Below are 72089 nucleotides of genomic sequence, written 5' to 3'. Positions count from 1 at the left end.
GAGAAGAGCCAGAGGGAAAGCTGCTCGTTCAGGCTCTGAGCCTGTCCTGCACGAAGCTCCCTCTTTTATCGACTGTCTGAACTGAACTCCTTGTCGGGCGCCACGTCCTCCGTCTTTATAATATGCGGTCACATAGCTCTTTCACCGACGGCGTTTATGGCCACTTCTTCCGAGCCCTTGTGTGAGACCATACATGGTCATCGCCAATGTCTTGAAAGGTCTAGCAGCTTCTTCGAGTGAGCTCCACGTCAACATTCTGCCGCGCCCAACCGCGCCCTGCTGGCTCTGTTTCCTTATACATTCTCAAAATTTTTCATGCTGGCTTCGATTCTTTGAATTTCAGGTGTGGCATTTTCTAAGTATGTGACAAGAAGGAGTTCTAGCTTCTTTGATGTTAATGATCCCTGAAATACTAAAATTTTATATATAATCAGAAAGCTAAATAATCACAAATGTGTTGTGAAGAATTGATCTGTGCAAGAAGCTGCAAAAGCGCAGGAAAGCCTGCAATCATAAAGCTCCTAAAATATCTAGTCAGTTGTGGGTAACAGAGAAAAATCCAGAACACTGAACCACAGAAATAATCCACGACAATTTGAAAGTTAGATAATTACAGATGTGTAACATTTCTGGACTCACATACAGAATCTTTTACCATACAGTTTACAACAAGACCAAAAACACTCAGGAACTATGACTTGGAGAATACCAATGAGAATCTCCCATACAGGAGCTGCCCAGACCAGTTTCTCAGCCTGAAAGTAATAATGGAATATTACAAGTACAGAACTAATCAGCTTTTCGTTTCATAGCACTCATATATCCACACTTTTAAAAATCCTCAGATCTCACATTCCTCATCCCAACTTAATAATAAATCATTGAATTAACCTTAAGCAACACAGATTACAAAGTAATGTTCACACAAGAAATGTCAAACGCTTTCAGAATAAAAACTGATCATAGATAAAGTAAACGATTATCCTTACTGCTTCTCATTGTAGCCCTGATTTATATCATAAATATTTTGCTAAAAGGAAACCCATCTCAAATCAAAATTAGTGCAAAACCCTCAGTAGAAATGAACTATATGGTTTTTGCTTGATTCAGCTATCTTAGCTCTTGACGTGGAAGCAGTTCGTGCCCAATCAATCAGCCTCTGTAAAAAACACCTTAAACATAGGATAACAATTATACTTTTAGGAAACTTAGTAAATCCGTGTGTATAATTAAAATCTTCATCAATAATTTAAAAATTGACATATCTTTACAGTTTAAATATCTTGGGAAAATAATCAAGCATAACTTAAAAAATGTGGATAAATAGAACAAAAAAATGAAAAAAGCTCAATTTCTAACTACCTCAACATATAATTAGAAATGTTTGTCATTAGACATTTAGATCAAACAAAATAATACCATAACCCTCACAGAAACCACTTATTCTTGTGAACTATGGAAGAAGAACTAATAGGCTCCTCAAAACTGAACGAAGAATCATTAGAACTTACGTAAATAAATAAAAATCAGGGTGAAAGACTCTGGAGAATCGTTTGAAATGTAACTCTCTATCGAGAGATGAACCCAGCCTGAAAACAATGAAGAAGAAAAGAATCTCTTATTTGTTTCACGTCTTGAGACTGAAAGGAAAAAGGATTTTACAGCAGCTTGTGAGGAGAAATCTTAGAAAGAAGACAGTAGGACAATGTATGCAGGAAATACAACAAGATCTTAAAACAGTTGGACTGTGTGTAGCAGAAGCAAAGAATATAGGTTAAATTTGTACAACTCTCGTTTTGCATTGGTATCAGGATCGGCAACAAAATTTATTTATGAATAATTAGTTAAGGTTTCTGTGATAGATGCATATAATATTTTTATGCTGGTGACTAGTTTCGAACAGTTTCTTTCATTTGGAAACCATTACCTACGACAAATAGAAAAAGTGTGAAAATGTTTAAATACGTACACAATTATATATATATATATATATATATATATATATATATATATATATATATATATATATATATATATATATAGAGGATGTCCCACTTAACTTTGCCACCTCATATATTTCCGAAATGAAACAAAATGTGAAAAATGTAGTTGGCTAGGGATGCTCCTATGTCAACTACTCGCACAATGGGCGGAAATGTCAGATTCCCACAAGTAAACAAATATCACTTTCAACACAGAGTTACGTTGTTTTAAATAGCACATGAATGTTTTTTCTACCGAAATGAAAGCTAGACGTACAATTAGTGATGGCAGACATAATTTCACTTCTCTGAACCTCATACCTTCTCAAATAAGTAGACTGTAATTAATGGAAACGATACCACAGCTTTTGCGGTAATGCTGTAATGCCGCAGTGCGGGTGGTCTGCACTGCCCCGATGCCTACAACAGGCAACACTTGGTCTATGCATTACGGCATAAACTGTGGCACGTATTTCAGAATATATGAGTCATCATTAAGTGTATATTTAGTTTTCATTAAAAAAAAAAAAAAGACGTACCACTTAAAAAAAAAGAACGTAACTTTGTACTGAAGGCGATGTTTGTTCACATTTATGGATTGTGCATTCTTACCCATTGTGTGAGCCCCAGAGTAGATGCTTCCGTGACCAATTGCAGTTTTCACGTTTTGTTTCGTTTCGGTGTCAGAGTCAGGTGGGACACCATGTGTAGACAAATATATGTCTTATTTTTTTATACATAGTCGTGTGAACTCATTCTTCAGGCGATTTCAAGGTGCGCGCGCGCCCACACACACACACACACACACACACACATACACACACACAGTGGCACCCTACAGTGTAAATGCACGAATAAATTTTTCTCTTTCGCTGTTACTTACATTTTGAATGCTGACTGCTCTCCTTATCAATTTATCCTATGATAACGAGATGAAGAAATTTACTTTTCTTTTTTTGTTTTATTATGTTCTGGAACTAGAGCTGATTCCATTTTTTAAAACACATTTTGAAAATTGTTCTCATGAAGCTTGCGAAGCTTGAGAGCAATGAAAATGACGATCACTATACGGAAAAGTAGCTTAGATTCAAGCGATGGCAGTTGCTTTACAGTAATTTAATATTTCATTTCTTCCTTTTTTATTTTACATTTTATTTCTTGTCTTTCATAATTGCTATGTAAACTATTATTGTAAATTCACAGTGGCTAAAAAAACCGCGTATCTTTAATTATAGGCCAAGTACCCTGGAATGAAGTTGGTGGATCGAGAAATTAGAATCTTGCGCCTCATTACGCATCCAAACATTATACACTTGGAGAAGGTCTACGAATCGCCAAAGGTATTTATCAACCAAACCTAAATTAAAATTTCGTAATTGAGTAGTTACTGTAACAGCGATCCATACAGAAATTGAGCGACTGAATATATTCAGAAGTCACTTTAACTTTGAATTTTCGTATCTCATAGATGCTTGTGAATGATACTCAATTTTAAATAAGACAGTTAAAATCCCGAAATACTAATGCTATTGAGCATGCAGACAATGTTTCTTTCTTGTGACGTACGTCTCTCCGCAACAACACGATGACTGCCCGGAATAGTTCGAAAATAGAAATTATTGTGCAGTAATAAATGCAGTACACTTTTTTCCGTCGTTCCTCTTGGAAACATAATTAATAATATTCAACAGAGAAATATTTATCAATTAAGTCGTTGACTGATTTAGTACTGCGTAAAATCATACATAAAAGATTCTAAGAAGTGACTTAAATTGTAAGCATTTCTGTTTCTACCATTCAGCTAATAGAGGGTGTTCCTGTTTTGAACAGACAAATTACTTTTTCTTCATATTTAAATCAATGAACAGCGGCCCCTTGCAGTCGGAGAAAAGGTCATCATTGCTTTCCCGGAGTTGGCGTGCCTATTTTTCCAATTACGCTGCTAATGTTTCGCTGGGGAGCCCTTACACATCCTCCTTCCAGTTTCGATCTCTCCCCATGTGATTTCCATATATTTCGTGCCCCGAAGAAAAACATTAGCGGCCGTCGATTTGCTTTGGAGAAAGAGGTGCAAGCCTGGGTACAATAGTGATTATGTAGGAAACCTCAAACATTTTTCCATGAAGGCATTGACCATTTTGTCTCACAGTAGGATAAACGTATTAACTTCTAAGGTGATTTTTATTTTTAAATAATAAACAGTTTACTTACTTTTTTCTATCTGTCTCATTTTCATTTAATTGCCCTTATAGTTCTTAATTTTGTCATCACCCTGTTCATTTATGCTGAATGACCTTTCTACGTGGAAAGTGGAAACGGGAATGCACAGCACACATTCAGCGAGTGCCCTTAGTGCTTCATAGGCGATGTCGGCCATTAAGATAAAAGAAATAACATCAGAAGATGAATCTTCTGATTCATTACGAGCAACATATCTAAAAGAACACTAGTTTGATGTAAGAGCGAGAACTTTTTAAAGTACTAACGTGAAGCACTGTTCCCTACACTCATTATCAGTAAATTCTGGAAATGCTTTTAAGTCTTCCTAATACGCACTTAGCTCTATCACTCACACAGCCTTGCTATTCAACCGTTAGTCTGTTTCGTTACTCATACTTTTCACAAATTTCCTTACCTTTTCATGCTTTGTTTATTGTGCTCCGTGAACAGCTCAGTAACTTTGTTGTGTCTGTTTGTAGTTTCTTAATTCTTTTAGTGTTTCATCTTCCGCACAGTGTCCGTTCCAATCGCAAAGGCAGTCGATGTATTTTAAATGTTCCAGACTTCTCTAAACAAGTACAGGGGGCTGTGAAATTTTCAGTGATTATTATTGCAATACTCTGCTTAAATTTGAGACGGCATTTAATGTATTTTGCAAAATCAGTAAATCTACAATGAAATGGCCACTCATCATTCATAAGAAGATTTCTTCTTCTAAAATTACTAAATTCGCACCATCCTTGTGTATATATCCACATGCTACCATAATCGACTTGTGGCTTAGGAGTATAGCCTGAAGTGTGCGATAGGTACTCAATCCAGCTGAGTTTAACAGCTTCTTGTATTTTTTAGAAAAGTTCTCTTAGGTACACCGAAATTATGCAATATATTTTCTCCTTAAAGAGAAGCATGAAAAAATTTGTAAATGTTCTTAACAATATGTCACGTGCGTTTTATTTTAGGGCATTAATCCTAAAGTTGGAGGCAGCAGCTGACAAAACGTGAGCTCTGCAGTAAATGTATGTCAGCTCCTGTCCCTTTTTCTCTAATAACTGAGGGCGGACCCCAATGACCAAACCACTAAAACTGGCAGCACCATGAAAGAGCGTATTACTAATTTGCCGTAAGAAAGTTGTCGTTTCTTTAGTTGATTATCAATTGCTGTAAATATAGATTCAGCTGTAGTACTCTTCACATCAACCAGGCTTGAAAATCTTTGTTTCACCTCAAAAGACAGAGTCGGTGCAACATAACGAACTAGCAAAGACAGTTCGCTTCGGTTGGAAACACTTGTAAATTCGTCTGCCATTAGGGAAAAGCATTTATCACGGAGAATTGTTTTATATTGATTGTCTAATTCATCATCAACGCAATTTAATAATTCTGAAGCAGTGTACACTGATGAGCCAAAACATTATAACCACTTGATAAGAAACTTGTTTATCCGTCTTTGGAACGAAAGACATCACTGATTCTGCTGCGTATCAGGGATCCGACAGTTTTTTGTAGGTTTGCGGATGTCTGTGGCATTACATGTCTACGCACAGGTCTTTTAATTCGCTTAAATAACGGGCCGCTGGTATGCATACGTGAGGACGGCGTCCGATAGCTACCCATATGGATTCCAAACGATTTACATCAGGGGAATTTGGTCGCCGAGACGTCAACACGTGTTCGCTATAATGCTCCACAAACCACTTTAACATGGTTCTGTATCTGAGACACGGAAAGCTATACTGCTGAAAGATGACGTAGTCGTCTGGGATGACATCAAGCATGTAGGAATGCAGGTGGTTCCGAACGGTCAGCGTGTCTTCGATTATTACCACAGGTCCCATGCAAGCACTCGCAGGAGAATGACCCCCATAGCATAGTACTGCTCTCACCATCCTACGTACGTGGCGCGCTGCGTGTTTCGAGCTGCCGTTCACCTCGATGACGGCGTTTGTGGAGACGACCATCGACATACTGTAGCAAAAATATGATTCACCGAAGAGCCGACACGTTCGACGGTCGACTCTCGATGATCCCGTGCCCACTACAAGCGTAACTGACGATGTAGGGTCAACATGTGAACACGTAGGGCTGATCTGCTGCGAAGCTCCGTGTTCAACAATGTACGATGAACGATATGTTCCGAAATAATTGTGCATGTACCAGCATGATGCTCTTTCGGCAGAGGTGCCTCGGATCACCATCTATCTTACTTTACAGAACAGACAAGCCTCCGAACCCCACGTCCTGTGAACAGTCATGGACGTCCAGCCAATTAGCACCTAGTGGTAGTTTCACTGTCCTTCTACCTCTTTCCATAGATCTTCACGAAAGTAGCATGTGAACGTTCGACTAACTTCACCGCTTTCGAGGTACTCGTTCACAGGCACTGTGTAATAATAATCTGCCTTTTGTCATAGTCGCTTATCTCAGTGGATTTCCCCATTTGTAGGCCGTATCTTCTCTAGGGTGATCCTCCGTCCGTGTCTGCTCCGCTTACATCTTCCCCAACCCTATGAGGTGTTCCACGTGCCAGAACTTTGAGCACAACAGTATGGGGTGTGAAGATCAAGCTACGTTTGGTAAGTGTGCTGTGTCCGGTCACCCTGTAAGAACTATGTATACTTTCCTTGAACTTTGTGTCAGTTCTTCTGTCTCGCAGTCCGCTTGGAAGAGAGAGTGTATGGTGTTCAAAGAAGAAAAATTCATGAATTGAAGGTGACTAAGCGCATATCCTACGCAGATGCGAAGAAGATGAACAAATCTCTTCAACCTGCAACCCGTTCAATATCGTTTGCTGCAGCACTAACGAAGAAACCTGCAACAGTTAGTGTTTCCACCGATATGTCACTTATGGATTATGATACCAAGAAACACTGTTGCAAATGCACCTGCACCTGCTGAAGCAACAATTCAGATGAAACTGTTATTGATACCACGCGAATTCCACTGACAAGCAGTGCTTCAGCCCCTGCCTTAGTTGCCCCTCTGAAAGGACCATTGCTGAAATCTTGTTTGCCTCAGTCTACATCGGTGTCATCAGATCTGAAGGAGAAGACTAAGGCTCAGCGTATGCCAAGAAGACGGAATCAATCGAATGGACCGTCGGATACAGAAACATTCCGAGGACGAAGACTCTGCTATGAGCTTCGAAACCTGCTTAACTGAACCCTCGAGTCCTCCCAAATGTCTGCCTTATGAAGCGGTTCTCTTACACGCAGAAGAGCAAGAGGAAAAGATAAATCTCCCAAGTAAATAGCTCCTGTGCTTCAATGGTACCTTAATGTGCACAGAACACACAGGGAGGAGCTGAAACTGTTGGCACAGGGGAGGCCCCTGCGTTTCGTTTCTTCAGGAAACGCGTTTTGAATGCAGCGACAGACTTGTACACAGGAAATTCAGCCTCCATCGAAAAGATGACCTCGGTGGAGACAGATTTAAAACTGGAGAGGCTGTTTTGTGAAGGACACTTACCACTCCACTTCTGCCCATCTCCAAACAGCTATTCAGGCAGTTGCTGCCTTAGTGCACACTCCATTCGCCGTTACAATTTTTAATGTTAATGCATATAATGTGCTATGAGGATCTAAACCATCCAGCGCCAGGGGTCGAGTTTTCGAAAGCTGCATTATGTCAGCAGAGTTACGCCTTCTTCAATCTGGTGGTAGCATGCATTTTAGCATTGCCATGGCGTCATTCTCGGCCGTAGACCTTGCTTTCTATCGTCCTACCTTTATAATCGCTGCCCACTGGGAAGCGGTCGATGACTTGCATTCAGGTGACACTTTCCTATCTGGATCCATATCTCACGTAGAGTTGACCCTGAAAGAAAAAAACGGCAGTGGATGCATGGCAGAGCAAACGGGACACTGTACAGACAGTTTCGTTTTTTTTAAAACCGAGATAATGTCCAAGACTGGGTGGATTGCCTTACTATTGTGATCCACCGTGCTGCTGATGCATATATCCCAAAGTCCTAAGGCAGATTTCACAGTTAAGGTTAGATGCATAGCTTTGCGACGGTTAGAATGCCAACTGTCAGCTATGAACTTTGGAGCCTTTTGGGTTGCGAGGGCAAAGACATGAAGTACAATCAAGGAGAGCATGACGAGGTCTTGACAAATGTTTCTGGAGTCGATAAATAGTTCGACTAGCTGTTGAAAGGTATGTGAAGCCATAAGGAGGATATCTGGCAGATGTGTCAGCGTCTGTAACTCGTGTGTACTGAGGCAAGGATGTGTCCAGTTTACGCCTGAGGACACCGCACAGGCAATAGAGTGTACTTCAGTTTGGTCATTGGCACTGGAAATCTGGATCCAGATTTCCGCTGCCATAGAGAGTTAATGGAGTGGTGTGGTCTGGATTTCCATCCACCAGCACCAAGGACTACAACTGCCGCTTCTCTATGTGGGAGCTTGAGTGTGCATTGTCTCGGGTCAAGGAGACTGCACCAGGTGGAGATCGAATCCCATACAAGAAGTTACAGTGTCTCACATGGGATGCAAAGTAAATCTTCCTGTCCCTTTTTGATAAAGTTTGGTTAACTGGCGATTTTCCTGATTCGTTGAAGGAGGCGCCTATTACCCAGCAGTTACTGTTGCATTGCACGCACAAGCTGCATACGAAAGACGCTATAACGCAGGATCAACCACCGTCTGACTTGGGTCCTAGGATCGCGGTATCTACTTAGTCGCTCCCAGTGTGGGTTTCAGATGTATCGTTCAACCCTCGACAACCTCGCCATGCTGGAGGCGGAAATACAAGTCTTTCCTAATTAGACTGCACTTGATTGGCATTTTCTCCGATCCTGAGATGACCTACGACACTACTTGGAAGCATCATATCCTCGGGCAGCTTCAGTAATGACGCTTCTGATGACAACTACGAGTCTTCGTGTGGTCCTTCATTTCCGGATGTTGTTTTCCGCATTGTGTCGATTATGCTCATTCTGAGCGATTCGAGCAAGAGAATAATGCCCCTCAAGGATCTGCTTTAAGTGTGGCTCTGTTTGCTTTTGCTGTTCAATAGTACGAGGGTCACTCCAAAAGAAATGCACACTATTTTTTTTTAATCCATCTTTTATTCTACATGTTTGAAAGTTTTACAGTCTGTAGATACATCATTTAGGAACAATATTTTCATTTCTCAACATAATTTCCATCCCTCTCAACTGCCTTACGCCATTTTGGAACCAGCGTCTGTATACCTCCACGGTAAAATTCTGGACCAACCTGTTGGAGCCACTGTTTGGCAGTGTGCACAAGGGAATCATCATCTTCAAACCTTGTTCCACGAAGAGAGTCTTTCAGTTTCCCAAAGAGATGATAGTCACATGGAGCCAGGTCAGGACTGTAAGGCGGGTGTTTCAGTGTTGTCCATCCGAATTTTGTGATCGCTTCCATGGTTTTTTGACTGACATGTGGCCATGAATTGTCGTGCAACAGCAAAACATCCTGCTTTTGCCGATGTGGTTGAACACGACTCAATCGATGTTGAAGTTTCTTCAGTGTTGTCACATATCCATCAGAATTTATGGTGGTTCCACTTGGCATGATGTCCACAAGCAAGAGTCCTTCGGAATTGAAAAACACCGTACCCATAACTTTTCCAGCAGAATGTGTGGTTTTGAATTTTTTTTTCTTGGGTGAGTTTGCATGATGCCACTCCATTGATTGCCTCTTCGTCTCTGGTGGAAAATGATGGAGCCATGTTTCATCACCTGCCACAATTCTTCCAAGAAATTCATCTCCACCATTCTCGTACTGTTCCATAAGTTCGCTGCATACAGTTTTTCTTGTTTCTTTGCGAGCCACCTGGCACAAACCTTTTTTAACGCCAACACTTTCAGTATTCTTCAAACACTTCCTTCCCCTATCCCAATTCGTTCACTGTGATGCGTCTGTCAGCAGTCACCAATTCGTTAACTCTCTGCACATTGTTTGGAGTGTGTGCAGTACGAGGCCTGCCGCTGCGAGGACAATCCTCAATATTGCCGTGCCTGCTGTCATCACGTAACGTGCTTGCCTACCGACTAACTGTACTGCGATCGACAGCGGCATCTCCATACACCTTTTTCAACCTCTTGTGGATGTTTCCCACTGTCTCGTTTTCACAGCACAGGAATTCTATGGCAGCACTTCTCACGTTGCTTCTGACGAACGTCAAGTACAGCAGCCATCTTGAAGACATGCTGTGACGGCGCCACTCACGGGAACAAGTTGAACTAAGTCTGAAAACAAACGGGAAGGATGTATCTACACACTGAAAAACTTTCACACATGCAGAATGAAAACTGTATTTTTACAAAGATAGTGTGCATTTATTTTGAAGTGACCCTCGTATTACGTCCACAGTGAAGTCTTTTGTTTGATGTTTATTATTTGTGGACGACTTTGCCATATTTTACTTCTTCTCTGAACCTTCAACTAAAACACGTGAGTTGCAAATAACGATACCACGGTTGGAGATGTGGGCTGATAGCACGTTTTAAATTTTCTTCAGAGAAATGTGTTTGTGTTAATTTTAATCGTTCCTGTCGCCTATTAACCAGCCTAGTCTTAAAATGTGGGACACTGTTCTCAGTTTTAAAAGTTTCGTGTGGCTTCAGGGTCTTACATTTGATGAGTGACTCACATGGTTACCACATCGTAAGTATATTGAGGTCAGGGGTTGAAAGGCATTGAATAATTTAAAATGTCTCAGCTACAGTCGCGGGAAGCAGGCCAAACATGTTGCTCCAATTTTACGAGTACAAGGCGTTTCCACGATCCCTCCTTGACTATGGATGTACGGTTTATGGCTCCATTAGGGCGTCTTAAGGTTATCGATGCTGTTTACCTTGAGGGGATTCAGTTGGCGACGGGAACATATAGTGAAAGTCCGACCTCCAGGCTCTGTGCTGAGGCTGACGAACCACCGCTCGTCATCCACCGACAAATCTTTGTTATGCGTCATATATGCAGCCCTACTCTCCACTCCCTCGATCCCCTGCATTCCATACCGTTTCTCGCCTTCCAGTGGAGCGACTATTCAGAAATAGGCCGCGAGAAACGAAGCCATTCGGAATTCACGTGCGGCAGAATTTAGGGGCTCTTAATGCGGACCATATTTCTGTGCTTCATCGAGGTTGGAGTCGTTCACTGGCGTTATTAACAGGGAGACCCAGAATTATTTTAGATTTATGAGTGTACAAATAGAATTTTACTCCAGGCTATATTTTTAAATTGATATTTTACACAGTTTTTCCCGAGCACTGTGGCTGTGTGGTCGTTTACGCTGATGGGTCTAAGCTGCGAAATTCCATTGGCTGCGCTAAGTTATTTCCAGAATGGGTTCTCAGGATTCACTTTCCTGGTACATTCACAATGTGTGACGCTGGATTATATCGATCTGGAGGGTGCTGGAGCAGAAACTGTGTCTTCCTGCTACGAAACACCTCATCCGCACAGTCTCCCAAACTGCTCTCCAAGCTATCCTTCAAATGTATCCAGCACAAAAGTGTCTTCAGCTGATCCACGACACGTTTTGCCACTTATAACGGCAAGGCTATGGGGTGTCATTTTGCTGGGTACCAGGACACGTGAGCATTCATGCTAGTGAAGTAGAAGATTGTACAGCTAAGAAAGCGTGCTTGGAAAATATGACTTCTGACTGTACGGCCCTGTACAAGCGGTTACTTGGCCGTCGAGGCAGAGGGTCATGCATATGTGGGAGGAGGAATGTTTAGCGTTGAGGAACAACAAACTGCGGTCGGTTAAACTGTCGACACACCCGTAGCAATTCTCCTGTTTGCCACTGCGGCCTTCAAATAGGGCACTGTCCTCTGACGCATGGATTCCTCCTCTGGCAGGAGAATCCACCAATATGCAGTACTTGCCATATACAGGTATCTGTGCACCTCATTTTAACCGAATGTGTTTAACCTCATGAGAGCTGCAACAAACTTAACCAACTGACCTGCCCTCTACTTTAGGTGACCATTACTCGAATGTGGTCCGTGTTTTAAGACTTTGTGTGATGTCTGGTGTTCTGAGTGACATCTTAGGTAGAATATTTTAATGCGTTTCTAGGTTCCTTCATCTTTTACTTTCCAGTTGTGTTGTGTACATAGTTCCGCGTAGACAGCGCGTACACAACTTTCCCACTAGAGCGCGCCCCGCTAAGCACAACAGCGCAGGCGCAGCGCTCGTCCATCTCCGCACTACGAGATGGCGCTGCCATAGAGATGGACCAAATTCTGCTTCCGCCGATCCGCGTATTAATATGTAACGCAGCCAATGAGATTGCTACTAACGTAGAGCCTTTTCTCCTCGCGGATCACACTCCCGCAGTGATACATGAACGCGCGAGGTATTAAAACTGTGGTGTCACCGCCAGACACCACACTTGCTAGGTGGTAGCCTTTAAATCGGCTGCGGTCCGATAGTATACGTCGAACCCGCGTGTCGCCACTGTCAGTGATTGCAGACCTAGCGCCGCCACACGGCAGGTCTAGAGAGACTTCCTAGCACTCGCCCCAGTTGTACAGCCGACTTTGCTAGCGATGGTTCACTGAAAAATTACGCTCTCATTTGCCGAGACGATAGTTAGCATAGCCTTCAGCTACGTCATTTGCTACGACCTAGCAAGACGCCATTATCAATTGATATTTATATTGTGATGCATGTACCGTCAGACTGATGTTCACCAATTATGGATTAAAGTTAAGTATTCCAGAAGCTACGTACCTTTTTTGCTAGTATAATTACTTTACCTGTTCCAGACCTCACGCCAGCCTGCGTGAGCTTAAAGGCGTGCCTTTCGGCTTCCTCCCAGTGGATTGGCTGTCTTGCCAGTCCACAACAAAAACGAGTGTACAGACCTCCGATTACTCAGTCTGCATTTGTCTGCACCAGTCTGTACCAGTCAATAGTCAAGTTTCAGTCTGCGCCTAATAAGATTATCATATTCCTGTACATAGCCATGAAGATAAATGAATAGACACGTTGTCAAGTATCAGAGATATGTGAGAATAAGATTAACGTACCAAGACCAAAGGAACTTCACATTGTCAATTGTAATTAGCATCCAGAACCAAGTTAAGTTATTTTTATGCTTGTTATTATTTTAATAAATGTGTGTGAAAATTAATCAAGTTCTGTTTAAAGTTGGTCACCGTCAATCTGCTACTCTAAGCGTGCAAGTGGCATTTCTATCGTCTGACCTAACGGCAGAAGATAAACACGCCACGATAAGACCACGAGTCATATTGCTGACACTCGCCTACTTCGTTAGAGCGACAAGTCAAATAATCTGATGGTGTGTGTACCGAAGGTCTTACAGTACGCACACCACAAGTTGCTTAACCAGAAACAGTTCCCCATTACACTATTTTAGAAGTTATGTAGTCATGGTCTGTGTATTTTAATCACATACTGCCTTGAAGCGCAAATCTTTTGGTGTTCTGTGTGGAAGAGCGAGTGTGAGTGAGGGGGAGTGTCACAGAGTGCTGCTCAACCTAAGCGGTTTTCATCAGTAGTGTCAATATACATGTTATGAGCATTTTAATAGGTAATGCAGAAAGTTTAGACGCGCTGTATAGTGTGAGAAATCTCACCTGTAATACGAGAAATGACAAATAATGTTATTTAGCAGCAGAAAAATTTCGCAATAGGCGAATATGCTCCTGTTTAAAAGAGACTGACTGAAATTTGGGGTACTGGCTACCTCATTCTACCTTCCTCAGCACCTTTCAAAAACATTCCAAATTAATTTTGGCATTCGAACATATTCACGCTGTTTTCAACATGCAACGCACCTCTCACTCTTATTAGTTCCCTTAATTGTAACTCGCTCACACGCACTGTCCCATCACTGTTAAGTCGCTCATACCCATCCTACTTGCCCATTCTCATTCGCTCATTGAATCCAACTCATTGTCAGTATAATGTTGTGTCTCTCGAACTGTCACTGTCTCCTGTCTCACAGCCACAATCTCCTTCGTTTTGTCCTACTACTACTGTCCTCTCTCACAGTAACCGTCTCCCTCTTGTTATCTCTTACTGTAAATTATCTAATTCATTCCTTCACACTGCTGCTATTTCCTCTCTCTGTCGCTATCTCTCTCTCTCTCTCTCTCTCTCTCTCTCTCTTTCTCGTTGTCATTGTCATAGACATAAACTGCCAGCAGCCATAAAAAATTTGGTTTTGAGATATAAAACAGCTTAAACAGAGATTGGAAGACTTTTTGGCAGGTAACACCTTCTACTCTTTAGGTGAAAATCTTAACAGGGACTGTTAGATCAGCTTAAGTAAAAATTTCGTTTACATATCAGTTCTGACATCACTTGGTTGTAAGTCAAGATTAGATGTTTTGTGTATGATAAATTTATTAAAAGGACATAGCTATATTTCATCCTGACAGCGTATTTATTCAGTAAATGTTATCATTTCCAGTTTACGGTAATGTATTCACATATTTTGATAGTCTCCTGACATACTCCACACCCACGAGAATCATTACAGTTTTGGGTCTATGGAGCGAGGATTGAATCTAATATAATCTCGTTATCACTGATTCTCACCAACTTCTTCTTCTCCTAATTCCTCTCCCAATGGCACTGTCTCCTTCACTCGTTTCACAGCACTGTTCTGTCAGTGTTAACTATGTTTCACTGCCACTGTGTCTCTCTCTTTATATCCCTCTCTTTATCTCACACTATCATTGTCTCCTTCGATCTTTTCCATACCAAAACCACTGTCTACTGTTTTCCGGTATCCATTACTTGCTGCGCGGTGTAGCCACTCTGTCTGCGGCGCCTTGGCAACGTTCGAGCGGCTCCCCCCGTCGGGGGTTCCAACACCCCCCCCCCCCCCTCGGGAATGGGTGTGTCCTTAGCGTAAGTTAGTTTAAGTTAGAGTAAGTAGGGTGTAAGCCTTGAGACCGATGACCTCAGCAGTTTGGTCCCATAGAAACGTACCACAAATTTCTAAAAAATATACTACTATTCCGTCTCTTTCCCAGTGTCACTGTCTCCTATTCTCCCAGCATAAAAAAGCGCAAATATGTTCAAATGCTAAAATTTTTGGGAAAATTTTTTCAGTTGCTCAGGAAGGTAGAATGAGGCAGTTGGTATCCCACTTTTCCGTCAGAGTCTTCTAAACAGGAGCATGTTTGCCTTTTTTGTTCCGATAGGAGCATTTTTCCGCTGGTTACCTTTTGTCTCTGCCACAGCAGGGCATGACACTCATATAAAAAGAACTTTATAGATCTGTAAAATTTTGATAGTTTCTTTATGTGAAACTGAAACAACGCAGAACTAATTTTACGCCTCAGACCGGATTTTACGGGCTTAAAATTTTTATATGTTCTTCAGTACTGCTAATGAGGTTCCCTCATCCCTTCTGATGATAATGGAGACACTTCACAGCATATTTCTCCGTACTACATCACTTTATAAACTACATTTTTGCTCAGACCAGCTTTTATGTGCGTATTTTGCGTGTACAGTTAAGGTAACTTAGAACCTCTGTAAATCGTAAACGGATGAAGATATAGAGAAAGTTTTCTAGTTTTTTCGAATTCTGACTGTCAGAAACATATAATAAAAATTTTAGTCATTTGTTGTGAGTAACCGTCTTGGAGCCCGCGGTTTAGTTTTGGTACGAAAAATTGTAGAAAACGTTTTAGGGTGTGGGTGCATTCTATATTTATAGAAACGGAAGCAAAGAACTTCTAGATAAATGCGTAGAAAATGTGGGGTAAAAATTCGCTGCTGTTGTTTATTATATTTCAACTCATACAGGATTTTATAAGCGTATTTTACGTGCAAAAGTAGGGTCACTTTGAACCTCTGTAACTCGATAACGGATAAAGGCATGAAGAAAATCTTCAAAAGCGTTCGAAATCGGGATCTTAGAAATATATTGTAAAAAGTTCAGCTCTTTTGCTGTGCATACCCGCCTTGTAAACTCTGGCTCGGTTTTGGTACAGAACAATAAAAAGTAAATCTATAACCCTTTTCTTGGTGTTGCCTGAGGAACCGCCCATGAAATAATGGTGCCTCCATAAGCCCCTTTACGGCCACCGTAGATCATATCAAATACAAAAAGAACCAACCGATTCGCTGCAATTTTCTAAGCATGAGGAAGGGCACAATATTCATACTTTTGCCCTGTACTATAGGACAGTGACACTAAGACAATCCTTCTGTTTGATATATGAATGGTCTCTAGTCCAAAGGCTACCCAAAACACTTCTTTTGATCACCAATAGAACCCCGGGTGTGAGCCCCGGATGAATCAAGGTTTTTATGCGCGGAGTTTTGGAACGCATTACGTGGCACATCCTGTCGCATGCGTACCCGTTTTCGAGATATCGACTCTGTCATTCTTTTTCCAGATGTTACACAACTTATTGTTACGGTCTTTGGTAGCCTCACATGAGTGTGTGTAAACAGTACGTGTCGTTTTGCAATCATTGTTATACCGTAGTAAAACATCTTATTCCTCCCTAAAATCGAATACCTTCTTTATTTTCTGAGGTCGTTTGGACATTTTTGATCACAGTCTAGACTGGGCTACATTGTAACTTGGTCTTTTATATTAATACTGGCCTCTGATTGGACGAGAGGAGACAGGGGTGGTACAATGTGCAGAGTGTGTGCGCCATTTTACGTTAATAATATGCTTTCAGAAGAGCTTACATAAATTTTTGCTGTGTATCTGGCATTTTCTAATATTATGCTCTGAATGTTGAAAATAGGGGGTTTATAACGCATACAGTGGGTATGTTTCCATCATGTTGCAGTTTTTAATACTACGTAGTGATTGGCTGGAGATAGGGAGGGGAGAGGAGAGAGTGATGTGACTTGATGTGCACGTCAGAAATAATCTAATTTGACACAATTTCTGCGCATCATTGTAATAACGTGCTCTGACTAGTTGGGATTTTAAATTTTCCACTAACCCTATTGGGTTATTTTACTTAAATTTGAATTTTTAATACCGCGCTATGACTGCGCTGGAAATAGGAGAAGGGAGAGAGGGCTTTTAATTTCCCATCAACACAACTGGGGTATTTCCATGATTCTAGATTTTTTTAAATTTACCTATTTTTTATTGATTGATTGACTAATTGATTTTATTGCTTAGTGACACTTTGAGCTCACGGTATTTGATGACATACTGCATGAACTGCAGGATCACATGATGATCCCCTTGGCAGACAGTGGATCAGGTAGTCGGTATCCCTACTACTAAGCCAAAAGCTCAGCGCATTAAAAAATTCTCCAATTTGACAACTTTGGGACAGTAAATTCATCACAGTGCTCTTAAGTGACCATCCCATTATTCATATAAAGTTATTATTATAAACTGTCGAATTCTTAAATTTGCATTTGCAATGAGAATTTGAACATGTTTCTTTCGAAGGATAGTTCAGTTCCTTTGCCACTGCTACAAATGTCTCCGTAAAACAGATTAATTTATTAACAAAACAAGAATGAGGATAATCCTTATTCTAACAATCTAATTAAAATCATATAATTAAATTTTCCTCGAGACATTTAAGTCTTATCTTGTCTAAGATAATGGTGGAAGCTGAACAAATGAATTAAAATTCTGGCTGAATCCAGGACTTGAACCTAGCTCTCTTTACTTAGTAGGTAGGAATGCTGACCATTACGTCACAACAGCACTATGACCAACATTGCTGCACGGACTACACAGGTACAGTGCCTTCCTCCACAAAAACATAATTTCATATGTTCAGCTTATTTTCCCCCTAAACTGTCAGTATTGCCGGGGCTTCCCGGCACTGCAATAGCACCCCAGCTTTGGACGTAATGGGGAAATCCTGTACCTCCCCATTACGTCCAACACTGTGATGCGTTCTTTTCGTGAAAGACTATTGAGAGAACGTAGATAGCCGGCAACTGAAGCTGACTGCAGAACGATTCTACTGCCACCAAAGTACATTTCAGGTAAAGAACAGGAAGATAAGAGAAACTAGTGTCGCCGGAAGCACATAGACTATCGTTTTTGCCTCGGTTTGCTTAAGAGTGGAACGGGAAAGGAAATGACTAGTAGCAGTACAGGGTACCATCCGCCTCGCACTATACAGTGGCTCGCGGAGTATGTATGTAGCTGCAGATGTAGATGTAGAATATTACCGTACCATGAGTGCAATATTTCATGACTGCAGAAAAAGTGTGGGAAGACTGACACTATGAATTATCTTAAACGACACGTTGAAAAAAACCCAAATCTACTTTCACAGTATTACAGATTTAGTAAAAGCATTTGACAATGTTGAATGGAATACAGTAGTTGCGAAAGAAGCGAGACTGGGTTGTAGCCTATAATCCATGTTATTAAATCGGCAAATTTAGCAAATAGGAAAGAAAACTAAATACACGTTCAGAAAGGAAATTAAAATTCAGCTAAAGAAAATTAGAACTTCAAGGTTTGACAGTGCCATTGTAATTCTATCGGAGACGGCAAAGAACTTGCGAGGCCATTATTCAGAATGGATAGCGCCTTAAAAAAACGTCGTCAGATAATACTGACAAAAGCAAACAACAGCAAACGAATATGATCGAATTAAACCACACGATCCTTAGAAGAGAACTGAAGCTTTATGTGAAATGTGGTGCTACAGAGAAATTCTGGAAGTTAGATGGGCTAGAAAAGAGGACGCTACCTTCGTTGGTGACAGCGCACTGGCAAATTACAATTACGTTGCGCTTTAATACGCATGTTTCCGGTGCCTATCTGATGTAAAAAAAAAAAAAAATCCGTGGAAGGTGCTGGAGCGCCGATCCGACCGAAATTAAGCCGCAGATATAGTTAACATTAATTATAGAGATGAACGGACTTGCGTTAGATACTCTAGCATGGAGAGCTGCGGTAAACAAGTCTTGTGACTGAAGACCACACTAACATAATTATACTCTTGCACAGAATGTTGTGGTCTTCAGGCCGAAGACTGGTTTGGTGCAGTTCTCCACGCAAGTCCATTCTGAGCAAGCCTCTTTACCCCTGCGTTGCATGTAAGAACAGAATGGGTCAGTCAGGAGAGCTCAGTGACACTGAACGTGAACTAGCGATTATATGTCACCTGAGTAACAAGTCTATCAGGAACTGTTGAACTCTGTTACAGATGTCCAAATCCATTATTGGTGATATGATTGTGGAGTGGAAACGCGAAGGAACAACCACAGCTAATCCAAGAGCAAGCAGACCTCATGCATTGACGAACGGGCACCGTCGAGCATTGCGAATGGTCATTGTAAAAAATCGCAAGAAATCAGCGGAAGGAATCACCCGTTGGTTCTGAAGTGCTGCCAGTTTTCCAGCTAGCACAGTGACTGTGCGTAGGGAGCTAAAAAAAAAGGCGGTACAATGGTCGAGCAACTCCTCAACTCCTCATAAGCCACACATTTTTGTAGTCAGTGCTAAGTGAAGCTTGGGTGGTGTAAAGACCGAAGATGGAATACCTTTGGGATAAGTTAGAACGTCGATTTCGCTCCTCATGCCAGCGTCCAACATTACTAACTTCCGTGGTTCCGCCTTAAGAAAGAATGGGCCACAATTCCCCCACAAATATTCAGAAACATCATTGAAAGTGACCCGAGCAGAGTTCAGTCTGTCAACGGCGAAGAGTGAGTTCAATCTGTCAAAGGCGAAGGGTGGATACAGTCCACTAATAGCTGTTCAGATACTTTTGATTAGATGATGAGCTAAGTATCTTGGAGGATACAAGTGTAAGCCATCTACATCTACATCTAAATGGATACTCTGCAAATCACATTTAAGCGCCTGGTAGCGGGTTCATCGAACCACCTTCACAATTCTCTCTTATTCCAATCTCGTATAGCGCGCGGAAAGAATGAACACCTATATCTTTCCGCACGAGCTCTAATTTCCCTTTTTTTATCACAGTGATCTATGTAGGTCGGCGTCAACAAAATATTTTCGCATTCGAAGGAGAAAGTTGGTGATTGTAATTTCGTGAGAAGATTCCTTCGCAACGAAAAACGCCTTTGTTTTAATGATGTCCAGCCCAAATCCTGTATCATTTCTGTGACACTTTCTCCCATATTTCACGATAATACAAAACTTTTTCGATGCACTCTGTCAGTCCTATCTGGTAAGGATCCCACACCGCGCAACAGTATCCTAAAAGAGGACTGACAAGCGTAGTGTAGACAGTCTCCTTAGTAGGTCTCTTACATTTTCTAAGTGTCCTGCCAATAAAACGCAGTCTTTGGTTAGCCTTCTCCACAACATTTTCTATCTGTTCCTTAAAATTTAAGTTTTTCGTAATTGTAATTCGTGCATATTTAGTTTACGGCCTTTACATTTGACTGATTTATCGTGTAACCGGAGTTTAACGGATTCCTTTTAGCATTTATGTGGATGGACTCACACTTTTCGTTACTTAGGGTCAACTGCCAATTTTCGCGCCATTCAGATATCTTTTCTAAATCGTTTTGCAATTTGTTTTGATCTTCTGATGACTTTACTAGTCGATAAACGACAGCGTCATCTGCAAACAACCTAAGACGGCTGCTAAGATTGTCTCCCAAATCGTTTATATAGATAAGGAACAGCAAAGAGCCTGTAACCCTACCTTGGGGAACGCCAGAAATCACTTCTGCTTTACTCGATGACTTTCCGTCAGTTACTACGAACTGTGACCTCTCTGACAGGAAATCACAAATCCAGTCACATAACTGAGACGATATTCATAAGCACGCAATTTCACTACGAGTCGCATGTGTGGTACAGTGTCAAAAGCCTTCCGGACATCCAGAAATACGGAATCGATCTGAAATCCCTTGTCAATATCACCAACACTTCATGTGAATAACGAGCTAGTTGTGTTTTATAGGAACGATGTTTTCTAAACCCATGTTGACTGTGTGTCAATAGAGCGTTTTTTTTTTTTTTTTTTTTTTTTTTTTTGAGGTAATTCATAATGTTCGAACACAATAAATGTCCCAAAATCCTGCTGCATATTGACGTTAACGATATGGGCCTTTAATTTAGTGGGTTATTCCTACTACCTTTCTTGAATATTGGTGTGACCTGTGCAACTTTCCAGTCTTTGGGTACTGATCTTTCGTCGAGCGAACGGTTGTATATGATTTTTAAATATGGAGCTAATGCATGAGCATACGCCGAAAGGAACCTAATTGGTATACAGTCTGGACCAGAAGACTTGTTTTTATTACGTCTGATTAGGTATAAAGGCCAGATGCCATCCACAGGGTGTAAAAATTTAAGAGAGGAGCTTCAAAAAGTATCACCCCCACCATTAGAAATGTGGCCTACCCCATGCATAGGCGTCGAAAAACAGAACGCTTTTAGTGCAATATACAGTGTGATGTGTAAACAATAAAACATCCCAGTGTTTACGAAATTTTAAAGCGCACTAAAAATTATCATTAACGCGTTAAACATAGTTCACAGATGACATGTGGTTGGATCTTATGGGCCCTGACATTTGTTTGTGTTCTGGTCATTCTTGATGCGCTGATTGGGCTTTAGAGTTTTGTAATTAGTTCGTGTGGACCCAACAGCTTGTGCAACAAACAAGGATTTAATGTGAACATTAAATCTCATCGTTCGCCTTTATTCGGAAGGGACTGTATTTCCATTCTACCTCCCTCATCTGCTATGGAACAAGGATTGAAGTCGAACCACTTGAATACAGTACTTGTAGTTAAACTGTTGATAGTCTTTAATATTGAATGAATTATGTGTTTATTATGTTTGAGTTTCTTTGGCGATTATTCAGATAAAATTATTAAAAATTGCATTAATGAAGCTGTAATATGTCTTCCTCTTATTGCTACAACAAATTTTGCGAACTCACCAGATCGATAAAAGATGAGTATTCTTTTCAACCAATGGCATTAAAAGAATCTAATATCAAACAGTAATTACTATACATAATTATTTGCACACACACACACACTTCTCTAGTAAATTCTGTAATTCACTGCCATAGATAATGAAGATTAGATTAGATTAGTTTTTCGTTCCATAGATCCGTGCTGAGGAGATCCTCGTGGATGTGGAACATGTCAATTACACGCAATCGAATTCAGGAAAAATTTAGATTAGCCTAATGACCTACCCCAAAATATTATTCCACAGGATATTAAGGAAAGATGTGAGCCAATTATAGCAGTTTTTTTTAGTTTTATATCACCTGTGTCAGGAACATAGAACCTGAAAATGATGATATATTTAGGGTTTTCAGGAGTTCTGTGGTATGCCCCTCCCACACAAGATTATCGACATTTTATCCCAATAATTTAACGTTCTCAAATTTTTGTATGTACGTATCGTCATATTGTATGCATATACTGACTTTTGCTAGTTCTAAACTACATTAAACGAATGTTTTTTAAAATTTAATGATATTGAATTCACTACAAACCATTTGCTTATGTCCATAAAAATTTCATAAGCGCTCTTTTCTGAAACTTAACGTGCCCCAAAATGTATCTCACTGTTTGAATCATCTGAAAAATTAATAACAGGTAATGAAATTTATGAAAGGAAAACAGTGGCCCTAAGTCGGGACCTTGGCGGCGACGTGCAACATTATACAATGTAGCGCCATTGAATATATAGAACTAACGCATTGTTTTCCGCATGTAGTGAAAAAGAGGGACATGGTGTGGTTGCAGAAGCTGTACCTGGTGTTCGAACTTTGCTCGAGCACTCTGGCTCAGGAGTTCAGTGAGCGCCGGCAGTTCAGCGAGGCGGACGCCCGCGAGGTGATCCGCAAGCTGGCCAGCGCGGTCGCCTACCTCCACAGAAACGGTGAGCTGGCCGCTGCTTGCCTGTCCCCTACCTTCTCTTTTCTAGTACACAGTGTGTCCGAGACAGACAGGTACTCTTAGGTCAGTATAGTATGTTGTATGTTGGCGTACTTATGTATGTGACGAGAGGATCCATATGCCACTATTGTGCCTTACACATAGATCTATGCGTCCCTATGTTATCCTTGACACCTTGCGGAATATATCAGGAGTTGGACTTGTAAAGAAGTCCTCAACACTTACACTCAATTCTCCATTAATCTTGTACAGACGTCGAGTCACATAAGATTTGATTATTCCCTGTAATGAATTGTCTGGCGTGGTAAGGTCTGGGCTTCTTTGTGGTCATTTCATTGGAGCTGCAGCCAATGACTTGGCAATTGTTCACAAAGGAACTCATGCATGTGAATAACAAAGTCTAATGGAGCCCCATCATGCTGTATCAACATGTGAGCCATGATTCCCTTGTGTCTGAGCTGAGGTACTAACCAGTGTGTCCAAATGTGAATTTCATTGATGTGCCCTTCAAAAGAATATGGCCTGAAGAGGTGTCATTATGAAATTCCGGCTTATATCATAAAATGAGGCGGGTTCCTTTTCAGTTCTTACACGTAATGGGGATTTTCCTTAAACCAAAAAACCACATTCTTCCGGTGTGGACTGGATACATCGCTCATTCATTGGAAAATAACACTCTCGAGTGAGACTCGGTACTTCAAAATTGTGTTAACAAAGCATGGCAGGCAGCAACTAAGTGTTATATTATGTCGTTGTCAGGAAGCATCTGTCTAAAACCTGTCACACAATACTGACAACAATTTTTCGTCACCTTCATAGCAGGGATACCAATAAAACAGCTATTTACTTCCCTGGTTGTACAAACTTGAGAGCGATACGGGGGCCTCTGGGATATACTGTTCCACACAGGGAAATTCAAAATATTTGTCCATTGTTAGTCGATTCAAGACATCCTGGGAAAAAATTCAGACTGCCCATCCAAATTATAGGTGAAACATCGGTCACGTCCATGATTTATTTTAAACACATGAAGTCACTACAGACGCGAATGCATATGGCAACACGTACCGTGTTAGTACAATTACCATATCGAAGTGGTGGACCTTAAGCCAGTTCACAGCAAGCGTTACAGTAAATTCAGATAACATCCATAAATACAACCAAGGTAGCGTAGGGGTTATCGTCCATAATGCAGTCCGGTACATAGCTTTGTGAGCTATGAACTCCAGTTAACTTCTCAGGCTGTGAAAGCAACTTATTATGGCTTCATGACACGTTTGGAAAAGCCCTTTGTGTATTTGATGTGTCCTATCCCGTTGTGGCCAGCAATGAACTGCCATCTGGTAAATTATCTTCCATCCCCCCACCCCTACCCCTTGTATGTCACTCTCTGGGTAGAAATTGATACTGCTACGTGACACCAGATACCTCCCTCCTGGATTTGGTATATAAATTAGAGAAGATAAACTTCTTTGCCAAGATCGCTAATAACCTAGCAGTCGAGATGACAGGCATCTTATCCGCATGGCTGTAACGGATCGTGCAGCCACGTCTCGATCCCTGAGTCAACAGATGGGGACGTTTGCAAGACAACAACCATTTGCACGAACAGTTCGCCGACGTTTGCAGCAGCATGCACTAGCAGCTCAGAGACCATGGCTGCTGGTACCCTTGACGCTGCATCACAGCCAGGAGTGCCTGCGATGGTGTACTCAACGACGAACCTGGGTGCACGAATGGCAAAACGTCATTTTTTCGGATGAATCCAGGTTCTCTTTACAGCATCGTGATGGTCGCATCCGTGTTTGGCGACATCGCGGTGAACGTACATTGGAAGCGTGTATTCGTCATCGCCATACTGGCGTATCACCCGGCGTGATGGTATGAGGTGCCATTGGTTACACGTCTCGGTCACCTCTCGTTCGCATTGACGGCTTTTTGAACAGTGGACGTTACATTTCAGATGTGTTACGACCCGTGGCCCTACCCTTCATTCGATCCCTGCGAAACCCTACATTTCAGCAGGATAACGCACGACCGCATGTTGCAGGTCCTGTACGGGCCTTTCTGGATACAGAAAATGTTCGACTGCTGCCCTGGCCAGCACATTCTCCAGATCTCTCACCAATTGAAAACGTCTGGTCAATGGTTCAACAATGGTTCAAATGGCTCTGAGCACTATGGGACTTAACATCTGTGGTCATCAGTCCCCTAGAACTTAGAACTACTTAAACCTAACTAACCTAAGGACATCACACACATCCATGCCCGAAGCAGGATTCGAACCTGCGACCGTAGCGGTCACGCGGTTCCAGACTGAAGCGCCTAGAACCGCACGGCCACACCGGCCGGCTCTGGTCAATGGTGGCCGAGCAACTGGCTCATCACAATACGCCAGTCACTACTCTTGATGAACAATGGTTTCGTGTTGAAGCTGCATGGGTAGCTGTACCTGTACACGCCATCCAAGCTCTGTTTGAATCAATGCCCAGGCGTATCAGTGCCGTTATTACGGCCAGAGGTGGTTGTTCTGGGTACTGATTTCTCAGGATCTATGCACCCAAATTGTGTGAAAATGTAATCACATGTCAGTTCTAGTATAATGTATTTGTCCAATGAATACCCGTTTATCATCTGCATTTCATCTTGGTGTGGCAATTTTAATGGCCAGTAGTGTAGTTACCAACCTACTTACCAAAACAGCAGTAAGAATACGTAACAGACTAGCAGACTGATGCATCGGATTGTCAAAATTAAAACAACTATATACACAGGTATTCACCACATATATCTGCCTTATGTCACTCACAACAAGGCACATTATTGCAGCCACGGCGCCGCTAGATATAAAGGGTCAGAAGTGACCCTGGCGGTGTCCTCTGAGTCGCTGAGGAGGCAGAGTGGTTCCCTGGTCACCGGTGGCCTGACGCCATCTCGATGACCTCATGGCGGCAGTAGGTTCTACATAGTGTCCTCATCTTCCTCATGTATTTCTCTGCCAGGTTACTTGATGGGTTGTATGCTGAAATTCAAATGTGTTTAATCTTTTTTCTTCCAATGAAGAATCTCCAACCGTGTGAAATAAATTATGAGCAATTGTCAGAGAGTATAGCCTGAGGCTTCCCTATCTGTGGAATATACTTATCCTCTACATACTATCTCAATCTGTATGTTGAGCAAGCAGTAAAGGAAACAAAAGAAAAATTCGGAGTAGGTATTAAAATTCATGGAGAAGAAATAAAAACTTTGAGGTTCGCCGATGACATTGTAATTCTGTCAGAGACAACAAAGGACTTGGAAGAGCAGTTGAATGGAATGGACAGTGTCTTGAAAGGAGGATATAAGATGAACATCAACAAAAGCAAAACAAGGATAATGGAATGTGGTCGAATTAAGTCGGGTGATGCTGAGGGAATTAGATTAGGAAATGAGACACTCAAAGTAGTAAAGGAGTTTTGCTATTTGGGGAGCAAAATAACTGATGATGGTAGAAGTAGAGAGGATATAAAATGTAGACTGGCAATGGCAAGGAAAGCATTTCTGAAGAAGAGAAATTTGTTAACATCGAGTATAGATTTAAGTGTCAGGAAGTCATTTCTGAAAGTAGTTGTACGGAGTGTAGTCATGTATGGAAGTGAAACATGGACGATAAATAGTTTGGACAAGAAGAGAATAGAAGCTTTCGAAATGTGGTGCTACAGAAGAATGCTGAAGATTAGATGGGTGGATCACATAACTAATGAGGAAGTACTGAATAGGATTGGGGAGAAGAGACGTCTGTGGCACAACTTGACCAGAAGAAGGGATCGGTTGGTTCTGAGGCATCAAGGGATCACCAATTTAGTATTGGAGGGCAGCGTGGAGGGTAAAAATCGTAGAGGGAGACCAAGAGATGAATACACTAAGCAGATTCAGAAGGATGTAGGTTGCAGTAGGTACTGGGAGATGAAAAAGCTTGCACAGGATAGAGTAGCATGGAGAGCTGCATCAAACCAGTCTCAGGACTGAAGACCACAACAACAACAAATACAGTTGATACAGTAGCTTCACAAGTTGCTTTCCTTACTGGGTAAAGTTTGATAAATTTAGAAAATAGATCTACCAAAACTAAATAATAGCTACACCAACATTCTGAATTGGGTAGTGGCCCATACAGAATGGTTGCCACAAGACTTGCGGGTTTGTCAGGGATGATGTTTTGCATAGCTCCTCGACTGGTTTGGTTGGTTACAGTTACTCTTTCGCACTTGCCACAACTTGAAATACACTTCTTTACCTGCTTCACCTTATTGAAGAAGTAGATATTCTCTTGTAATACTGCAGAAATTTCTGTGTCCCAAAATGACCATAACTTTCATGTGTATAGCTAAGTAATTTCTCAGTGAACTGCTTTGGCCAACGTAGTTCTAACAGTCAGAGTGGTTCTGAGTACGTCTGAACAAAACACCATTATAGATTTTATAAGATTTGGTAATATTTTTCTCGCCTGATTTCCCTAACAGGGTTTTTACTGACATCCAATTTTCATCGTTATTTTGATTTCTCCCCATGTCATTACAAATTGTTTTGTTGATCATCTTGCCATTCTGCTTCAGGCACCTTTTCATTACCAGTTTTATAAAATACTCAGTCTCCTTCCTTTTCTCTTCAACATACTCCACCATATGTGGGGTTTCCTCAACAAAAGATAAGTTATTTTCTATGTACATGGTGCTTTGTTGTGAAAACTTAGCTTGTGTTTCTGTATATAACGCTTTCTCCTTCCAGTTCACTATTTCACTGGATTTGTGCAACCAATCTATGCTAAAGACGAAATGTTTTCCGAGGTCAGGGATAATAAGAAACCCATGGTTGGATATGGATGCACCAATTTCAAATGTTATTAACACTTGATTCTCCCAACGTTTCTACCTGTAGCCCTTTCAATCTTTACTATAATCACAGGGAATTCAAGATAATTTGAATCTTTCTTCTTACTGAATGTTTCTGCTATATTCAAAGTTCGGCTTCTGGAGTTTATTAGGCACCATCCTTCCCATGCTCCAACTTTCACATTAATGAAAGGATTTCCTACCAACTTATTCCTCTAACGAATCATTTTCTATATCATCGTGATTATAAATATTGGTCACTTTATCAAATAATTTCATGCTTAATTCAGAATTGTGGGTATGTACGTCACACTAATCATTTTCAAAGAGAGATTTCAAGTTTAACGTTTGTTGATACTGGTCACTACAATTTTGAAACTTCCTGGCAGATTAAAACTGTGTGCTGGACCGAGACTCGAACTCAGGACCTTTGCCTTTCGTGGGCAATTGCTCTACCAATTGAGCTACCCAAGCACGACTCACGCCCCGTCCTCACAGCCTTACTTCTGCCAGTACCTCGTGGAAACACTTAAATTTTCTTTAAAATAGTTCAAATATACACCATTATGGTTTTTCCACCCTTCAGGATTATGTTGTTTAGTTACTGCTGTCGGTTGTTCCAAGATTTTGTACAGTTTTATTGCATTCTTATCCTTTATAACACTTGATTACAAGCAGTGTAGGTTTTGTTTAGCACACTTATGGTCTTAAACCCCATTACTACTTGAATCTTGAGCAGGTTTAGGCATTTTCAACTCCCTAGACTTTGCATAACTCATGTTTTCCCCATTGGTCCATAGTACACCAAACAACTCAAAAGGAACTGAGGCCTCATGTTTCTCATCTCTCAACATCCCTTCTCTCTTTAAACTTATAAAATATCTAACATCATCATATTCATCACTTCTGAGTTCAACTCTTGACTTCTCAACATCATCACTTGCAGGAGTAGCAGTTACCTTATTTTCTATTGCACCCTCACCCTTATGCTCAAACAAGTCTGCAAATTCAATGTCCTTACAATCACTTCCTTCTAAGTTACCCAAATATCTTGACTGAATAACTTGTATTGATCCCCTTCTTCTAAACAAAACTCGTAACTTAATGTTTCACCATTACTTTGGCTTTGTGAACGTTCTTTTCAGCAACTACTCCAAAATTCCTCATCTACAACTTCTTTACATATTTGAAATATATTAACTACTCTGTCTTTTTTTCTTTTTTACAACTCTTGAGTTAAGTGCGCATCAGAAACACTGGTCCCTGTGTAATGAAAGCTTTAGTTACCCCTTTCAGGTTCCCTTTCTGCACAATAATTAATGAAATTACTGTATTTAGCTCCACTTCTTCCACAATAGTTGTTATTGTAGTTAATATGACTGTTATAACAGTTATTGTTTCTCCAATAAGGTCCCCCATAACCATACTTTGCCTATCAGTTCTTTTGAATGCCCTGTCCAACCTATCTGCATGTTTTAGGAATAGATCCACTGATTCACTATCCCATAAGCCAACCCCCGCTGCATCCTTTTCAGGTAGTCATCTTTTGAGTTATTGATCTGCATTAATTCATCAAACGGTTGACTCAAATGTACTAACTTTTTCAACTGGTCCCTGCAAAACTCTTCTATAGTACCCTTTTGTTCTCAGCATCTAGGTCCATCCAGAAACCCACTCGTAATTCTAGCCTGCTCAGCTTCATACCAAAACTTTTACAAAAACAAAATAAACTCAATAAAGGTTAATCTATGGCAATTAAGTTGGTTTGCCCAGGATGAAACGTCATCGTCTAAGAATCTTTTCACAAATTTAATGTTGAGGTCATTACTTATTCCATGTATAAAGTTATCTTCACAATGCTGCTTGAAATCTACCGTTTGAAAATCTTTATTGCTATGAAAAGGCTTATTTGAACAGGTAGAATACCCAGCATTGAAGAATATATTGGAACAGGTTCCTTCTTGTGATTACTGCACTTGTTTCTGTAAATTAAATACATTTGCATGAACTGTGATACATTGGTATCAGTTTCTTTCCCAATTGTTCCGACTTGTTCTGAGACATCTTATTATTATGTGTATCACTGTTTCCCATGTTTTTCTGCTTAATCACTTCAAGTTCACACTTACATTTGGTTTTTACAGCACCAATTTTAAATTGCACCTTCTCATTTGCGTCAGTCATTCTCTGTTCAAAAATTGTCAGCCTGGAATCTGAGTTGACAATCTTCTTTTCTACATTTTCTACTCACGCATCTAATTTCTCTACATTGCTGCAAACAGCTGTTGCATGATCACATACCTCCGCCACACATCGTTGGGTGGCTTGCGGTGTATAAATGTAGATGTACCTGCTTTTTAACATAATCAATGTGACTGGTTAGCTCAGTAACTATCTCATACATAGCCTTTCAATTGCAGTGTTTTCATCTTCAATTGTTTTTTTCGATTCTGTTGTTCAGTTGAGGTTCTGTTATTATCCTAAGAAATTTTGGTAAGTTCTGAACTAATAAGAACATTTTTGGACAGTAGCATTAGTGTTACGATACATTTTCGTTAAAATGCTTTGCAAATTCCCTGTCCATTGTTTTCACTTTGGCCTAGGTCTCCTTGATTATGATCTGCCTTATCTACATTTGACAGGTCAAGTGACACTCTTTCTACATTTTCTTGCAGAAACTGTACCACCTCTTCAATCTGGTTCTTGTTTTGTTTCGTCAAACAGACTCGGCATTTTGAAAAAAATTGTTACTCTTTGCAAAATGTCGATACTAAAGTACATTTTAAATTATAATATTTTCCACTATCGCAACACAAACTTGAGAAATAACAGTCGTAAGCGTACTTAACTTAGGTGCCAGTTAACGCTTCTGTTTCTGGAGTCTGGCGTCCATCTTTGTTTTTCCGTCCATGGTGGCATCGATCTTTAATTTGCATTTCACATGACAAGTATTTTAGCAGCAGCCATCTTGAATTTTTTGTTGTATCCGATGGCTGTATCTCACTGAAATAAAAACTCCAAATCCCTTTTCTACAACAGAAACAAACCTGTTAAAATATGCGTATTAGTATCCTGGCCGCGGCCCACGCTTCGCTTCATTTACCTGTCCTAATACCTTTCCAGTATAACCAAATTCTAGTACTAGTCTTCTACCCTAAAGTATCTAAATTTGGACAAAGTGAAAAAGGAGTAGCTGAATCGACTGTACTTAGCTTTACGATGTTGAAGTTTTGACAATGATCTCCCAGGCTACTGCTTCTTGTTCTTGTACAAGATTGTAAAAGTAGGTTCTGTTAGCAGGTTTCTGTTTGACATTTGCTTTTCAATAAACAGTCTTGTCCATATAGTCATTTTCTACTAGACGTTCTAATTCCAGATTCTGATACACTTTCACAACTGTTTACAATATCCACGTAAATTAGTGATGACAAAGGTTTATAGAGCGACCGTTAACACCCGTCCGATTCGTAGCATTCCTGACAACCAAGTGCGTCGTCAGCATCGATATGCCAAAGACCTCGTAAAACCTCCAGTTGGAGTTGATATTCTGGTTTTAGATTATACTCTTTTGAGACAGGTTAATACCATGACAAAAACTAGAAAAATATGAAACAAACAGGTTGCAATGCAGTTTACAATATCTATTGGTAATTATTTATGGGTCTATGATGTGTGTATTGTCTTGACACTGGTATTCTCAATTTGACTTGGGCGTGTTATCTACTCTGATTGTCAAACAGGTATTTTACAGTTTTAAGTTTTTCTACGAATAGGTTACTTCTGTTTTATCTTCTGTATGAGGATTCACAAATAATAAACGTAATTTTGGCGTGAACGAATTTGTAACTCAAATATTCTTTTTTGAGTTCAAAATTACTACGAAATTTTCGTATTTCAAATATGGCTATTTTCTGTTTGAGATAGAACTAACATAACCTACGAAGCATTTCAGTGTCTCTGTCTCCTAAATTTTTAGAGAGACATAAAGTTCCAGAAAGTAATTCAATTAATAATTAATATTATTTCACAATTTGTGTAATTTTCGTCTTCTGCTTTGTTGTTGAAATTTATATGATGTTAACGGTGAGAGATTTGTTTACATGTAATATGAATTTACGTGTTTAAAATTTTATGTTTTCTCCGTAATTGCATAATTGCAAATCTGGTTTGAAGTCAACATTGAAGATAATTTTTGATAAGCTGTAAAATCCTGATTATATTTCTTGTACATAGATTTTACAGAGAATATGTTACTTTTCGCAATATTGTGTGTACAGTTTAAACGGATTAAGTGGTAAGACTTGTATCTCCTGAAGACCGTAAAGTTGAATTAGGAAGCTTTAATGAATCTACCGGTACCATATCTATAATGTTATGACTTGAAGGGTCTGCGAGTATAGAGCTATAGTGTACATGGCGTTCGTCTACCCTGAGGAGCCCTGGCAACAAGTGTCATAGCTCAGAATCTCTCATTCCTGGTCTACTTTATGCGATGCTGGGGCCAAATAAGACGTGGCGGCGCTTGGTAACCCCTCCCATTGTTTTTATCATTTGTTGGTTCAGCGCATGGACCATCGTCTCCACCTCACTGTTGCCTTACAGATGGAACAATGCCAAGGTGACATTTAATGCAATTCCTGTTACAATAGCGACTAAATGTTTTTGATATAAATTGTAGACTATTGAATGATAATATGGTACGCGCTAGGTCTTCTATTGATAATGACTCTGCGATAGTAGACATGAGGGAAAGCTATAGAATGGACAGTCCACCAGCACTAACCACGTGGAACAATATGCCATTTTCATACAAAATATTGACCCACAAATAATTAATATCGCTACCTCAGTATGGTTTAATGGAAATCTTGGCTACTAAGAATGATTTCATTTCACAACGGGGAAAGAAACAGAAGCATGAACAAATGGTACTGCCCTACGATGAGTGAACAGTTGCCAGAGACTCGCCTTATAGGCACATCACATGCAATGAGGACGTGCAATCTCCCACTGCAAGCCTAACTTCTACTCACAAAAGAGAAGCGAGAAATATTAGATGTCTGTAACAAGGCGGAATCAGAAACAGAATGATTAAGGCTTTGTGTTAACATTAATTTATCTATTTTACTAATTGTTCAGCTGGTTGCTGTATTTCTGAAGATAAAGCCTTGTCTCCCATGGAATAGGACACGCTAAGACATGACTCTGACTGTGCAAGACTATAAGCCGCTTCACTGTAGCTTCCAAGTATCGCCTAGAGAAATACCTTCACGTTACCAGCCAGCAGTCGATAACATGTGTACAGAAAACCTTGCAACATCTTAGCGACACAGGATTCGCCTAAAATGAATATGAAACGCGACTATTTAATGAACGAATTCCAGCTTCTGTGTAGAAAAGCTAAAACAATCTGTCTGAAAATTGTGGTGGTACACACGTCCGCTTTGCAAAGGCGGAACTGCGAGATCCAGAATGGTAAATGCTTTCTACCGCATTGCACCAAGCTTCGCCTGGTAGTGGGCTCTATAAAATTTGTTTATAGAGCAAAGTGGAAGAGCTTTTGGCCCAATAGGGCACTGATCATCTCCTCGTTAACTGATGGTCACAAAGCTCAACGAATTTATGTCTTTGCAGTTGAACTGAAGCCCAATGAGAGTCATAAAAGGCCTGTATTGATACATACTGAATAGCGGGTCTATTCACCTACAGACATTGAACTGTTGAATCATGTAAGGTCACGCTGTAGCCAATCCACTTAGTCTGAATATCGCAGTGCTTTACTAGACGTGGCCCTGTTGGAGGTGGTATGTCGTTGCCTTCCTGAATTACGTAGTTACACGGGGAACTTCAGTCTAAAGTGGACTCCCAACGGCGCTGATACTCGGCAGTTTTCGCTGCCTAACTGTTTTGCCATTTGGAAATACAGGGTTTAACGGGTATAACTGCAGTTTTTTTATATGTCAAACCTTAGTTCGCACATACATCAGTGCGATTGTTGTTTTTTCTCTGCGTCGAACAGTCTTTCCACAAATACGTCACAAATCTTACGACCTGATGTTTTCTACGTGGTCGTACTGCACTAATAAGTGGACTACGCCTGTCAGCATAGAGCATTCACGTGTTCACACTTTAGCAACTTCAGAAACCTGCTGTTGTCACATGTACTTGGAGGTACTAACCAACCTAAAAACATATGACTTGTTATAGCTATAATTATTAGTCCACAAACAACGTAAATACTGATGTAATATTCTTCATTACATCGTTCTTAGTCAACGGTAGCAATATCTGCACTTATGTCCATTACGCCGTGTATATTTGGAAAATAAAGTTGATACACAAAACAAGGTTTTAGATGTCATGCTGTTAGGAATCAGAAGGGTGACTATAGTATTGTTATGAAACTTCCTGGCAGATTAAAACTGTGTGCTCGACCGAGACTCGAACTCGGGACCTTTGCCTTTCGCGGGCAAGTGCTTTACCATCTGAGCTACCGAAGCACGACTCACGCCCGGTACTCACAGCTTTACTTCTGCCAGTATCTCGTCTCCTACCTTCCAAACTTTGCAGAAGCTCTCCTGCGAAACTAGCAGAACTAGCACTCCTGAAAGAAAGGATATTGCTGAGACATGGCTTAGCCACAGCCTGGGGGATGTTCCCAGAATGAGATTTTCACTCTGCAGCGGAGTGTGCGCTGATATGAAACTTCCTGGCAGATTAAAACTGTGTGCCGGACCGAGACTCGAACTCGGGACCTTTGCCTCAGTTGGTAGAGCACTTGCCCGCGAAAGGCAAAGGTCCCGAGTTCGAGTCTCGGTCCGGCACACAGTTGTAATCTGCCAGGAAGTTTCATATCAGCGCACATTCCGCTGCAGAGTAAAAATCTCATTCTACAGTATTGTTAGTAAAAAAATTAAACAGCTGACATTTGTACAAGAATATTGCTACCCAATGATTCAAACTGCTGACTATTTACAACGAACTTAATTTTCATTCGCAAGTTTTAATAAAATTTGATCGGTAACAGTGAATAATTGTGTCCTGAACCGCCAGTGTATCCCATTCGTAAACCTAAGAAACAATGCAACGATTTATGAGATTATGCGTTTGGCACTTGACAGCTAGAAAGTTCTTGGTAAACAGTAGGAAAATTTAATTGTAATTAATATTTGTGTTTCTCACAGAGAAGGACGTCGGTGTTCAATATTATTTTGTTTTTAACTGCACTCCACAGTTGTGATACTTCCAGTGCTTCAGCCTCAGGTGTCTCCTTTGCATTTCGGTTCACAGAGTGGAGCAATCCAAGGTACATTTGCTTGATGAATCTAACTTGCACTTTTCTTATGATAGATATAACTGACGTGAAATATTTTCAGAGAACTTCAGAACATTTCGCCGTTGTTTTGTATTCCTATTTGCACTATCATCCTATTGATTTGTAAATGGAATATAACCCAGAATATATTGATTCTGATTTTTTTTATAATAATGATGGTTGTGCTGTTCAGTGTTCGGCCGTGTACCAAGTCATTCATATGTTGTGTAATGTAATCATTATGTTTCCCTGAGACTTTAATTAAATACATGCATTGCCTGTGTTCTAATAAGAAACCTTAACACAATGAATTAACCAATGCATGATAATGTTTGTCAAGGTTTTGATTTTGTTATACTTATCTCGTGTCGTTGTCGATTAAGAATTCGATGCCAAGAAGGGAATAAAAGTAAATCACCTAACGTAGTTAGCTTTGTTAAAGCTTCTTTTAGTGTTTAACCCAATATCTTCGTTCTCTGAAAGGCCATTTTCATAGCTTTGCCATAAATTGGCGGAGAAGCATGCTATGATGTTTCTTTCAGCCCACGGAAATTCGCAGGCATCGTGCACAGGGACCTGAAGCTGGAGAATATCCTGCTGACAACGAACCCGGCCGACCCGGAGGACAAACTCTACATCAAGGTGACCGACTTCGGGCAGAGCGTCGTCCGAAGCGGAGTCGCCCACGACCAGATGCTGCACGAGCGCTGCGGCACCATGGCCTACATGGGCAAGTACACCCCCCCTGGCTCTCTCTACACTGTACAGACTATCAGAATAAATACCGCGTACAGATGTCGAAGCAACTCGTGTGGACGTAGACAACACTCTAGGTGACAAAAGTCGTGGGGTACCTCCCAATATCAAGTCGGACCTTCTTTTCCCCAGTGTAGTGCAGCAACTATTGATATACTGAGCCATGTTGCCTCTATAGCCGACCATAAGAATGGAAGTGTTGCTTGTGCAGGAATCTGTGCACCAACTGACCCCTCGATTAGGTCCCATAAACGTTCGATGGGATTCATGTCGTGCTATCTGGGTGACCAAATCATTCACTCGAGTTATCCAGGATGTTCTACAAACCAGTCGCGAACAATTGTGGCCCAGTGTCGTGGCGCATTGTCATCCATAAAAAAGTCCATTGTTGTTTGGGGAAATGAAGTCCATGAATGGCTGTAAATGATCTCCAAGTTACCGAACATAACTATTCCAATCAATGACTGTATTAGTTAGACCAGAGATCCAGTCCATTCCATTTAAACACAGCCCTCACCTTTATGTATCAACACCAGCTTGCACAGTGCCTTGTTGACAGCTTGGGTAGATGGCTTCATGGGGTCTACCCACTCTCGAATCCTACCACCATCTCTTAGCAACTGGAATCGGGAGTCATCTGACAGGGCCATGGTTTTCCAGTCGTCTAGTTTCCAACCGACATAGCCACGAGCCCAAGTGAGGTGCTACAGCCGATATCGTGTCGTTAGCAAAGGCACTCGAGTGGGTCGCTGCTGCCACAGACTATTAATGCCAAATGTGCCACACTGTTCTAATGGGTACGTTCGACGTATATGTCACATTGTTTTCTGTGATATTTCACGCATTTCTTGAAAGTCTGTACCGCCATTGGACTGTTTTTTATTTGCAGTGTTGCGTTTACACGATCGTGATTTCGGCTTTACAATGCCATTATCAAGTATTTTAAATATTGACCCTTAGACAATGTGTCTAATAGTGTATTTTGAATATGACAGTATGCCATCTTAGGCACTGTATAACATTAAAACACTTGATAATGGCATTGTAAAGCCGAAATCGTGATCGTGTAAATGTAACATTGCAAATAAAAAACAGTCCAGTGGCGGTACTGACTTTAAAGAAATATATCATGAAAAAATTATTATATTCACGCATTGTTGATTGTTTGTTACCACTGACAGCTCTACGGAAACGCTTTCGGTCGTTAAGTGACGGGAATCTGCCATTGCATTGTCCGTTGTGAGACGTGAGACGCAATGCCTGAAATTTGACGCTGTGGATCTAGAGATATCGAATTCCCTACTGATTTCTGAAATGGAAGGTCCCATGCGTCTAGCTCCAACTACTATCCCGCGTTCAAAGTCTGTTAAGTCCCGTCTTGCGGCCTTAATCGCGTCGGAAACCTTTTCACATGAATCACCTGAGTACAGATGTCAGTTTCGCCAATGCACTGCCCTTTTACATCTTCGGTACGCGATACTCCCGGCATTTGTGTATGTGCATGTCGTTATCCCATGATTTCTGTCACAACTCGGTTTAGGACATTCATTCTACTGAGATAGATCATGAGTCATTTGCTCTTACCTAATTGGAAGAAGACAAAAAAAAAAGACAATGGATCAACAACAGATAATTTACATTTCAGTAAAACTTTGACATGTTCGGTTTCTACATATCATCTATAATAACTGGAAAATTGGGGCTCTCTGCTATTGAACAGAAGTGGAAAAAATTGCAATAGAGTGAGAAACATCAGGTCGTCTTCAAGGTGCTGCGTTAGGTTCGCTGCCACTTTTCCTGTAACTAAATGTCTTAGTTTCATTGTTATTAATGTAGTACACACTGATGAGCAAAATCATTATGATCGTCAACTTAATAGCTTGTTGTGCCATGTCTATAGCGCAGTGTATCATCTATTCTACAGTTCGTTTGTAGATTTGAGGAGATACGTCGCACCAGGCGTCTAAGCACGAATCATGTAACTCCCGTAATCGATAGCAGCCCAGGTGGAAACCATCGGATTCACATCAGGCGAATTTGATGACTTAGACATTAACGTGATTTCGCTATCTTACTCCTCGAACCACTGTAGCACGATTCTGGCTTTACTACTGAGAGATGAAATTATCACCAGGGAAGACATCAGACATGAAGGGATGCAGGCGGTCCGCAGCTTACATGGTGACTTCGATTGCATCTACAGGTCCCGTGCAAATGAATTGGAAATGAGCGTATGGCATTGTTGACCGGGAGACCCCATCCGGGGAAGTCCGGTCGCCAAGTGGAAATCTTATTCCAGTCGACGCCACATTCGACGACTTGAGTGCCGATGATGAGGACAACACAACACCCAATCCAAAAGCGGAGAAAATCTTCAACCCGGCCGGGAATCGAACCCTGCGTAGGAGGCAAGCACATTACCACCCAGCTAAGCAGACGGACTACAGGTCCCATGCAAGCGCAGGTGAGAGTTTGTCATAGCATAATACAGATAACACCAGCCTGCGTTCGTGGCGCTGAGCACGTTTCGAGCAGCGGCTCGCCTGGACGACGGCATTTGTGGGGACGACCTTCAGCCTGGTGCAGTAAAAACGTGATTCAGCCGACACGTTTCCAGTGATGCACGGTGCAATCTCGATCGTTCCGAGCCCACTGCAATCGTAACTGAGATGTCGTCGGGTCAGCATGTGAACATGCAAGGGTCGTTTGCTGCGGAGCCCCTTGTTCAACAATGTGTGCTGAAGCGTGTGCTCTAAAACTCATGTCAGTCTACCGGTATTGGTGCTCTTTCGCCAGAGGTGCCACAGATCGCCATCTGTTTTACTTTTCAAAGCAGACAAGCCTCCAATGCTCATGCTCTGTGAAGAGACGTTCACATTGCTCACGTCTATTGTATCGTCTCCATACGCCTTTAGCATGCGTCGATGGATTTCAGTCGGCGCAGTTTCTTCACCACTGAGGAATTCAGTCACACACCGCTGTTTTATAGGCTCGTCCATATCCGACTCCATTTTGGAACACTCCTCTGCTGGCGCCAGCTACCTCTGAACAACGGAACCAGCTGCAAATGAAAGAGGAAGTTTCAAGGATTAGCACTACACCAACGACATCTGGCGCGGACATCCAAAGTCGCCACAAAAAAATAAAAAAATAAAAAGAGAGAGAGAGAGAGAGAGAGAGAGAGAGAGAGAGAGAGAGAGAGAGGAGGCATTACTTTGGAACGATGGCGTATTTAAGTTTATGAAATAATGAAAAGTTTTATTAATCCTTTTATATCTACAACTGGCTGATAAATCTTACACAAAAATGATAAACACTGGATTGGAAGCTATACAAATTCTCCCCTGAAATAATCTGACTCTGTTTACATGAATCCACTGTGAGGCCCAGCTGCATTCAAATGGAATCGACTACGAGCAAGGACACCACAAGCAATGTTTCACGCTAGAACGAGGAGCTGTGAATACAATTTAACAGCCTTACGCCAGTTTAGCAGTATTTTATCCATTCACCTTGATTCAGGCGGCAGTAGAAAACAGCACGCTCTGGGCGAGGAGCGGGCCGCTAGTGCAGCTATAATGTTCTGATGCATCTACGAAAATTTGCAAACTACCCGTCTGGCGTTCTGATTATCAGGACGCGGAATACTTCCCTGCAGAGCCCTGAACTCCCGGCAGGTTCCAGTGTGAGGTGCACCCGTTCCCTGGTCTGGCCAAACCAATTAGCCTCACAGGCACGAAGGCGCGTGCTGGAATTGTCAAACGTCTTACGGCCGACTCAGGATGAATTAGTTCATCCTTGTGACACATGATACGTCTGAGATGATGTGCAGTTCCTCTGTCGGTACAGTTGGAATTTGCCGCTGGCTCATAGTGCACCACAAGATACAGACCACAAGCCTCACCCACTAAGGAAAGGCCTGAAGTTCTCCACCAGCGGAGGACCAGAATTAGCAAATACGAAACCGCCCCCACAATGCACAAACCATTCGAACTATCCTCTACTCACTGAATCTACCCTCTTGACTGTTCTGTTGGCCTGGTAGCCAATCAAGACACAGCACGAGGGTTCCCACTCTGGGGGAGCAAGCCTTCGCTTTGCATATCCTGAGAGGAGCCAGTCAGCGACTCCAAATCTCTCTTGTCTGAAAAAAAAAAGATTTTAGACTAGGGAGGCGTCGTTCTCACGGTAAGCAAGGTCATGTTTTGGCAGACATTGGAAGCGGTGTATCAATTGTGGGGGAGAGTATTTCGAAGGAAACCATGCACAATAAGTAAAAGGTAAGCTCAGAAAAGTTTTTTGAACAAAGTTCCGGAAGTTTTTGAACAGACCTCGTATGTTACAGGGCTAGCATACACCACACACAGTACCCTATAGAACATAATCAAAGATATCTAAGATGGTGAAACAGCTGACTATGGACCTGGTCTTCTTCTAGCAGTCTATCAATTTGGATATGTGGCGTCCAGGTGGTACCAAACATTTGCATCTGAGCTGGAGCTCCGTCATTTTGCAGCCACGTTATTTGACGGACCCATAGTGGTAGAGTGGTTGGCATTATACTCGACCCAGTCACAAACTTTGTGAGCCCACATGTTCCCATTGACTGGTACTGGTTACTTCTAATGACTTGTGCACGCCGATTTTTGTCTGCCGAAATATAATTGTTGAGCAAATTCAAAATGTTTCTCGAGTAAAGTTGCATTCGTTGGTAAATACTCCAAAAATCCACTGTTGTGGCTAGAGTTGATAGCACAGTAAATACCACTGCTGAACTCTGTGCGTACACTACTACTGCCTGGACCTTCTGCAGATGGTATGGATATACTCGTGTTAATAGGAAAAACTTTACATTCCTTATCATGACATGTGCTCTCTTTTGCCTCCCTAGGCGAAAACACTTAAAAAAATTCTTCATCAAAGTGTCTAAAAATGCCCTCCTCAAACGCAACTGCTCGAATCGAGCGTGGCTGGCTTCCATCAATTTTTGATATCTGGAACACGAAAGAATTGACTGTTTTGAGAAAGCCATGCACACATACGAGGGCGTGCTGAAAACTGGTACCTCCGAATTTTTTATTCTGTCCTCAATATCGATTGTGATATTATATGTCATGCATATCACTCGTTCGACTTTCCCGCTTTGCTGACGCAAGTTATGGTACACCCCCTTGTCAGTAGAGGGCTCCGCAATAGCTTGTAACATGGTGGTGTGCAACATAACTGTATCGGTGCACGAGAAGCAGCGTACTGTAATCGAGATTCGAATTCAAAGAATTCGTCCACACATCGAGCACCTGCCCTTCAGCACGACAATGCCAGACCACACACTAGCGCTGCGACATCTGCAACAGTGAGACGCCTTTCGTTCACTATCATCGATCATGGTGCATACAGTCCCGACCTGGCGCTGTGCGAATTTCATCTGTTTGCAGAACTTAAAAAAACACCTTGATGTCGCTTTGATACTGGTGAAGCGGTGTAAGCAGAGATGAAGTTGTGGCTCCGTCAAAAAAGTCGAACATTCTATAATGTCAGATCAACAAACTGGCCTCTCGTCGAGAGAAATGTGTTCGTTGCTAGAGCGACTATGTTGAGAAATAAATGTGTAGACGTGAAGTATAAAAATGTAGAATGACTACAACGTTGGTTTAGTTTAAAAATCGATAAGGTTTTTCACATAAAAATTTGGGGAAATTATTTTTCAGCGTGCGCTCGTGCAGATCATTGCTCAGTATCACACAATAACTTTTAACACTCACAAAAAAGACACTCTAGTGTGCTGTATATGCTACTTTTCTGGAAACACAGCAGACGCAAAATAGTGAACTTGCGGTCATTCCAAACTTCTTCAATTTTTCGATTGATTGGACGTATTTCTGTGAGTATTTTCATTTCAGGCACCACAGCTACAAATTAATTGGAGGGCTACTTCATTTTCCACCCTGCTTCTATTTACACCGCCATTAGTCACTTTCGGCTTTTTACTATTTTCAAGGACGTACTCCTATATCCTTACCAACATAGGGGAGAACAACAATCTATATTCGTCAACGCTTTAAAATAGTTACTGCCTTAGTGGCATATGTACGTAAACATAAAACTTACTTCACTACCCGCACAGAATATCGTCCTACCCGGGTTCATTCGACGCTACTCGGTTTATACTAAACAGCTGTTAAAAGGCATATCGACAAACAGTAACGATTTCCAAGCTGATCGCACCTATTAATATATGCTGTTAACATGGTGCAGCAGTATTATATACCTTTTGTAGTGTGTTTCAAAATTACACTCCTGGAAATGGAAAAAAGAACACATTGACACTGGTGTGTCAGACCCACCATACTTGCTCCGGACACTGCGAGAGGGCTGTACAAGCAATGATCACACGCACGACACAGCGGACACACCAGGAACCGCGGTGTTGGCCGTCGAATGGCGCTAGCTGCGCAGCATTTGTGCACCGCCGCCGTCAGTGTCAGCCAGTTTGCTGTGGCATACGGAGCTCCATCGCAGTCTTTAACACTGGTAGCATGCCGCGACAGCGTGGACGTGAACCGTATGTGCAGTTGACGGACTTTGAGCGAGGGCGTATAGTGGGCATGCGGGAGGCCGGGTGGACGTACCGCCGAATTGCTCAACACGTGGGGCGTGAGGTCTCCACAGTACATCGATGTTGTCGCCAGTGGTCGGCGGAAGGTGCACGTGCCCGTCGACCTGGGACCGGACCGCAGCGACGCACGGATGCACGCCAAGACCGTAGGATCCTACGCAGTGCCGTAGGGGACCGCACCGCCACTTCCCAGCAAATTAGGGACACTGTTGCTCCTGGGGTATCGGCGAGGACCATTCGCAACCGTCTCCATGAAGCTGGGCTACGGTCCCGCACACCGTTAGGCCGTCTTCCGCTCACGCCCCAACATCGTGCAGCCCGCCTCCAGTGGTGTCGCGACAGGCGTGAATGGAGGGACGAATGGAGACGTGTCGTCTTCAGCGATGAGTCGCTTCTGCCTTGGTGCCAATGATGGTCGTATGCGTGTTTGGCGCCGTGCAGGTGAGCGCCACAATCAGGACTGCATACGACCGAGGCACACAGGGCCAACACCCGGCATCATGGTGTGGGGAGCGCTCTCCTACACTGGCCGTACACCACTGGTGATCGTCAAGGGGACACTGAATAGGGCACGGTACATCCAAACCGTCATCGAACCCATCGTTCTACCATTCCTAGACCGGCAAGGGAACTTACTGTTCCAACAGGACAATGCACGTCCGCATGTATCCCGTGCCACCCAACGTGCTCTAGAAGGTGTAAGTCAACTACCCTGGCCAGCAAGATCTCCGGATCTGTCCCCCATTGAGCATGTTTGGGACTGGATGAAGCGTCGTCTCACGCGGTCTGCACGTCCAGCACGAACGCTGGTCCAACTGAGGCGCCAGGTGGAAATGGCATGGCAAGCCGTTCCACAGGACTACATCCAGCATCTCTACGATCGTCTCCATGGGAGAATAGCAGCCTGCATTGCTGCGAAAGGTGGATATACACTGTGCTAGTGCCGACATTGTGCATGCTCTGTTGCCTGTGTCTATGTGCCTGTGGTTCTGTCAGTGTGATTATGTGATGTATCTGACCCCAGGAATGTGTCAATAAAGTTTCCCCTTCCTGGGACAATGAATTCACGGTGTTCTTATTTCAATTTCCAGGAGTGTATTATAGTATGAGGGCAAGCTTAAAAGTTATGCCTCCGAATTTTCGTGAGAAATCCCATAAAGCTTTCGTTTTTTTCATGTCTACATGTTTATTCCTGAACATTGTCTCCTTGGTATCGAACACATGTCTCCGAACGGGAAACCATTATGTTGATACTGTCACTGTAGAAGGTTTTACTTTCTTGACGGAGCAATAACCTTAGCTCTGCTTGCATTGCTTCACCACTATCAACGTGACATCCTCGAATGGAAGGAAATGAAAATCGATGGGGCAAAGTCGATGCTGTATGGAGGATGATCGATGACAGCGAACCAAAGGCGTCGGATTATTGCAGCGCTCGTGTGTGGTCTGGTATTTGATGCTGAAGGAGAGGGTGCTCGATGTGTGGACGAACTGTTTGATTTCGGAAATCGGTTACAGCGTGCTGTTACTCACGCACCGACACAGTTATGTTACACACGCCATGTTACACACTACAATTCAGAGCCCTCTGTTAATGGAGGGCTACAAATTTGCCTACATGAAGAAAAAACATGTAGAATGTTAATAACGTTTTATTTAAGAGTTTTCACATAAAAAACGGGAAAACTGAAAAAAATTGCACTTCTTTAAAGTTCCTTTGATTAAGTCATTACATTTATTAGTTGAGTGTTGTTTAATTTTTGTGATTTTTCATAAAGAACTTTTGAATTTCCTATCATACTCAACGTCTTTCATAATTACCATTGTGTTGCTTTTATTGTTCTTTCTGGTTATTGCCTTGTTTATTTCAACTTTATCGCTAGTATCACAGGATTCTTCTTACTAAGATTAATATGTTGTCCCCACGATATTATATGTTATTTTATTATGCTCCAATAATGAGAGCTAAACCGTGCAGTTACATATTATATGTGCTCTGTTACTAAAATAGTGAGAACGAGGTAGCAAAAGAAACTACTGAAATTGGTTAATAAAAGATATGGCACTAGAGGATGTAGGACAAAATATGCTATGAACATGAATTTTAAATTCTTTACAAAGGTAGGAAACCTAACTGACACCACTTCATGAAGTCAGAGTTGGAATTATTAAATAAAGCCCTGAAATTAAATACAGAATCAAAGAACTGCTACAGTACAAAATACTGAAATAATCAAGATTCTTGATGGTCCCCAGGACATTACAAAACGTAATATACAAGGTGGTCCATTGATAGTGACCGGGCCAAATATCTCACCAAATCAGCATCAAACGAAAAAACTACAAAGAACGAAACTCGTCTAGCTTGAAGGGGGAAACCAGATGGCGCTATGGATGGCCCGCTAGATGGCGCTGCCATTGGTCAAACGGATATCAACGGCGTTTTTTTTTTTTTTTAATAGGAACCCCCATATTTATTGCATATTCGTGTAGTACGTAAAGAAATATGAATGTTATAGTTGGGCCACTTTCTTCGCTTTGTGATAGATGGCGCTGTAATAGTCACAAATATATAAGTACGTGGTATCACTAACATTCCGCCAGTGCGGACGGTATTTGCTTCGTGATACATTACCCGTGTTAAAATGGACCGTTTACCAATTGCGGAAAAGGTCGATATCGTGTTGATGTATGGCTATTGTGATCAGAATGCTCAACGGCCGTGTGCTATGTGTGCTGCTCGGTATCCTGGACGGCATCATCCAAGTGTGCGGACTGGTCGCCGGATAGCTACGTGTTTAAGGAAACAGGAAGTGTTCACCCACATATGAAACGTCTGTCACGACCTGCAACAAATGATGATGCCCAAGTAGGTGGTTTAGCTGCTGTCGCGGCTAATCCGCACATCAGTAGCAGACAAATTGCCCGAGAATCGGGAATCTCAAAAACGTCGGTGTTGAGAATACTGCATCAACATCGATTGCACCCGTACCATATTTCTATGCACCAGGAATTGCATGGTGACGACTTTGAACGTCGTATACAGTTCTTCCACTGGGCGCAAGAGAAATTATGGGACGATGACAGATTTTTTGCATGCGTTCTATTTAGCGACGAAGCGTCATTCACCAACAACGGTTACGTAAACCGGTATAATATGCACTATTGGGCAACGGAAAATCCACGATGGCTGCCACAAGTGGAACATCAGCGACCTTGGCGGGTTAATGTATGGTGCGGCATTATGGGAGGAAGGATAATTGCCCCCCATTTTATCGATGGCAGTCTAAATGGTGCAATGTATGCTGATTTCCTACGTAATGTTCTACCGATGTTACTACAAGATGTTTCACTGCATGACAGAATGGCGATGTACTCCTAACATGATGTCCGGCACATAGCTCGCGTGCGGTTGAAGCTGTATTGAATAGCATATTTCACGACAGGTGGATTGGTCGTCGAAGCACGTTCACCGGATCTGACGTCCCCGGATTTCCTTATGTGGGGAAAGTTGAAGGATATTTGCTATCGTGATCCACTGACAACGCCTGACAACATGCGTCAGCGCATTGTCAATGCATGTGCGAACATTACGGAAGGCGAACTGTTGAGAGGAATGTCGTTGCACGTATTGCCAAATGCACTGAGATTGACGGACATCATTTTGAGCATTTATTGCATTAATGTGGTATTTACAGGTAATCAAGGTGTAGCAGCATGCGTTCTCAGAAATGATAAGTTCACAAAGGTACATGTGTCACATTGGAACAACAGAAATAAAATGTTCAAACGTACCTACGTTCTGTATTTTAATTCAAAAAACCTACCTGTTACCAACTGTTCGTCTAAAATTGTGAGCCATATGTTTGTGACTATTACAGCGCCACATATCACAAAGCGAAAAAAGTGGTCCAACTAAAACATTCATATTTCTTTACGTACTACACGAATATGTAATAAAAGAATGGGGGATCCTATTTTTAAAAAACGCAGTTGATATCCGTTTGACCTATGGCAACGCCATCTAGCGGGCCAACCATAGCGCTATCTGGTTTCCCCCTTCAAGCTAGACAAGTTTCGTTCTTTGTAGTTTTTTCGTTTGACGCTTATTTCGTGAGATATTTGGCCCGGTCACGATCAATGGACCATCCTGTATAGATTGCCGGAAAGAAATTAATACATCCTTTTAGAGATTTCCAGTCGCTCAATAGTTACTGTTGCAACATTGCTTATGGAGTACATAAATTTATTACATTTATAGATCAGTAACACAAGCGGCTCTCAGTTACCAGCTATTTACCCATGCTGAAACATTCATCATCGCATAAAAATCGACGTCGTCTTTCCAGGTGTACTAATTTTTTTCGGCAGTGTGTGATGGCCAAAAACGGCAGAGCAAGCTCTGCAACCTTTTTGCATGCTGGCCACACTGTCGGTAAGGAGTTTTTGTGATAGGGCGTTCCATTTCTCCACCAGCGAGGTTGACAACTGTTGGACAGTTGTTGGTGCATGTGGTCGTTCTGCAGTCCGTCTCCCCAGTGAATCACGTACGTGCTCTATGGTATTTAAGTGGAAAGAATGGGCAGAGCAATCCATTCGCCGAATGTCCTGTCGCTCCAAAAGCTGCTGTTCGATGTGGTCATGCACTGTCATCCATAAAATGAAGTGATGGGAGGATATGCCCCTGAAAAAATCACACATGGTGAATGAGTACAGTGTCAAAATAACGTTGACCAGTGACTGTACCGTGTTCAAAGATACGGAAAGCAGTACCCATGTAATGTTAACACTCCCCACACCATAACACATGGACCACCAAAACTGTCATGTTCGACAATACTGAGCTCCCAGTTGGTGCACATCGACAGTGCAGAAAGATACGTGTATAGCTTCTTTTCTGTGTTTACTTCGCAGATTCTTACTTAAATTGCGAGAGAGTTTCGTATAGGAGGTGTAATTTCGAGTTTTAGTTACTGTAATCGTAAATTCAGGCAGATCGTAGCGCAGTCGTTAGGCACTTGTACAGGTTAGTTCATACGTTCTTTGCGTGTTTTCCTTGCGTTATCTAGGCACGGACTCGTGTTTCAGTAACTGTTGTTCAACATCGATTAGAATGGACAGGGACTGTGATTGCTGTGTTCGGATGAGGGCTGAGTTGGCATCCCTTTGTTCACAGCTGCAGGCGGCGCTGACTTCGGTTGCACAGCTTGAGGCTGTTGCTAATGGGCACCACTGTGGGGAGCCGGACTTGGGTATCACTGGGATGTCAACCTTGTCCCATCTGTCCCCAGATCGGTCTGCCGCTGTGGTTGCCCCGGTTGCTGCCCGCAGTGGGGCTGATCCCTCGCCTGTGGTTGATTGGGAGGTCGTTCCAAGGCGTGGCAGGCAGCGAAAGACGTCCCCGGAGGCTGATCAGAAAGCCTTCCCAGTGCGTCTGACAAACAGGTTTCAGGTACTGTCTCTGGCTGAGCCAGATGCAGCTGCCTGCCCTGTTTCAGAGGATGATTCTCAGCTTTCAAGGTCTGGGCAATCACAGAGGGTGGGCTTATGGGTAGTTGGGAGCTCCAATGTTAGGCGCGTAATGGGGCCCCTTAGGGATATGGAGGCTAGGGAGGGGAAGAAATCCAGTGTGCACTCCGTGTGCATTCCGGGTGGAGTCATTCCTGATGTGGAAAGGGTCCTTCCGGATGCCATGAAGAGCACAGGGTGCAGCCAGCTGCAGGTGGTGGCACATGTCTGCACTAATGACATGTGTCGCTTTGGATCTGAGGAAATTCTCTCTGGATTCCAGCGGCTATCTGATTTGGTGAAGGCTGCCGGTCTTGCTTACGAGATGAAGGCAGAGCTCACCATCTGCAGCATTGTTGACAGAACCGACTGCGGTCCTTTGGTGCCGGGTGGAGGGTCTGAATCAGAGGCTCAGACGGTTTTGCGATCGTGTTGGCTGCAAATTCCTTGACTTGCGCCGTAGGGTGTTGGGGTTTCGGGTTCCGCTGAATAGGTCAGAAGTTCACTACACTCAGCTGGCGGCTACACGGGTAGCGGAGGCTGTGTGGCGTGGACTGGGCGGTTTTTTAGGTTAGAAGGCCTCGGGAAAGTACGGGGTGGGCTGCAATCTCAAAGGGTGCATGGCAAATACAGGACGTGTTTGGATCAAGGAACAGTCGGAATTGTAGTTGTAAATTGTTGTAGTTGTGCTGGGAAAGTCCCTGAGCTTCAAGCGCTAATAGAAAGCACAGAAGCTGAAATCGTTATAGGTACAGAAAGCTGGCTAAAGCCTGAAATAAGTTCTGCAGAAATTTTTACGAAGTCTCAGACGGTGTTAAGGAAAGCTAGATTAGGCAGAATTGGTGGTGGAGTGTTTGTATCTGTTAGTAGTGGTTTATCTTGTAGTGAAGTCGAAGTAGATACTCCGTGCGAATTGGTATAGGTGGAGGTTATACTTAACAGCCGAACTAAGTTAATAATTGGCTCCTTCCACCGACCTCCAGACTCCGATAATATAGTTGCTGAACAGTTCAGAGAAAATTTGAGTCTCGTAACAAATAAATACCCCACTCATACGGTTACAGTTGGTGAGGACTTAAACCTTCCCTCGATATGTTGGCAAAAATACTTGTTCAAAACCGGTGGTAGGCAGAAAACATCTTCCGAGATTGTCCTAAATGCTTTCTCCGAAAATTATTTCGAGCAGTTGGTCCACGAACCCACGCGAATTGTAAATGGTTGCGAAAACACACTTGACCTCTTAGCCACAAACAATCCAGAGCTAATAGAGAGCATCATGACTGATACAGGGATTAGTGATCACAAGGTCGTTGTAGCTAGGCTCAATACCGTTTCTTCCAAATCCACCAGAAACAAACGCAAAATAATTTTATTTAAAAAAGCGGATAAAGTGTCACTAGAAGCCTTCCTAAGAGACAATCTCCATTCCTTCCGAACTGACTATGCAAATATAGACGAGATGTGGCTCAAATTCAAAGATATAGTAGCAACAGCAATTGAGAGATTCATACCTCATAAATTGGTAAGAGATGGAACTGATCCCCCATAGTACACAAAACAGGTCCGAACGCTGTTGCAAAGGCAACGGAAAAAGCATGCGAAGTTCAAAAGAACGCGAAATCCCGAAGATTGGCAAAAATTTACAGACGCGTGAAATTTGGCACGGACTTCAATGCGAGATTCCTTTAATAGGTTCCACAACGAAACATTGTCTCGAAATTTGGTAGAAAATCCGAAGAAATTCTGGTTGTATGTAAAGTACACAAGCGGCAAGACGCAGTCAACACCTTCGCTGCGCAGTTCGGATGGTACTGTTACCGACGACTGTGCCGCTAAAGCGGAGTTATTGAACGCAGTTTTCCGAAATTCCTTCACCAGGGAAGACGAATGGAAGATTCCAGAAATTGAAACACGAATAGCTGCTAGCATGAGTTTCTTAGAAGTAGATACCTTAGGGGTTGCGAAACAACTCAAATCGCTTGATACGGGCAAGTCTTCAGGTCCAGATTGTATACCGATTAGGTTCCTTTCAGATTACGCTAATACAATAGCTCCCTACTTAGCAATCATATACAACCGCTCGCTCACCGATAGCTCTGTACCTACAGACTGGAAAATTGCGCAGGTCGCACCAGTGTTTAAGAAGGGTAGTAGGAATAATCCATCGAACTACGGACCTATATCATTGACGTCGGTTTGCAGTAGGGTTTTGGAGCATATACTGTATTCAAACATTATGAATCACCTCGAAGGGAACGATCTATTGATACGTAATCAGTATGGTTTCAGAAAACATCGTTCTTGTGCAACGCAGCTAGCTCTTTATTCGCACGAAGTAATGGCCGCTATCGACAGGGGATCTCAAGTTCATTCCGTATTTCTAGATTTCCGGAAAGCTTTTGACACCGTTCCTCGCAAGCGACTTCTAATCAAGCTGAGGGCCTATGGGGTTTCGCCTCAGATGTGCGACTGGATTCGTGATTTCCTGTCAGAAAGGTCGCAGTTCGTAGTAATAGAAGGCAAATCATCGAGTAAAACTGAAGTGATATCAGGTGTTCCCCAGGGAAGCGTCCTGGGACCTCTGCTGTTCCTGATCTATATAAATGACCTGGGTGACAATCTGAGCAATTCTCGTAGGTTGTTCGCAGATGATGCTGTAATTTACCGTCTAGTAAGGTCATCCGAAGACCAGTATCAGTTGCAAAGCGATTTATAAAATATTGCTGTATGGTGTGGCAGGTGGCAGTTGACGCTAAATAACGAAAAGTGTGAGGTGATCCACATGAGTTCCAAAAGAAATCCGTTGGAATTCGATTATTCGATAAATAGTACAATTCTCAAGGCTGCCAATTCAACTAAGTACCTGGGTGTTAAAATTACGAACAACTTCAGCTGGAAAGACCACATAGATAATATTGTGGGGAAGGCGAGCCAAAGGTTGCGTTTCATTGGCAGGACACTTAAAAGATGCATTAAGTCCACTAAAGAGACAGCTTACACTACACTCGTTCGTCCTCTGTTAGAATATTGCTACGCGGTGGGATTCACGGAGGACATCGAAGGGTGCTAAAAAGGGCAGCTCGTTTTGTATTATCACGTAATAGGGGAGAGAGTGTGGCAGATATGATACGCGAGTTGGGATGGAAGTCATTAAAGCAAAGAAGTTTTTCGTCGCGGCGAGATCTATTTACGAAATTTCAGTCAAATAGTTCAAATGGCTCTGAGTACTATGGGACTTAACATCTCAGGTCATCAGTCCCCTAGAACTTAGAACTACTTAAACCTAACTAACCTAAGGACATCACACACATCAATGCCCGAGGCAGGATTCGAACCTGCGACCGTAGCAGTCGCACGGTTCCGGACTGCGCGCCTAGAACCGCGAGACCACCGCGGCCGGCAATTTCAGTCACCAACTTTCTCTTCCGAATGCGAAAATATTTTGTTGAGCCCAACCTACATAGGTAGGAATGATCATCAAAATAAAATAAGAGAAATTAGAGCTCGATCAGAAAGGTTTAGGTGTTCGTTTTTTCCGCGCGCTGTTCGGGAGTGGAATGGTAGAGAGATAGTATGATTGTGGTTCGATGAACCCTCTGCCAAGCACTTAAATGTGAATTGCAGAATAATCATGTAGATGTAGATGTAGGTGTAGGTGGGAACACGGAATGCATCCAGGAACATTGTCGAACGTTTTAGTGGTCCAGGTGTAATGGCGTGGGGAGGCACAATATTGCGTGGGCATACATACGTCCAAATCTTTGAACACGGCACGTCCATCAGTCAACGTTATTGTGACATTGTATTGGTTCTCCACGCGCATCTTTTCAGGGGTGCATTCGGTCTTCACGTGATTTTTATGCTTGACAGTGCACGACCGCATCGAAAACGGAGGGCACGTATGGGATCCGTTGGGGAGATACAGGGAATAGGCAAAATAATGCGAACAGTGGTAGTAATGGGATGGTTGTGTTTGAGGGTCAACAACGCAGGTAAGGCACGTGTCGCGCTGGACTGTACGTGTTCAGTGAGGACTAGGCATCAGTCCAGGTTGTTTACAAGTAGTGCAAACTTCGTATTTGCATTCATAGACCGAAATCGACGTTAAATGAAAGACCTAACAGAGTTCCAAACAGAGCAGATTATGGGGTCCAGATTAGCAGGAGCATCAGTGACCAAGACAGCCAACTTATTGAATGTTTCAAGAGCAACTATTTCAACAGTCTTGACAGTCTACACAAAACTTGGAAAGACATCACCGTGCAGTAGTTGGCGCAAATCAAAACTAAATTACAGAGATCGTCGTACTCTAACAAGAACTGTGTCAAAACAACACAAAACTACGGCGGCTAAAGTGACAGCAGAACTCAATAGCCATCTTCGAGACCCCGTACCTATCAACACTGTCCGCCGAGAACATGGTGTCAGGAGCATAAATCCTGGACAGCTGAGCAGTGGAAACACGTTGTATGGACCGACGAGTCAACATTTTCATTATTTTCAGCATCGGGACGGGTTTACGTCTGGAGAACGTCAAAAGAAGACTACAATCCTGACTGCTTGATTCCAGCGGTTAACCATGGAGGTGGAAGTGTGATGGTGTGGGCTGCCATATCATGGTATTCTGCTTGTTACATAATCGCAGTCAAAAGCCGTGTTACAGCCAACAGTTATGTGAACATTTTAGGTGATCAGATGCTACACATGATTCAGATGTTGTTCCCATTATATCAGGATGATAATGCACCCATTCACACAGCCAGGAGAACACAATAGTGGTATGAGGAGCATGTAACTAAACTGCAGAGTCTTCCCTGGCTAGCACAGTCCCCGACCTTTAACTTTATCGGACCCTTTTGCTCGGTATGTGAGTGTAGACTCCGGAGAAGATTTCCGCATCCATCGTCAATACAGGAGTTAGGAGATGTTCTGATCGAAAAGTGGCATAACATTCCACTGGAGACTATCATTATACACCTGGATTCCAAGATGAATCGCAGCTGTATTACGGGCGAATGGGGGTCTAACCCCTTATTAATAAATCGTTCCCAAATAAGTACAGGTGTTCGCATTATTTTGCTTCTCCACTGTATATCGCAGCACATCCACATGCAACAGCGACCATGTAGCAGTTACCAACCGAGCTGATCAAGGAATGAACTCCTTACCAACATTGTGGCCAGCTTGGGAGCACGTTGAAGGGCATGCATTGCTGTCCGAGATGATCGCGAACCCTACTGAGAACCATGTCCGCCCTTTTTAATCTCCAAGGGACCATCATGAATCACGATAACATTGGCATGTCTTTAAATAAAGTGTCATTTATGTTCGTCTCTTTGGTCTTTCTTTCTGTTCCTTTCGATATTATACTGTAGCTTATTGTCATATTCATATTTTCGCGTCGCAAAGACTGATCCATAAAGTTTCTGGTGTGCAGTCAAACAAATTCGACTTCTTCTTCTAACGTTTGGGCTGTATACGGTCTAACCATCTTCAGCGTGAGCCGAGGTGACTGACGCTCCAGCTCTTGCTCCGTCCTTTTAAACCCGCGGACCGCACCACTGCGCATGCAGCCACATATACACAAGACGCCAGATACGTTGATCGGCGGAAAAGAGGTATGACATATTCACGGAATTAGATCTATGGCTGCGCAGTCCATCCATTCGGTGATATCGATGTATCACTGCGAACTGCACCTTCGCGACGTCTTTCTGATTTTATTACAGAAATTGCCGGATTCCATGATTTTTCCAAGCTGAAGCCGCTATCTCTATTAATTGAATTCAGCCACAACCGAATTTCAGTTGCTTCCTTCACTACTGAGTCCCAGAAAGATGAAGTCGAGGCTAAAATTTCGATGTTATTGTACACCATCGAGTGCCCAGTGTCAATATGCCACCTCAGATTTTTTGGGTTGCAAGAGCCCGGTTTACCTGTGGTGCTTTTTGCATCTCTCCTGAACAGTACGTGTCGTCTGTCAGATGTATTAACGGCGGCATTCACAGGGGATCTTATAAAACCCAGGCTTCCGAAGCACCAAATCGTCTTTAACAGAAACCTGGAGTGCTGCGGTTTTTGGTGGAGGGCGAAAAATCACTTTCACATTATGCTTACGGAGGATCAGACCTATTTTTGACGATAGGCTTCCCACGTACGGCAGAAGCGCCATGGATTTAAAACTTTTCGTGTCTTCTTCTGCTTTTCTTGTACCCACAGTGGGTTTCATTTGCAGTTCCTTACATATCTGCTGTGGAGAGAAACCGTTGGCTTCAAAAGCTCTTCTCAGGTGTAGAAGCTCATCCTCCAGACTGCTCTCGTCAGCAATGACGTGTGCTTTGTGCACCAGAGTTCTGAGGACACCCATCGTCTGCGAAGGATGGTGGCAGCTATTTGCACGTAAATATAAATCCGTATGGGTCGGTTTACGATATACTGCGTGTCCCAAAGTGCCATCATCTTCGCGCCGTACCAAAACATCCAAAAATGGAAGGCATCTATCTTTTTTTAACTTGTCGTCAACATGGGGCCACACTACAAACGAGTCATCAACTTACCTCCAAAACACTGTGGGCTTCATGGTAGCAGATTCCAAGCCTTATCCTCGAAGTCCTCCATAAAAAAAGTTGGTCACCAAAGGCGACAAAGGAGTACCCAGGCCAACACCGTCAGTCTGTTTGTAAAATTCGTTGTTGATTGAAAAATACGTCGAGACCAAAACTTGTTTAAACAAAGCTGTAGTCTCTTTATCGATAGTTTTTCCAATGAGAAACAATGATTCCGAAAGAGGAACCTTTGTGAGCAACGACACTACATCGAAACTGACTAACGTATCAGAATTGCTTAGACTGAGTGATTTCAGTTTGCCAATGATGTCCATAGAGTTACGTATGTGATGAGCGCATTTTCCCACCAAAGGCCTTAGTAACGACGCTAAGTGTTTGGCACAATCATAGGTTAGAGAGCCGGTGTTACTCACTATCAGACGCAGAGGAACACCATTTTTGGAAGTCCACAAAGCCTTGGAGGAACAGCACCACTTGGTTTCAATCTTTGCACAACTTCTGTTGAAAGGGGGAGGCGTTCAGAGCAGCCTTCCTTACCACCTGGTTAGTGGTGTCCTTATTGATCTTCCGGTATGTGCTGACACTCAGTAAATTGTTCATTTTATCATGATAAACGTCACGAGACATTAAAACAGTGGCATTACCTTTATCAGCTGGAAGAATCACCATCTTGGCATCTTGGCGAAGTTTACGTAGTGCAGCCCTCTCTGCCGTAGGTATGTTACTCCTTTGTGGGCGAGCCTTCATAACTGCTCGACAACTTTCGCGTCTTATTTCTTCTGCTTATTGCGTAGAAAGAGGACGAACAGCTTCTTCAACGGCACTGATGAAAGCTGGTAGTGGTAAAACCTTCGGCGTGGGTGCAAAGTTCAGTCCTTTATTTAAAACCATCATCGTAGCGTCGTCCAAATCTTTATCCGTCATATTAATGACAGAGCGTCGAATAACAGTTTCTTGCTGCGAAGACGTCTCTAGGCGGCTAAGCTTTGCCATCTGTCTCGATGTGGCTTCCTCACAACACAGTCTGACTTGGCCTACGTTATGGCACTTTGGGACACGCAGTATATCGAAAACTGACCCATACGGATTTATATTTACGTGCAAATAGCTGCCACCATCCTTCGCAGACGATGGGTGTGCTCAGAACTCTGGTACACAAAGTACACGTCATTGCTGACGAAAGCAGTCTGGAGGATGAGCTTCTACACCTGAGAAGAGATTTTGAAGCCAACGGTTTCTCTCCACAGGAGATATGTAAGGAACTGCAAATGAAACCCACTGTGGGTACAAGAAAAGCAGAAGAAGACACGGAAAGTTTTAAAGCCATGGCGCTTCTGCCGTACGTGGGAAGCCTATCGTCCAAAATAGGCCTGATCCTCCGTAAGCACAAAGTGAAAGTGATTTTTCGCCCTCCACCAAAGACCGCTGCACTCTAGGGTTCTGTTAAAAATGATTTGGTGCTTCGGAAGCCTGGGGTTTATAAGATCCCCTGTGAATGCGGCCGTTCATACATCTGACAGACGACACGTACTGTCCAGGAGAGATGCACAAAACACCACAGGTACACCCGGCTCTTACAACCCAATAAATCTGCGGTGGCAGACCACTTCATTGACACTGGGCACTCTATGGTGTACGATAACGTCGAAATTTTTATCCTCGACTTCATCTTTCTGGGACTCAGTAGTGAAGGAAGCAACTGAAATTCGGTTGGCGTCGAATTTAATTAACAGAGATAGCGGCTTCAGGTCGGAAAAACCATGGAATCCGTCAATTTCTGTAATAAAATCACAAAGACATCGCGACGGTGCAGCTCGCAGTGATACATCGATATCACCGAATGGATGGACTGCACAGCCATAGATCTAATTCCATGCATATGTCATACCTCTTTGCCGCCTATCAACGTCTCTGGCCCCTTGTGCATCTGTGGCCGCATGCGTAGTGATGCGGTCCGCGGGTTTAAAAGCACGGTGCAAGTGCTGGAGCGTCAGTCACCTCGGCTCACGCTGAGGATGGCTGGACGGTATTCAGCCGAAATATTAGAAGAGGAAGGCGGATTTATGCGGTTACACGCCCAAAGTTTATTGATTATACCGTAGCTGTTCCCTCATGTGTGCTCCAAGCTTCATCTGTCAATGCTACTAGCCAGTGATACGTCACTCTGAAGCTACTCTTGTCCTTTAAGTTTCGCACACCAGTGTATATATTTGTTGTGGATATGATTGTTGTCTTAGCTGTCTGACTCTTTATACACATTAGTACAAAGTCGCACGTTGGAGTTCCATTAATACTGAGACTCAGATCCTGTTAATCAGGGAGTCAAGGCACCCAGTTCTAGTCAAATACAGACTTCAATATTCATAGTAAGACATAAAAAGCGGAAAGTTGGGCACATCAGTACCCAACTACGCTCTTTCATTGGTAATTTGTTTTGTCGTTAGAGTTCCTTGTAAAACTAATCGTGTCTTTTCAGACAGTCTTAGAGATAAAATAACATGTACCTGAGATGAATCGTTCTAGTCAGTCACAGCAGAGACTTGTGTGTTCAGCGCCCGAGGTGCTGGAATCGCGAATGTACTCGCACCAGTGTGACGTCTGGTCCATGGGCGTCATCACGTTTGTGCTGCTCGTCGGCGAGTTCCCATTCACCGGCGACAATCCCGACCAGCTCAAACAGCGAGTACTCAACGACGAACCTCTATTTGTCAGTAAGTTACGTCCAATAATCGTGAAATCTTGTCGATAGTTCAAACACTAAGATTTTCAAAAGTAGCAGTATCTATAAAGAATAATAAATGAAAAGCACCAGTTTGCTTTTGTTCTACAATATTGTAGAACAAAAGCAAACTGGTACTTTTCATTTATTGTTACAATGTTGTTCTATCACGAACTGACGGAAGATTCTGTTAATATGATAAAATGTGCCACAACAGCACAATTATCCGTCTTTTATAGTAGATCTATAAAGAATGTAGATAGAAAGTATTGGTTCAGGCCGAAAGGTCATTTTTGCCAGATTTGCCCCTCCCCAATCCTCTCCCCTCTCCTTTCGCCCCTGTTCTTATGACACCATGTACCGCTGCCCGATTTCACCCCAACTGCCCATTGTATAAAGTGACAGGAGATTCAAAAAATTGGTGGGCAATCCAAAATTGTTAGGAAATTAAAAAAATTGCCGAATTGTGGTAGTGGGGTTTCTCCCCACTCCTATGACGTTACTGTGGAAATCAGGCTGCTTTCCTAATTATGCATTGACAGGAAATCCAAAAATTCAAGATGGTGCATTGTCATATTGGTGCATCTATGTCACTTAGGCATGCTAAATATAGAACTCAGGTAGCCATTAGGTTTTACTCTGATATCATCTTGGAAGTATGGCAGTTGTCCTATGCATATATTAGGGGGAAATTCAAAATCCAAGATGGTGCATTTTCATTCTGGTAAAAATAGGTCACCTGTGATAAATATGGAATCCAAGATGCCAACCTTTACATGTAGGCACAGGCTCCACGACGGCAGGATCCAAGATGGCCCTTACATGATAGCTGATGTGGAATATGAGCACATCATGCGTCGTCGCGAGATTTCCAGGGTTTTCTCCTGATGTCACTCTCCCAAGACAAGGGATGTTTGTTGCCTCTGCAGGTCCAAGCTTGCCATTTATGTAAAAGATGTTTTTTCCCTGCCAGTCTGAGCCTATGGTTTTAGCACAAAGTTGACCCTCCCCTAAAAATCCCACCGCAGAAACCTTCGCGACGTGGTATACCGCACTGTTTTATGCACCAAGACCCCGAGTATTGTTCACATGTGGTGCTCCACGCAGAGGGCGTTAAACCTCCGCTTCAAGCCCCATATTCTCGCATTTTGGCCCATGCAAGTTTCTCCAGAGACATGCACAAACAGTAGATATTCTTGTGAATGGAAAGACGGTAACTGTCTCATTGAACAGAGTAAAATCAGCATACTCGTACATCTTCCACGACACGCCAACGCCAGTGGCCCAGAGTAGACGACGACAAGCCTCCCATCGGGACTCCACAACACGTCCACCGTCTCGGACAGTGCAGTGTCCGTCAACTGCCGCGATACCTCCTCCGACGCGGACTACCCGCTTCAGACACCGGGCGGGGGGGCGACAGGGGGGGAGGGGCTGATGTAGCATCCTATGTGTCAGACTATGCGCTCTAGGAAAGTGCAGTGTTGTGCAGTGACATTGCCGCGTCGTATGTGCATAACAAGTGATAGCGATTCAGTAGCTCCGCGCCTGGACATCAGGAACTCTGCGTTACGTGTGCGATTCGTTTCTGCATGTGCCCAGGTACACTTAGATTTAAAATAAGCTCTGTTCTTGTTCTATTCGGCTAACCTCTGACAACATTCTACGAAGTTTTCTAACGTCCTTTCTAATTAAAAATTATAATTCTGTTAGGAGGCTATCGCTTCAGTTACGTTATGCTTGAGTTACTACACGGAGAGTAGCGTTACGTGTTGGAATCGATACAATCTGTTCTTCCGTTCCTGAATGGAGTACGTCAGTCAGGGTTGGACAGCAATTCTCTACAAGAACCGACAGTTTCAAGTGTCCTGGTAAAATCTGGAAGAAGTGCAGACGTACAACAGCTGGTTAATGTTTACTGCGATGAAAGTCCTCGGCAAATGACAAATAACGTGATGATGAAGACAACAGTTTCGTCGTCTACGGCAAAGTTATACTTTATAACGAGACAATCGGACGTACAGAAGGAATCAAAGCATTTCAGGAACATTAAAGCTAAACTTTATAAAAATGGAAGTGATCGTGTGGCACTGATGGCCTGGAGGCTCCATCCGGGGAAGTTCGGCCACCGGGTTGCAAGTCTTATTTCAGGCGACGCCACATTGAGCGACTTGCGTGTGGGTGATGATGATACAATGATGAGGACAACACAACACCCAGTCCACGAGCGGAGAAAATCTCCAAACCTGCCGGGAATCGAACCCGGGTCCGCTGCATCATAGGCAAAACACATTATCCATCAGCTAAGCAGGCGGACAACTTAACAGAACCTAAAATGCCACAGGCAGCAGAACAATTAATATCTCACGTAAGGCTAAGGAATCGTTACTGTTGACTTGATATGTTTTGCGCAAAGTATAATTACATCGCAGGTTTCCATCTGGAGTTCTAAGTCAGAGCAAAGTGGTAGAGTTTCTGCAAAAATCAGAGGAACATATGTTTACTGGTGAACAGCAAATAAGTATACATTACGGCATACATGAGACTAGAACGTTGCTAATGGCATTGATACGTTCCGAATTCGTCAAGCAAAACAGAATCCATCCTTTAAAGTGTATTATTTTCCAATAAGAGTTGCAAGAGTACTTTACAATATCAAAGAACGATGCTGCTCTAACTAAGAACGTTTCTGCGATCGGAATTGTTTAATGGGATGTGGGACCTATATTTGATGCGAAGGTATGGCTTTGATGTCTTTAAATGGCAGGTGCATTCTAAAATTTTCAGAACTGTTTGACAAGCGGATTTCTGTCTTTAGATATTACTTTACGAGAACGTAGCACTTCAGTTCCGGTGGTGATGTATGGTACTGACAGAATCTCGTCACTGCTTGACACTGACTCTGGATCCCTACAGCTATGACAAGAGAAGTTCGATTTATTTCAGACTGCATACAAGTATAGATGTGAGGAGTTTCGTACAGCTTTTCATACTAATGCATTCCCTGCATTTCGCAGAACACTGTTCATTATACAGGGCTGTCAATGTCCCACTTCTCTCTCTCTCTCTCTCTCTCTCTCTCTCTCTCTCTCTCTCTCTATATATATATATATATATATATATATATATATATATATATATATATATATATATATAATTATTAAAGAATGGTTCCAAGGTATTCATTCGATCTGTCTGGTGATTCTGAACTTTGCGGAAAAAGGACTCTCTCGAAGTTGGTGTTAAAGGCATAAACATTCATCGCGCATCGTATGTGGACACGTCTATACTTAGAGTGACGTGAGATGGGAATCATTTAAATTTTGGACAGCTGGACTCTAAACTGAGGCAAGTGATGTGTAACGACAGGGGAAGACCCAGTACCCATCGTGAATTCTGTGCTTAGAACAATTGATCTGACAACCGTGACTGCAGGGACCTACATACCTGTGTCAATAATAGGTTTGGAAAAACAAGTTAAGTGGTTTTTATGTCACTGAAAGGTTACTACATATCGGGTGAAGAACATGTTTATGTATCCACAGGCTCAGACTGTCCCCCTTTGTCTAACAGACAGGTTTCGACCCGCAGGGGAAAACACCTTTTATCCTGAACATGAATAGCAGAGAAGCTTGAATCAGCATGGGGGGGAAAACGTTCTTTGTCTCAGGTGACACAACGCTCTTTATCCTATAACTGGTACAAGGGAATTGTGAGGAACATTGGGAAACAGTGCCCTTTGTCCCAGAAACAACAAGCTTAGACATCTATTGTCTAACAGGCAGGCCTGGATATGCAGGGAGAACAAACATCAGAGAAAATCCAGGAAATCTGGCTACAAGACAGGCAATGCTCATATTCCAGGTCAACATCTTGTAAATGCCATCTTGGATTCTGACCTCATAGAATCTGTGCCTGTATGCAAAGGTCGCCATCTTGGATTCTATACTTAGCACAAGTGACCTACTTCCACCTGTATGACAATGCATCATCTTGGATTCTGAATCTTCCACCAGTTTATACTTAGGAAAACTGCGCTACTTCCACATCTGTGTCATAGAAGCATAGGGGGTGAGACCCAACTAGTGTATTTGGGCTATTTTTGAATTTCCCATTAACTTTTTGAATTCCCACCAGTTAATACACAGGACAATTGGCCTACATCAGAAGGTGTGTGTGGAAGGGAAAGGGTGGAATCTGGCACCATCGCATGTTGTCATTATGGGAAGGGAAGAGGACTGGGGGAGGAAACCCAGTAACAATGCACTTTGCGCAAAACTGGCACTGCCTACCTATTAACACTGTCTCCCAGTTTGGTTAAGGCTGGGGAACTGTGGTCAGTGCACAGAAGCTCCACGTCTGCTTTACTAAAATTTTTCACTAACCTAACGAATGAAATCTGTGTTACTCCATGAGCCTCCCAGAGGAGCAGTATTTAATCAGATTATGATACCTAATTGTCTGTCCTAAGTTGACTTTCCAGTGTTCAAAATACCTACAAACCTTCATACTTGTAAATGAAACGTCTGTATTGGAGTTTGCTCTCGCCCTGTTTTGGTAAGTAGGTTGGTTACTAGAAAGATTATGCACGTGCAACTACAACTGCAGAGTTGCATCTCCCAACTCATGATCACTACCATCTGGTACTAATTACTACAAGCTTAACATAAAAAGTGGGAAACTGTGCTTTAACTTTTCAGTGCGTGTAGGAATTTTAACATGGTACTCGACGTACATGCCGACCATAAACTAAATAGAATCCTCAATAATAACTTCTACGACTATAGCGTGCTCATCATAAAGCTGAGTGATTTTCGTGGCTTTTAATCTTCTTAGGAACTTTTACTGCCATCATTGAGCATTTCCCTTCCGTTATGACATGCGCTGTTTGTAGGTATGTTAGCGATTATTCCTTGCACTAAGTACGGTTGCTGCACACAGATAACATCAAATCTCTGTTCGTCTAACAACTTGCGTAATCCATGTAGCACCATCGCATTGCGAATTGCATTGAATTGTGCTGTCTGTAACGACTGTATGATGGGTGGTGAGTGTGATAGTAAAATTTCGACCATGATTTTGTATGATGAACCACCACCCGTCCATCTTTGATTACGAATTGGTTGTAAAGTTGTTCTAAATCAGATATTGCTTCTCTTCTTTTGAATAATTCTTTAATAAGTTCAGTAAGCATGTCTGCACATGTCGGCAGGTTTAGTAACTGAATTTTGTCTACTACTTTGGGAACAGGCAAAGAAATTAAATTTCCCATGGGATGTTCCACACTCATTAGACGCCGAAAGCCTGTGTTTAGAGGAACCAACTCCTTTAATAAAGACAACCTGAGCATATCCTCATATCTATCGTGCTTCTGTCGAGGATATGCTTGTGTATAATACTTTTGGAATGATACGATGTTATCACTTTAGGTGACAACGTCCAGCATCTGCGTTCTGTTGACAGAAGGGGATGGTGCTTCAGCTGATTTGTCCGTCTGAATTGTAACATCTAACATGTCTTTCGCTGAGTAAGCGCTGGACCATTTTAGATTTTATAGCGCGCAGTTTATCTCTTAAGAAGCGGGATTTATGTGTCCTAGATTTGAAGGTAATGTTTTCTTTATCTTTATTCGTGGGTTGACGTACTTACTGAGTCACTGTTCTTATTTATAATCTGTCCTTTCAATTTGCCTTTTCTATGACATTTGATAAGTAGGACAACTCATTCCTTTTGCAGAGCATTTTCCCCCCGCCTCCGGCATGATATACAGACTGATGGGCTCATTTTCCTCGAACAGTTACTTCTGTCATGATCTATTTCTCACAATATCTACAAATTATATTTTCTAAATCACAGAACTTATACACGTCATGATAAGCAAATCATTTGAGGTGGATAGTTAGCGACGAGCCATATTTAACAGATACTGCAAAGAACTATTGTATAGCTGGATGAAACATGGCTTTTCCTTGAGGTTCTTTCTCAAATCTGAGAGTAAATTCCTTATTAAAATTTTGTTGACTCACTTCTCTGTCAAATTTTTGCTCGTAAGTATTTGTTAAGAGCTCTTCGCTTGGCATCCTTCTGGGTACACCACCCAGTCTGAAGAGCAGGCGTCTCTTCTTTGGTAGCCTAGTTTTCACTTTCTCGTGTTCGGTAACTTTTTTTGTCATCTTCTGCAGTGGCCATATCCACTATTAAGACGTTCTCTCTCTCTCTCTCTCTCTCTCTCTTTCTCTCTCTCTTTCTTTGGATCTACAACTATAGAGAAGGTTTTCCTAACTTTCGTGATATCTTTATATTTTCCTCCACAGTCTGCGGTCCTGAGACTATCGAACATTTTCCACATTCTCCACGCTGCCAACAAGCCTCCCCTCCGCCATAGTCCACCATGACAGGCTAACATTTTATCTGCTGTTATCTTCTGTCTTACGACAAATCCCTCGTCCAGGAATCGGGAAAGCTCCTTGTACCTCGCCTCATCACTCATTTTACTTGACCCAGAGGCACGTGAATTGCGCGATGCCTCAGCCTCCTTTTCCTTGTCTTTAGGGACCTTGCTGCAACAAGGGCTCCCTATGGTGGGGTGTGGGGTACGGGCAGGGTGGAGAGTGAGTTGGAGCAACTACCCCTGGTGAGAATTACATCGGATCTGTAACGGCAGGACCTGAAAAATTATCACACAAATGACCTATAGATAAAATGACATAAAATTATGTAAAATGTAGTTTGTAAAGTGAGCCATAAAATGAACTAGCGTAATGAAAAACTTTATAGGAGTTTGGTAAGTGAAGAAAAGCGATAATTAATTTGAAATCACTATGTTTTTCTTTAAGGAGTCTCAATTCTTTGAAAATTTACGAAAATTTTTGTATAACCATCATAGAAACATTGTAGTATATGACAGGCTGCATGCAGGGGTCCACGACAGTGAGGCGACGACTGTTGTCAGACAACACGTGCTTGTAGTGTTATAAAACCTTTAAAATTTTTTGAAACAACAGGAGTGTATACTTCGATATTTTCCTTTAGTTAAAAAACCGAATCCAAAAAAATTCGATGCATGAAGATCAATGTTTCATAAATGACATTACATTTAGTACGATAAGGACAGAAAATATAGATACTTTTGTTTTAAAGCCCATAGCTGGCGCAAGTTAACAACAACAAGTGAGCGAAAATGACAATAGGCGGATGAACTGTGGATTTATTTTCGATGTATGCCAATAAATTCTTGAGCAACGTTGTTGCATTTTTCAAGAGGCAGGGGCACAGTTCTAGCTTGCCAACATTCAAAGAATATATAAATTGTCCTGTCATAAGTAGACTTAACAAACACTTAAAAAATGAAATAAAATCTTAAAATTACATCATCATTGGAAAACTAAATACAGTGAAGAACTCATACGACGAAAATGCAAAATTAAATTTACTTTGCTATAGCCACAATATTGCTTGTTTTAGTACCTGGGAACAATGTGTAGCTCATAAGAAAAGAAAGATTACATGTCAATATACTCTGGGCTTTATCAACTAGCTGTAATAAAATATATTTTGCCATCGACTGAGTGACGAAACTACTACATGTGTTCGCGGCCCCATTCACAGGGGTATCGATATTGAGAGTTCCGTTTCGGAAATGTTGCCTACCCAGAGAACAAAAAAGCCACCCTCCCAGTTTGCCACCTCGCTAGGTGCGAACGCGTTCATAAACCACAAATGACTATTACTGTAGCAAAACAATGGCATGACTAACTCCCAAGGGGACTCACAACTCTTTTGTGAGCAAGTGCTTGGCTACTAAAGGTCCCCAGCCTTGCAGCACTACGTCGCTTTCTATCCTGCAGATCTCTACTTCTATCGTTCCTTTTTTCCCTCTGCCCTTCCAGTGAATGGTTTTCCTGATGCAGACCCCTCATGGACCTGGTACATGATTTAGGACCCTACTTTTCCATTTCACTTCCAACTTCCAACCCACACTCCACCTCTTCATTAATCAATACATGGTACCCATTATTGGGTTTGATCTGCTACCACTTTTCCAAATTTTTCAGAAGTGCAGATTGCGTAGGGAATATCGCCCAATCTGATGTATATTCTACCTTTGTGTCTTTCACCTTATCACCCTTCCTTTCCACTATAGGGGTAGTACACCCAAAACCAGCATGGTAGCCATCCCATTGTGGGGGGTTCATCAAACACCTGCATGGTGGTAGTTTCCCGTCCACACAGGGATCATACTGTTGGTGCCTGAGCTGGAACCTCTCCATGTATGCCAAGGATTATGTGCCTGACTTGAGTGGGGCATGAAATCTCCGTGCAATCCAGGTGGCTGTTGCTGAGGCTGGGTGGCGCCCTTGGGAAGAGCCCACAGCCCCATTTGGAATGGATGGCATCACGGCAGGAGACTTACATATGAAGTGGATGAAGCTTTCTCCCATGGTGGTCATACAGCCCCAGCAGTCTCTTGAAAAGAAAGGAACGCATTCAACACAGAGAAATACAATCCCAAAATATTTTCTTCCCTGGCTTTGCTCTGGGAGGAACACAGGGATAAGCAACAACCAGAGAAATACTCCCCCAAGATCTGGTTTGAACAAGGAGAGATGGGGTTTCTTTTTCGGCCCTCAAGTCTTCATTCTTTGTAGAAAATATAGAGCACAAGTTTGGGGAAGTTATAGTCATCTCCAAAATGAAAAGTGGGTCACAGCATCTTCTGCCCAGTCAGAGGCGTTGCTTGCTTGTAACACGCTGGGCTACATTCTGGTGACTATCACTCCTTGTGATAGTCTAAACATGGTTCGAGGCATCATTTTCCATTGTGACCTCCTCTTGCAGTCTGACGATGAGTTACTCACCAAGTTGGAGTGACGATGTGTACATTTTATACATCATATCCACATGGAGCCAAAGGACAATAGGGTTGCTACCAGACCCTTCATCTGGGCCTTTAAGGATGATTCATTACCTGAAAAGGTCAAGGTGATGGTATACCAATGTGTGTGAAACTGTGTGTCCCCTCCCCCCTCCTTTTGGTGCTTCAAAGGTATGAAATTTGGGCACATTTCTTCGAGTTGTGATGCCAGCTATGACACTGTCACCCTCTTTGAACATGGCATTCACCAATTATGCCTCCTACAGTGAGTCCTCAGGGCAGCTCGACTGTGCCTGCCCCCCTGATGGTTGGGGGCTATCCTCATGCTGCCACCCCCCCCCCCCCCACATCTACTTCGAGAGCAATGACACCCTACCTGACAAATATGTCGATCTCCACCCCCCTCCCCCCCCCACCCTCAGCTGGAGACACATCATCCTCGTCTGGCTTTTCACGCCAGGAAGGAGCCCCTCGGGACACTCACCTCCAAGGTTTCTGCCAGTCTGAAACTGGCCGAAGGAGATGTGGATTGCTGGTTGTAGGGCTTTGTGTCCCTGAAACTAATTCAGGGAAGCCCTGTCAGCTATGAAAACCTGCTAAAGAAAGTCTTCTAAGATGAAGGCGTTTCCTGTGGTCCCCACACCACCAAACCCCACACATTTCTGTCGCCAAGGTGATGAGCCCAGTGGCCCATGGGGCTCCAGGCAGCGCCACAAAATGTGTCTCAGAACCTGCGAGTTGATAACATAATTTCTCAACCGGTGGCAGCAGGTGCCCTGGGACATAACCTGCTTCTTTGGTCCCTTCACACCTTCACAGTACACCGACAGTTTGATTCTCTAGTCGAATTGTAGAGTTTTTTCCACCATCTGGCTGAGCTATGATGTCTCTTAAGCTCCTCCCCGGTTTCTGTATTGCCCTTCAGGTTACTTGGTTTCCAGTAACACTGACCGCTGCCCTTTGTGTCTGCTGGAGATATTTTAAGAATTGTGCTCACTATGTTAGGATGTAGGATGGAGTTTGCACATATGTTGTGGACTCCATATATAGCGACTTGTACCTCTTGATACAACTTTGGAGGTTTCGGTTGTTTAGGTAAGGGAATTTTAGGATTTTACCATCTATAATGTTCACCCTCCTTTCAATGGGGGAGTGGCATAGAACTTATTGTCTGAATTTGTTTCTCAGATGCCGCATCATTCCCAGTCTCAGGTGCCTTCAGTACTCATAACCCTTTGTTGAGTGGAAGCACGATCAATGGCTGTGGAAAGGACATCAAAAACTTACTGGCAGATCTTTACTTCTGTCTTGTGACTACTGATGTCATTGTAGCACGTGGATTGTAGCACGTGGAACTTACTCAGCAGCTGATCTTTTGATTTGCAGCCTTGGTCTTCTCTCATCCACCCACTGGAGGTGCACTACGATCCGTGTGGTAGTGACCACTTTCCAATCTTCCTGTTCCTCCCTCAGTGTCACTCACCTGCTTTCACCTCCACTGTTGCTCTTGGTTACCTGCTACATGGAGGCGTTGACGAGGCTGTCCAGAGTGCAAAAGCTGCCATTCACTTGGCAGCCAATTTAGTGATCCCCTGTTCTTTGTTTTAACGATTGCCATCCCAACTCGTGTGTCATATCTGTGACAATCTCTCCTCTATTTCGTGATAATACAAAACGAGCTATCTTTCTTTGAACTTTATCAATGTATTCCGTCAATCTTATGTTAAAGGATCCCATACCATGCAGCAACACTCCAGGACGAAATGGTTCAAATGGCTCTGAGCACTATGGGACTTAATATCTGAGGTCATCAGTCCCCTAGAACTTAGAACTACTTAAACCTGACTAACCTAAGGACATCACATACATCCACGCCCGAGGCAGGATTCGAACCTGCGACCGTAGCAGTCGTGCGGTTCCGGACTGAAGCGCCTAGAACCGCTCGGCCACCGCGGCCGGCCACTCCAGGACAATTGTGGTGTAGGCAATGTCTTCTAAGTGTTCTGCCAATAAAACGCCGTCCGATTTGCCTTCGTCACAACGTTACCTATGTCGTAGTTCCGGTTTAAGTTGTTTATAATTTCAATCCCTAGGTATTTAGTTGAATTCACAACCTTTAGATTTGTGTGATTTATCGTTTAAACGAAATTTAATGGATTAGCTTTAATACTCGTGTGGATAACCTCACACATTTCGTTATTTAGAGTCAGTTACCACTTTTCGCATAATTGAAGTATCTTGTGTAAATCATTTTGCAATGGTTTTGATGTTCTGGTGACTTTACTAGACGGTTAAACGATAGCATAATCTGCAAACAATCTTAGATTGCTTCTCGGATTGTCTCCTAAATCGTTTCTATAGAAGAGGAACAGCGGAAGGCCAATATCACTTCCTTGGAGAATGCCAGTCACTGCTTCTGGTTTACTCGATGACTTTCCGTCAATACATAACTTTTTTTTGTAGCTCAAAACGACTGAAAACCGAAAACGCAAGTGAAGAAATAGAAAAATGTCAAAAATGTCACCTGTGATGAAATATTACAAGAAAATTGTTAGTCAAACTCAGATATCTCTTTTAAAAATCGAAGTAATTGGAGTGCTGTAGAATATATTGACTTATCCATTACATCTTCTGGCTTCAGGTATTTTGATGAAAATCGTAGTAGTCTCATGGTCAGTATTTTCCATGTTGGATATTACGTTAAAAATATATTTTAGATTTCTTAAAGTTTTAGATTGTATTGAATCCATGACAACCTCACAAAAATTACAATTTTAAGAATGCCATAGATGGTACAAAAGAACATATCGATTGAACTGGCTGTCATTATATCCACGGCTGGTTTATTTCAAAGCAGTTGAAGATGTACTTTGTAAGTTGTATATATTGTTCTGTCCAATTGTAACATATTGCAGACAGGGCGCATTTATTGGCTACCCATTCACCAATTTAAAAAAATTTCATAATCTGCAAAAGTTCATATGAACTCCGAATGGCATAAAAATACAGTTGAATAGTCAAGTACTTTTGTTAATGCTATTACTAACAAACTAAAGAGCGTAGATGAACTCGTGAATGAGCATTTGCTCAATAGTACAAGGTAATCACTCTAAGTAAAAATCATTGTTTCTCGAAAATTATTTTGTGCATCGCATGACTTGTCTTTTTGAGGATAAACAACTTCAAATGCTGTTTTTGATTATTTGTTGCAGTTTAGAATACGGTCATACAATGAAACATTACGGAAACATTTTGAAAGTGTCTCGAAAAATGCCACGTATATTTATCGTCTAACCAAAAATAGTTTATCTTGTGAAACAAGCTGTACTGTTTTGTGTTATGCATTATCCTACATTGTGTGTAGGTAGGAACAACACGCACTTTCCACACATATCGATACTGATGCTTGTAGTGGTTCAAAAGTGCAAAATGTGGGAAATGTTACACATATGGAAATTTTAACGGTAGAAAAACATTTAACAGAGAGAATAGAGTTTGTGACGGGGCGTACAGAAAATAATGTAAATGGTGGGAATAAAATCTCAGAATGTAAAAACAGGTTCTATTATAATTATACTGTTAGACTGCTTATATTCAACTCACTGTCCAAGCACTAAAAGTGCGCTGTAGAAATCAACAGGAAAAACATGAGTAGGTAACAATGTCCTCAAAATTTCTAAATTACGTTTAGGGAGTTGATGTTTTGCATATTGACCTGTGGGCACCCCTGTCTCTGAAGTTGCTCAGCAACTGATGGAATGCGCTGAGCCCGATTGGAACAAATGATGCGACATGACACACGCTGACATGCTGCGTTGAGCAGATGTGGTCGTTGTGTTCGTGGCGTGTGACGCGCTGCCTGGCTGCGTTTGCGAACCGTTGCGTCGACTCACTAGGAGACCGCCCGGCAGTCGGACTCTTGTAATTTTTGTATGTATAGTACGTTAAGCCCAGTACTCAAATATCAGACACCCAAGCAAAGCAATGCGACTCGCAAAAATTCTCGAAAAAATCAACTTTGAAGTTATCCGGGTGCCTTCAGTAGGGTCCATATTATCAACAAGGAGAGTGGTCGCCTTCCACGTACAGGTCAAGTGTTAGATTCCCGGCCGACGCAAAAATTTTAAAGAAAGGTACATGTTACACAAGCGTTTCGATGGAGCGTAAAATATATAAAAATGAAAAAAAAATTCAGCAGTGTTCGTGATTAGTAATCGCTGGGTCTTTTCACGAATTTTGTTTCGGCCATTACGTTTTTCATTTTTTTTTTTTTTTTTGGTTCAGTTTGAATACCTACGTCAGAAATGTAAAATTCGTCAAATATATGCTAACTGACACAGATCTAATTGTCTCTTCATGAAAATGCTTGTCTTCTTACTTCTAATTGCAAAGCACACACAAAAATCAAGTTTTTATTGCAAATACAAATTCTTGATTACCGATCTTTTTACAAAAGATTGTTGAATTTAAAAAATTACACAATTAAACTGTTTTTCATCCTTTCGTATTTTACGTTTCACGGAAATGCTCGTATGGCATATATCTTAAAAATCTGTATCGGCAGGGAATCGAACTCAGAACCCTACGAATGGGTCAAGGATTCTGCCATAGAGCCACGCTGTCTATGGGAAACTGGACGTTACTTTATGGAATTAAAGATGCTCGGAACATTTCAGTGTCAGATTTTCTCGAGAATATTTGACAGTTGAGTTTAGTTGCTGTGGGATGTTGATATTTGACTTCCAAACAACCGAAAAAGTAAAAAATTACAAAAATCGCATTGCCGTGTGGTCTTCTTGTCAGCGCAAATCGAGTAGGCTGCTTACGGAACGATGCCCCCAGTTGCCACACTCGCCACAGAGAAAAACTTGTAAACTTCAAAGATTCTTCGTGTTCAGTCAAACATTTCCAGATAAGGTTGTGTCACTAACTACGAAGCTACGAAACAGTCACTAAGACAACTGTATGCATTTTTGATCACTGTCTTATTGGCTACAAATTCAAAACTTAATTAGGAGCCGAAATTACAGAATGTTTCACGCAGCAGCCATCTTGACTCCTAGAAGGCAATCGTTATGTAAGTGGTTTTCGGTATTCTGAGATACTGCCACTCCTTTTGGCCACTCCACATGCTATTGTACATTATGGCAATGTGTAGTCAGATGTGACAGATACCGCGTATACCTTCTTCTTTAAGGTCTACACGTACCACAACATGTCTGTTCTGACATGGCGCCCACGGATGATATATGATCGGTAAGCAACTCTTTCATGACGGCCGTTTACCAGACACTGTTAGGTTCACATACAGTGTGGAAGGAGGCTGCCCAGGAGCGTACTCTGATTCATTATGATGATATTTGTAGGTTCTGATTGGAACTTGTGTGAGCTCCACGCCATACTCAATTCTCGAAATCAGAGCTCACTTACAGTTCTGTCATTCTCTTACTATGTGATTAGTCCTTACCTACTCTTTGCTATAATGTTAGTTTCACCCACATGTACCCGTCTTGGTGTTGCAATTTTCACAAACGGTATAACAGTACCAACTTATCATTTCTTTTCTTTATTACACAACGTGAATGTAATGGAATACTCGTATAGTTATCAAGTGTCACATAGCATGACTTGCTTGCCTACAAACTCACACTTCACATCTTCGTCAGCAGACAACCACAAGACATTCTGTATCTGATATTATTCAAGCAACTTTATATAGGGCTTGTTAGAGTCTGCAGCTTCAGTGATGTATCCCTATGAACTAGTCAGGTTCCTCCAAGGAGCACTACATGCACTGTGCTCAGCTCATTCTGTGGTGTAGCCGCGCGGTC

General features: G+C 42.3%; 1 protein-coding gene across 1 annotated transcript; it reads left to right on the top strand.

Annotated features, from left to right (window-relative positions):
• The first annotated feature begins 22864 nt into the window (after positions 1–22864).
• On the top strand, positions 22865–61262 carry LOC124788780 (serine/threonine-protein kinase 33-like). The gene is made up of 4 exons (XM_047256063.1): positions 22865–23015; positions 35778–35948; positions 57217–57375; positions 61132–61262. The coding sequence occupies exons 1-4, from the start codon at positions 22865–22867 to the stop codon at positions 61260–61262; spliced, it is 612 nt and encodes a 203-aa protein (XP_047112019.1).
• Positions 61263–72089: the final 10827 nt, after the last annotated feature.

The sequence above is a fragment of the Schistocerca piceifrons genome, chromosome 3, assembly GCF_021461385.2.
Source record: "Schistocerca piceifrons isolate TAMUIC-IGC-003096 chromosome 3, iqSchPice1.1, whole genome shotgun sequence".
Lineage (NCBI taxonomy): Eukaryota > Metazoa > Arthropoda > Insecta > Orthoptera > Acrididae > Schistocerca > Schistocerca piceifrons.
The sequence above is the reverse complement of the archived record's forward strand: the minus strand, read 5'-3'. Positions and strand labels throughout refer to the sequence as shown.

Coding starts and splice junctions, on each gene's coding strand:
- LOC124788780 (XM_047256063.1), top strand. CDS start 22,865: ATGGTGTGGTTGCAGAAGCTGTACCTGGTGTTCGAACTTTGCTCGAGC. Junction 23,016..35,777: donor CGCCTACCTCCACAGAAACG/GTGAGCTGGCCG, acceptor GGAAATTCGCAG/GCATCGTGCACAGGGACCTG. Junction 35,949..57,216: donor CGGCACCATGGCCTACATGG/GCAAGTACACCC, acceptor TTGTGTGTTCAG/CGCCCGAGGTGCTGGAATCG.